The 72,089-nt window shown below is 37.7% G+C and overlaps 1 protein-coding gene across 3 annotated transcripts; it reads left to right on the top strand.

Annotated features, from left to right (window-relative positions):
• Window positions 1-26,302: 26,302 nt before the first annotated feature.
• flrt2 (fibronectin leucine rich transmembrane protein 2) lies at window positions 26,303-64,568 on the top strand. 3 transcript variants are annotated; one of them, XM_081379097.1, is made up of 3 exons: window positions 26,303-26,425; window positions 29,762-29,819; window positions 58,812-64,568. In XM_081379097.1, the coding sequence occupies exon 3, from the start codon at window positions 59,216-59,218 to the stop codon at window positions 61,202-61,204; it is 1,989 nt and encodes a 662-aa protein (XP_081235223.1). In that variant the 5' UTR covers window positions 26,303-26,425; window positions 29,762-29,819; window positions 58,812-59,215; the 3' UTR covers window positions 61,205-64,568. The 3 variants fall into 3 exon arrangements, with proteins under 3 accessions (XP_081235223.1, XP_081235222.1, XP_081235221.1); XM_081379096.1 differs by lacking the exon at window positions 29,762-29,819 and having other exon boundaries at window positions 26,312-26,425; XM_081379095.1 differs by lacking the exons at window positions 26,303-26,425; window positions 29,762-29,819 and adding an exon at window positions 55,767-56,282.
• The last annotated feature ends 7,521 nt before the right edge of the window (window positions 64,569-72,089 follow it).

Here is a 72,089-nt window from a genome sequence, read left to right as displayed (position 1 = left end):
CAGAAAATGCATGTGCAACTGACCAAGAAAGTGTGCCTATTTCAGTTCTTAAGGTGATGCAACACCGTAATAGCGCAGAGTCATGTACCAGAACGCATGGTGTACAAGCATTAGAGAGTCGTGAAAACCCTCAAACTCCAGGAGAACATAGCAAACATCCCTATGGTAAAGAAAGCAGGTTTTGCAGTTCCTGTCAGAAAATAGGCCATAAAGAGGGAAAATGCTGGTCACTGGGAAGGGGCAGACCTCCTCCTTATTTTCAGAAAAATAGTAAACCACTTTCTAAGAGCAAAAATCAGCGATCTGCACGTACAGGTAAAACTCTTAGTGAGTTAACTGCTTTGTTCATGCAAGGCCTTCAGCTATTAACTTCACTTGCTAGTGGGTTAGTAGCCCAATAGCAAGAAGTTGTAAGGACCACCCATTGGCCCAATGACGGAATCCAACGGCCTGGCGAAGGTTTAAAGCGTGTATGTCTTTTCAGCGCTCCAGTGAAGTTCACTTAATTTATTGGAATTTAGCTTTAGTATTACTTTAGCTCTACGCTTAATCTGACTCCAATTTCAAATGATAATTAAATTTAGATCATATTTCTGATTAGAAAATAATCATAAATATTGATTATGAATTAATTTAGATCTTTGATTTATCTGATTATCCCATACTTTCAATTATTCGTTCATTACGGACCTAGTGTCGCTTTGAGACGTCACGTCGCGACTGCGCGCTCACGATCACAAACTAGCCAGTCCTGAAATAGTCAGAGGGTGCAGTGCAAGTATTTTACCCTATGCAGTCACGCACTACAGACCCATAGGTGTAATTTTTTATAATATTTGCAGCGTACAACATGCTAAGTCAGGAGATAGTCAGAAATCAGAAGGTTTTTCTAAGATGTGCCCCATGGTCCATTCAAAGTGCCTTCAGTTTGATCTATCCTGGACAAAGATTTGCGGAAACACCAGACTACACATTAATCTACTAAAATGAATGATTTCTAAAACTTCAGAATAAATCAAGATGTAACATTTATTTGTCAGGTAAAAATGTATCATGCCAATTACAGAAGTAAATGATTAAAAGCCAATTCAGAAAATACATAACATCACTTACTCAAAGATGACTCTAAAAGTAAGTAATGTTTTCCTAACAAAGACACAGTAATGTGTCAGGGCTTTCCCACAGGAAAGCACTGAAACATCACTATGGGGGATGATCCTGGTAAAGAGTCCCAAAGGTTGCTCTGTTACCTCACCTTAAATATCAGATCAGAACAGAAGGGGGTTAAACAAATGTTGTTTAGAGTTGGTTGGGCCAATCCATGTACCCCAGGGGGGTAGCACCTGGTTTCTTGAGATATCATAAAGAGATATCAGCCAGAGAGGAGATACAGGATTCTCCTAAGTTCTCAATCTTTTTCATTAAACCAATGACTGCAATGAAATTAAGACCATTTTACCAATCGCACTGTGCCCTTTAAAATGACACCAAACATGAAAAGGAAAAACAACATATTCACAAGATACACCATATGTGTTATATCAACATTCTTAATGAACTTTCAGTGCCTTGAGGAAGGAGAGGGGGGATGAGTTGAAGTCAAACAAGGGGACAAGGAGATAAGTTTGGGCAGGACAAGGTTCTGTGCTCTGTCTTTACTATCTGCTGTCCAGGGTGCATTTTATGGCTTTATTGCCGGGTGCGTTTTGTATTAGCAGGAAAATCAGTTCTTACATTCTCTTCAGTTCACTCCACTCATCAGGTCAGGGAACTGTGACGGTCATGGCAGAAGCTTCATTTTGTGCCCATTTTTGTGTTGATTTTGATGTTTGTTTTGGACCGTTGTCCTGATGGAAGATCCAACCACGGCCCTTTATAAGATTTCTAGCAGAGGCTGTCAGGTTTTGATTTTTTATGTTTGTATTTGCTAGAATCCACAATACCATGTATCTGACCAAGATGTCCAGGACCTCCAGCAAATAAATAGGCCCACAACATATAAGATCCAGCAGTATATTTAACCGTAGGCATGGGGTACTCTTCATCCCTGTTTGCACCAAACACATCTGCTGGGTTTGCTGCCAAAAAGCCCTTTATTTGTTTCATCTGACCATAGAATCCGGTCCCTTCTGAAGATCCAGTCATGTCTGACAACTGAATATGCTGGAGTTTATTATTGGAGGAGCGAGGAGGATTTTCTTGAAACCCTCCCAAACAACATGTGGTGATGTAGGGGTTGTTTGATAATTTTTTGTAGGCTTTGTGACCACCAAGACTCAAGTAATCACTGCAATTCTCCGTCTGTAATCTTTGGAGAGTCTTTGGCCACTCAAACTTTCATCCTCACCATCCATTAAGACAATATAGACACGTCCTCTTCCTGGCAGATTTGTAACATCTTTAGTTGATTATAACTTCTTAATTATCGCCCTGATGGTCAAAATGGGGATTTTCAATTCTTTAGATATTTTCTTACAGCCACTTTCTATTTTGTGAAGCTCAATAATCTTTTGCTGCACATCAGAACTAAATTCTTTGGTTTTATTCATTGTGATGGATTAGCAAGGGAATTTGGCCTTTGTGTTTCCTCATATTTAAACTCCTGTGAAACAAGAAGTCATAGCTGGACAATTTCATGTTCCTAGTCACCCTGGTGTGCTAAAAAAGGTAAATATTAATGGGAATATACTTCAGAGATATTTTTCTCATAAAAAATTCTAGGGGTGCCAACAATTATGGCCAGCATGGTTTGGAGAAAAACATTTATTTCATAATGTGATTTACCCCCCAATTTCAATTATTTTACTTCAGTGAAAGGTTAGATTTTTGCGAATTTTTTGAAGGAAAGATCAAAAGGATAAACAATGCAGATTTATTTTTTACAGCCATTTTTTATCATATTTATCAGGGGTGCCATCAATTTTGACCACCACTGTATTTCACATATGGGAAAATATAAAGAGGGTAATACTGTATGTCTCTCTCTTCTTCAAGATTGTCTACAAAAAAAAAGTCGAATACAGTCATTTTGTGTGCACACGTATATTTTTAGAAAAATATTAATCATAAAAAAAGACTTCAAGCTGTAACCAGGTGCTAATTTTCATCCATGTTTTATACAACCATTTGCAGAGACTGGCACACCATAATTAGATTCTTTCCACAGTTGTCTATTATTGTCCTGTGAACTGTTAAGATAAGCTCAAAACGGTCTGTAAATAAGCAAACAGTGACTATATGTAAGCTTCTTAAGCTGTATAAGTGGACCAGACCCGAGACTACAGTTTTGGCAGAACCACTCATTTTCAAACTTACAAAACATAGAGTTTAAAGTTGTAGAAAAATTCAATGAGTTACTTTCTTCATTTGTGTTTTAAGCAGTCATCTATGACTGAAGACCCATGGTATACTGAAGTACAGCTCCTTCCAGTAATATCTGAACTTTACGGTGACATTTTCCACCGTCATACTGTGCACCACTGCACCACAGTACAACAACATAAGGAATGAATTCATGTTCACACATGAAGGTGGAGAAGATATCAGTGATGTAAGACATAGGAATGAGGCCATGTGTGTATGTATGTATGTATGTATGTATGTATGTATGTATGTTATATTGTCAAAACATACCATTTTTATAATCCAAATGGCAACTTGCAACATGTTGGGTTATAGCAAGGTTGTGCATTTTAACCCTGCTGAGATGCACATGATTTAACCTAAATGTCAGCTCATATTATTATAATACTATATTATACAATATTTCCATTCTCTAATCTGGTGGACAATAAGTGCTTTAAGAGTACAAAAAAAAAAAAAAAAAAAAAAAACAGAGGATGATAACTATAAAGACAACGTCTAGGTTATTAATATAATCCCCATTTCCTGAAGGAGGTAATGGGGAACTGAGGATTACATTAGTAATCTAGACGTTCCCTATCAGTCAGCCACATTCAACGTTAATCATCAGTGACTGGCGAATTGGGATCTCTATGGAAGACACCACAACAACTGACTCCTTGCAGCGCCCTGGGTAGGCTGGGAGAGCTTGCCTATTCCAGTTTTGGAAATGTATGCTGTGGAGACCACATCCTGCCCATAGGGAGGATGACTGACCGTTAGGCACTACATACTGCACGAAATGACCTAAATCACTTCTGACTCCACAAGAGGAGACGAAGGGTGAATTGCAACAAATGACGGGAGGGTAGACCACGCCAAGGTCAAAGTGTTGTCCATCTGAACTAGTACATGCTTTCCCCGCACGGTGACAGAAACGGGCGCAGAGCAAGGTGTACTGCCAGCAACTCTAGGCAATTGACATGCCAATGCAGGTGGGGCCCCTTCCAGGGGCCTGAAGCTGCTTGCCCATTGCACACAGACCGGAGTGATTTCCACTCGGAGTGTGCCGCAATGCCATGCCCATCTCGGGACTCAGTCGTGAAGCCAGCGCTGAAGCGGTCTCATATGAAGCAATCCGAGCGTTGCGACTGTGGCTGCGGATGCCGGTGTAACATATGTAATAAACAATTAAAGTACCACCTAAATGCGAAGCATGTTTTTGCTAGTCTGTTGACGTGACAAACTTTACCAAAGTTAATTATCAAATACATCAAAAACTGTCCACGCAATGATGTGAGACCATGAATGGATCTGCACTGAATGAACATTTACCCATTTCCAGTCCCTCAGAACTTTGATTTCAAATCAATTTTGTCAAAACCCCCGAAGTGTTGTCTCGCCGAGTTATTTCACAGCACCGACCATTTGGGCCCGGTTTTGAAGTAGACAAGGTTAAGCTCTCAAATACCAAACTGCAAAAATAATTTTGCCCATGTTGGCCAGCTGGCTCTGTGCACTTTGTCTAAAGCTCCCCAGCCGTCTGTGAATGTCTTCTCCCGCCAACAAAGAGCGGCTTTGTGCTCTGTCAGAGCTATACCTCACCGTGCTCTTAAATAATACATCAATATAGATAGAAGCTAAGGCTTATGTTGTTGTTCTGAAAGAAGTGAAGTGACTGGTCCATAGCAGATTACTTAAAATCCAGATCTCTCCTAGGGTGATATGTCTCCGCATAGCATAGTGTTTTCTTACTGCAAGGTCAGGTCATTTATGACAGCCATATCTGGCAAAGCCTGTAGAGTTCCCATGACATGAAATACACAAACCACTTTCTGCACTGACAGATATGGTTATGTTTTGCCAAGGGAGATGGCATGAACCTGTGCAGATATGTGATTTTAAATGCAACAAAGCATTGTTGGCTGACTCAGGCAGCAGCAACACATTTCTAAAGAATGGTTTCCATTAGAAACTAGCCTTGTTTAAGAAGCAAAGTAAACACGCTTATACTGTACTGCATGCATATATATAAATATAAACTATTTGGATTCCAATTTGCATCTATTTGCATACTATTTGGACCATTCCATTAAGAAAGTGCTTATGATGAAAAAATATACCGTTTTATCATTTTAAATATGGAGTGAATATTAAGAGTTGATTTTTTACTCCAGTATCTAATAATAATTTTTATGACACATAATATCTTCCTAAATAAATAAAGTATATTCATAGTACTTACAGCATACTTTCAAATGATCTCAACTGGCCGTCTCAATTAGTGTGTTTTACTTAAGTTTTCATGGACTTTAATTAGTTTCTCTTAGTTACCTGTTTTCTTTGTTTCATTTTCCTTGTTGGTTTTCATTAATTAGCACACCTGTTTGTATTTGAGTGTATTATCCTTGTGTGTTTAAGGGGCTGTTTACATGACACCATTTAAAAAAAAAAAAAAAAAAAAAAAAAAAACCTTTATGCGATTTGGCCATTCATTTTCACTAGAACGGCGTTTTGGGGGCCTGAAAGTGCAAACTTTTGAAAACATGTTTCAAAGTGCAAATTTTTGATAGTTTTTCAATAGATAGATTTCCGTTCAGTTTATGATACAAGTGTGAAAATTGGCATGAGCAGTCTCCATGGGTCACTTGACAAGAAAATTGTCCGAGCCACTTGAAATTTTAAGATTTTTAATTTTTCAAGCAGTTAAGTGATATAGTGGTTTATTTGGTGATACAAGCATGAAAATTGGCATGAGCAGTCTCTGATGGTCACTTGACAATAAGCCACCCACAGATACTTGAAATTTCAAGATGGCGGCCATTTTTCAAGATGGCCGACACCTTAGTGGAGCAGTTAAGTGATATAGTGGTTTATTTGGTTTATAAGCCTAATTGCTCCACTAAGGTGGTGGCCATCTTGAAAAATGGCCGCCATCTTGAAATTTTAAGTAGCTGTAGGTGGCTTATTGTCAAGTGACCCACAGAGACTGCTCATGCCAATTTTCATGCTTGTATCACCAAATAAACCACTATATCACTTAACTGCTCCACTAAGGTGTCGGCCATCTTGAAAAATGGCCGCCATCTTGAAATTTCAAGTGGCTCGGACAATTTTCTTGTCAAGTGACCCATGGAGACTGCTCATGCCAATTTTCACGCTTGTATCATAAACTGAACGATTCTGCCAAACATAAGCACTTAGTCGCTCCACTATCATATCCATGTAAAAATGGTGACGTTGTGCACATGCGTATTACTTGTTCAGTTATAGCAGCGTTTGTTTCTTTACAAAGTGACATCAACTACTGGCCTAAAATGGATAATACAGCGTTTTTAGTCATTTTTGCGGATATGTGAGAATGGGGATCTTTTTTACAACATTGTCGATATGTGAAAAAAACACGAAGGAAAAACTATTCTGTTTTTTTGTACATAATTTTCATGTAAACGTACCCTAAGTCCCTTAGTTCATTGTCCGGTGTTGTTTGCGCTGTTTCGTTGTGTTTGCACCTATGTGGATATCTGTTTTGTTTTATATAATAGACCAAGCTGCTATTTTTGAACTACTTTTCCTATCTTCGTCTTAATTGGACTAAAAACTGTACAATGGCAATATGTTGGGTTGATAAACTAACCCAGGGAAATTGTGCATTTCAACCCAGCTGTGTTGCACATTGATTTTACCCAAATGTCAGCTCATATTGACTACAGTGCTAAGCTAAGTCCCCCTCATAAACTTTTTTTTTAAACAGCATAATCTGTAAAATGTACCATTTATAAACAGATTTAACGAAAACTTACAATAAACAACTCTCATCCTCTAATGTGGCCGTCAAGCCACAGTTCAAGAGTAAAAATAGACCAAATAACTGCCATATTTTGTCTAAAATGTATGTTTCTCAATATTAACTTAGTGTTTATTGAACTGCTGTAGGAATGCACTTTTACCTGCAGAACTAGACTTTTTTATTTTTATTTTTATTTTATTTTTTATGCTTGTTCAACTTTTTGTAAGGGGTGTTTGTGCCTTGTAAAAGCACTATATAAATAAACAATTATTATAATCTTCAAAAATGCCCCGTTTTGTTTCATCAGGGTCGTATTTTCAACCATTTTATGGCAGAACAATATAACTTTGTATAAAGTAAAGTCATCTTGACAGCTTTAATCTCAGCCAGAGAGAAGCTATTTGTCCCGCATTAAGTCATTTCAGTTGCTTTACACAGCATTTTACTGTAAGACTGATGCTTTAAGGAAATGCTGTGGTTAAAATCATCCAATGCTGCAGACCACATTTCTCAATGTAAAATTCACAATCATCTCAATTGTAAACAGCCATTACAGCTAAACTTTATTAAATAAACACCAATAGTCCAACATAGATAATATCCTCTCAAAAGTCAAAGTACTCACAGAGAGCCTTTTGTTTTAGAGAGATTGGCCAATTACTGAAATATGCTACACCATTTGAGAGGTAAAAGCGCCCGAAGCGGAATAGCTCAGCTGGCTTTAAATATTCCCTGTTATCTGAAGACAAAAGGCACTCTTCAAAACAACTGAAACAGCCTTTCAGTTGACCAATCAGCTGTCAGGGCTTTCAACATGGCACAGACTTCCATTGAGATAAGTACTCAACCTGTGACCTTTAAAACTAAAACATATTATATGTCTATTCCACCCCCAAAATGGGAGATTGAGTGTTTAACTCCCTTCAAAGGAAACCCAGTTATTCATAAAAGGTGTGCAGGGGCAAAAAGACACACACGAACTTACAAATCCAGAGGGGGAATATGATACACCTTATCTCCAATATGGAGGACGGAACAGAGATAAGGTCAGTTACTGAAGTAAAACCCGAAATAGTTTCCTTTCTTTCTTCCTTTTTTTCCTGTCCTATTTTCCTGTTTTGTTTTACAAAAATAACTTATACAAATGTAACGACCATGTTCATTAAACCCATCAGCGTGGCCTCTTTCAAAACGGTCACCTGTCAAGAGAGACGTAACTTTATTAAAATTTAAATTGTCTTAATCGGAAGGCTAATCATGATCCCATTGTCCCAGTTTGACGGCCTATCATTACATCATCCCCCGTAGAGTGTATAATCAGCGTTCTTTATTCTCTTCATGGACTTACAAGAGGCAGGTTCTCTGAAATCCTCGGAAGACGTCAAAGCACACCATGTCATATTCCGGTAATGAGGATCTGCCTGGGAGAAACAGAAATAAGAGAAGAAAGATGGAATAAACCGTCCGTGTCCAACAGACAGATAATGACTGCAGACTGCGAGCGCCGTTAAATATAATGTGTGCTTGTTCCGATGAAGCTTAATGGACCTGATTGAGATAATTAAACAAGCTACACGTTACTCTTCCTTCACACCATGAACATCACTGTGGGCTTTAGACAAAACAGGATAACCACATAAATTTCGCTCCATTCATCATCCCTATACAATGCTCACTAAAGTTGTATGGATTAGTTTAAGGTACCTTTATGTCCTTTTTGGAGTGTTAAACTATTGAACACCGCTTACTTTTATTGTATGGACAAAAACAGCTACATTCTTAAAATATCATCTTTTGTGTTCCGCAGGTAGAACAAAAATCATACGAGTACACTGTAAAAAAATATATATATATTGCTGCCTTAACAATCATTTCATTAAATTACATTAAACTGACTTTAGAAAAATGAGTTGAATCTTGTATAACTTACAAAAAAGTTTAAAATTGCTTAACTTATTTTGATGAGTTAAAGCAATGTAAAAACATATTGTCACGGTCACCAGCTCTGTCACATCAACCGCACAACCCAGCATCCCTCATGTTTCCCACCTGCACACCATCAGCCATCACCTAATTACATCAGCACCTCATCATCAGCACTCCATATAAGGAGACACTTCTCCTGCACTTCCTTGTCTGGTCTTGTCTATGACTTATGCCAAAGACTACTCACCTGAGTTTCCCCTCATCCGAAGCCTACTTACCTGAAGTCCCGTTCTTCACCGATCTACGTTACCCTGGTTCTTCCTGTCTTCTTCTACCTGCAACAAGAGACATCATTACTGTCAGCTAAGTCATCATCAGTTCAACGACCATTATTCATCGCGTCTGCATACCTTCACTGCATTGCTCTTCCCTCTGCACAACTTAATAAACGTATATTGTTCACTAACCTTGTCTGTCCTCCTCTGATTGTGACACACGTTGTCATAACTTATTGATCATATATATATATATATATATATATATATAATTTTTTTTTTTTTTTTTTTTTTTACAGTGTACAAATTTTGAATGATGTGCACATGCAGAACTATATTCTCATATATTTGGCTAATGATTAGTCTTCTAGTTGGCCGATGTAGAAAAATAATGGTGTTAAAACAATCTTCACTCAGAAATTGCTAGTACATATTTACATTCACAAATAAAGGCACAAAATCTGCAAGTAACAAATTGAATTTACAACTTCGACAATAATTATTTACTGTGATATGTAATTCTTGAAATTACAGTCTTGCAGTAATGATAAATTGACATTGGTCCATAATCTTATTGAAAGAAGATAACTTGCTCCAGAGATCTGAAACAATCATGAAACAAAGTGGCAGACTCCATGAAATAACATTCCGGATTCTGTGAGAAAGGGAATTTTGTTCACTGTGGAAATAAGAGTAATCAGACACGTTTAGCGCTCAAACAGAGATTTGTTAAAACAATGCGATGGAGAACTACCTGGACATTAGAAATTAATTTGGTATTTTATACAAATAAATGATATGTCTCATTGCAGAATCAAAATTATAGGTGGGTGCTAGATAGATACAGCAATTACTGGTGTTTCAGAGAAGTCTGATTTAAAAAGCCATTTTATTTTAGATGTCATGATACTGTTTGACATCTAATTTGAGAGTGTAGGAGCCGCCTGGAATTATCGGCATCTAAAATTAATGTAACAGGCGGACGACAGACTGAACAACTGACCGACCGGCAGTATGTAGTCAGCCGAATGCCCAGTCACCCACTTCACATGCCATAAAACAACAAAAAAAAAAAAAAAAAACACAGAGTGGGGGGAAAAAAACATTACATTCTGATGAATTCAACAGCTGGCCATCTCCCCAAGTGTCAGGGAGGGAGGGAGAAGAGTCTCAATGAAAACAATGCATTTAGAGCATATCTGGCGCTTGCCAAATGTGAAACCAATGGATGGAACGCACATCTAACGTTATATCATAGTTAAATTTTAGAATCCCCTGAATTAAGCCAGGCATATTCTGATGTGTGTTTGTGATATGATCAGTTAACTACACAGCTTTTAACTCTTTCCCCACCAGTGTTTTTTTGAAAAAAGTTTCCAGCCACCGCCAGCATCATTTTCACAAAAGTTTCATGGCCCCTAGAATATTTTGTTTTATGAATATATGAATATGCAGACCCTCTTCTTAAAAAAATATAAAATAAATAAAAAATCTAGCTTAATGCATTCCTTTTTATCAACACTTGAATGTTGGGTAAGTTTCATAAAAAAAATTGAGCAAAAAGCTGAGAAAAACTCGTTTTTGTCAAAGACTACATCTGGATTCAGGATTCAGGATTCAGAACGTCAATCAAAGGAGTAGATCGAGTCCATCAACACCCCCACAGCTTCACAGTCCTATAGTTTGTCCTGGGTCGACATTTCATTCAGTAGCATTAAGCAGTTTTGATGTATATGCTTTAATATTGATGATTGCGTTATTTTACATTTGCATCTGCTTACATATTTGTTTCTGCTTCTTCTTCACCTGTGTTTTGATCAGGAGATTAAGTACTCTTACAGAAGATGCAAAATTGCGCCCCCTACCTCATAACAGTGAAAACATGGAAAGCTGAATTTCCGTCAATGGTGGGGAAAGAGTATGTACCTAACTATTGTTGAAATATGGTTTATGCAATACCGTTCAAAAGTTAAGGGTCAGTACAATGTTTTTTAATAAGATACTTTTATTTAGCAAAGTGAAAGTAAAGACATAATGTTGAAGTAATGATGCTGAAAATACAGCTTTGCATCACAGGAATAAAGTACATATTAAAATAGATAAAAAAAAAATAATAAAAAAAAAACCCTGATATTTTAAATTGTAATAATATTTCAGAATATTGCTGTTTTTACTGTATTAAATAATTGCAGCCTTGGACTTCTTTCAAAAACATTAAAAATCTTACCATCCCCAAACCTTTGAACGGTAGTGTAGATATAAGAGGCAAATTTTAAAAGAGGCAAATGGCTTTTAAGAACCAGCCTGTTATTATGATTTATTATTATTAATATTATCCTTTATTTAACCAGGATAATCACATTGAGATATTGCTATCTCTTCTTCCAGAGAGACCTGGTCAAGACGGCAGCACAAAAAGAATCACAAAATGACAATACCACAATTTGCACATTCAAAATTAAATAAATCAAGTCAAATCAAATCAAGAGAGACAATTGCAAGTGTCCTTTAAGACATTGTGCAAGAGACATTTAAAAGTGCTTAAGGTTGGAAGTGCATCTAGATTAAGTACATTTTGCAAGTCCAAGGAGCAAAAAAAAAAAAAAAAAAAAGATTTACCAGATTCTGACAATACCCTTGGGACTTTTAGCCGAATATGAGAAGCAGATCTAGTGCGCTAACTATTTGTATAAAGAATTAGAAGATTTGAAATATAGGAGGGTAATTTACCTAAAAGAGCCTGTGAGACAAGGAATTCTGATGTGCAAATTGAGTTTAGCACAGACATTTATTTTGCTGTGTTTGTAGTATTACCTGATTTGCCTAATTCCTGCATGATTCTGCTGCTAAAACAACACACGCAAAAAAAAGGCAAACGAACAAACAAAAACCCATCACCTTGCATAAATCCTTCTTTGAGAATTCACTTCTAAGAGAGAGAAACTAGGGCATGAAGAGTATAAATGGTATATTGAGGAGTTTCTATAATCTTGGTGTGTTTACACAGGATTAACTCTGGAAGTTTTAGGTGGTGGAAAACTCAGTCTGCTCCAGAGTTAATAAACACGCAAGGGGTTCGGTGGAGCCGTGAACGGCTCTTTTGTTAGAAGAATCACAAAAAGGAACTCCGGACCCATTCCACTGCAATAAAGTTTGCCAGCATCCATTTGCATCAGCAGGAGGCCGTGAGAGCTGCTACACTGGGACACGGATCTTAAGACAGACAGCAAGCGCAGATGACATAGGTTGTCTTATGTAATAGTTGTTAAAGCCACAGGTAGATCAAAACGAGGGTGGTTTGTGATTAAGTGATCATATTAAACTGTCATGAATCATCTGCGCTCCACAGAAAGAGACCTGAGGGACATCACAATTCTTTCTACTGTGCGTTCACACCGGACGCGAACAGCGCGTCAAATTCGCGCCTGCCGCATCTAGTTATACGCTTGACCACTTTGTGTGCATTCGCGTGTCAAGAGCGAAATTGCCGCGCGTAAAATCAAAAGTTTGAATCGAAATTTACGCGCGTCAGAGGCGAAAGTTTCGAAACCTGTTGGCGGCCATCTTTTTTTAGATGTTTATCGAGCATTAGCATTAGCATTAATCGAGAGAGTCACCGCTCGTATATGCTCTGGAGAGCAGAAAAAGCAGCGTAGGGGACATCGTCGCTGTACTCGGGTCCACCAGACCCTCCGGATGGTTTCAGGAGTTTCACAATTTGCTCCAGGAGGTAGGTTTGGTGGACCTAACGATGACGACGCTGACGAGGACAGCTTAGGCCGTATAAGCCTCGGCCTCGAGTGGTGGTCGCTGCCTGACGAGCCCGCGCTGTACAGCCCGGCGCGAGGTTCACCCTCGCCCGCACCTAATCTGTCATTTATTTTTGTTTTGATAATAAATGGAGCCAGCCTCCAAAAGTGAAACCTGTCCTGTGATTTTTTTTTTTTTATATACACTAAATTGTGTTTGTTGTCTTTACATTAGATTAATAAAGTTTCATATAATCTAGAATAGATATGGAATAATTAGCATTCAATAAAAAATGAGTATTTCCCATATTGAAATCGAGTTTTTATGTGAAAGATTTGCTTTGTTGTGCATTTTAGTCATATTACAAAATAATGTATTGAGGCCAAACATAAAATAACATTATAAACTGTCAGTTCACCACGTGATGCAGCAAACAGGCTCCTGATTGGTTAACGCAGCGCGAATTGACGCAGAAGTTCAGATTTTTCAACTCGGGCGGCAGACACGAATTCGCGTCAAACGCATGAATGCACAAAAAGCACTAATAAAATCATTCGTGCGTAACGCGCTTAACGCACCAGACGCTCAATTCGCGCCATTCGCGCGAACTTGACGCGCGAATGAGGCGAATTCGCGTCTAACGCGCCGCGCTAAACACCTCATTCGCGCCGCACAAAATTTTTACGCGCCTAACGCGCCTTTGCATTGACTTAACATTGAAATCACTCGCGCCTGACGCGCTGTTCGCGTCCGGTGTGAACGCACCATTAGGTATTACTATAGGACCAAAACATGCAACTACTACAGGAATGTAAGACTTTTTTTTTCTGTCGACAAGATTGTGTACTTGCTATGTGTAGGCCTTTAGATTATGTTTCTAAGCCTAACTCAACACATATCCAGAATTGTTGTAAGAGTACACGGGTCTTATGTAGAAGTTTGTCTGGCAAAATGCAGAGTATCTGCAGGGCTCTCTTGTAGAGGAAGATAAAGGGTGGGAAAGTAGATCAGCTTACTCACCTCAACCAGATCAGGTGACCTGGAAGAAACAAATTCCAACAGCCAAAGACACTAACAGAAAAAAAAAGGGACTTTCCTAATCGGGTTTCTTCTTTGCATACTATATACGCAAGATGAGAAAAGATACTGGAGAACAATGAATAGAATTGAAGCAGTTTGACCAGCAGATATGCTATTTTGCAACTTCAAATAAAGTTTTTTGGATAAAATTTTTTTTTGGAATTAAATTAATTTTATTATACATTTATGTAAAATACCTTTTTTTTTCATGGGAAAAATCAACACTAACATGTAATATTTTCATCTTCCTCTCTAGTTTAACCTTGGACATACTTTTCCAGATTTTTATTTTAATCAAAGATTAAGAACATATAATATAAAAATAAAGGGACACATATACTAGCCTATTATTATTTGCATTCATCAATTAGCTTTTTTTGCACAAATGCTATATTAATTCTTAACCTGCGAAAACAAAATGAGTTTTATACTACTACTAATTGGTAAGAAGTGGTATACCAGTAAAAAAGTATTTTAAGCACTTGATTTTTTTCTCATGTGTAAAAGATTATGAAGTCAGACCATTCATGTTACGTCGTTTTCAAGAAAATATGTGGTTTCTTGAATATTTGAAACGTTTTCCATGACAAAAAAGTCAAGGCACATTCTTGTCACCATATTTTTTGAATGGTCCCTCTATTTCCTCTTTAAATTTCCACAGTTTTTATTACATTAACAAATATCAGATTCTCTAAATAGATAGGAGCCATGGAAAGGTCAATGGCGTTATTAATTCACTCTATCGCCCATCTGTGCCCATAGAGACAAAGCTGCAGTGTTACTATACCAGTTTTAGACACACAATCCACTCTCCCCGGGGCTGGGAGCATCTATAAATATTTCAGTGACTCAAATGGATGCCATTTAGATCCGATGCAGCCTTGGCATCCACAGGTGGAGAGCAGACCTGCTGGCCTCTCCATACAGGCAATGTGGCTTATTTATGAAGACGGAAGGATCGAATCAATACCCCAACAGGGAGAGTTTTAAATCAGATAAAGATGATTTGTGGTGTACTCTAGTATGAAGAGATTTTAGTGTGACTAGATTTAATTGTACTCTGAGAGCAATGCTCGATGAAACTGAAGCTGACAATGAACTTTGTGCCTTGTTTAGGGTGTTTTCACATCTGGTTCAAATGTCTTAAGCTCATTTTTTTCTTAAGCTCAAAGGTCTTAAGTTCTTTTTTTGGTTTTCGATGACAATGAAAGTGTAAGGGTTTAATGCAGTGAGAAGTGATAAAAATGCAGACAAAACTATTTCACTAATATTCTAATAAGATATTTATACCATTAATTACCGTTACCAATAATTAAAAAATAACATTTCATATAATGTTCTAGTTAGGGGTATTTGATATTGATAAAAAAAAAATAATAATAATAATTATATATCAATATTCTAACAATATTTTTTTACTTTCTAACAATATTTATGCTGGAATGTTGTGGCTCAATCCCAAAGCTTTTGACATTCTTCATATTCTGTGTGGTAGTTAGTTCGCAGCAGTGAAAAAATAAATAAATTAACTTTTCCAATAATTTTAAATGGAATTATACATTTTATGGGCATTTTTTTTTTTTTTTTTTTTTTTACCTTTATAAGTATTTTTTTCCCCCTGTAATGTATCCATCATTTTTTGTCAAATTGATTAACTAGATCATATAATATAAATATAAAAGACAAAAACTCATAAAGGGTATTTTTTTGCCCCCACACTGAAAAATAAAACAATAAGAAACATTTTCTTAATTTTTCTTTGGCAAGATTTCTTTGGCAATATTTTTAAAGTAAATTTCACATATGGAATTAAGCAAACTCTACTTAACTAAGTCAAGTGAAAGTAACAAAGAAAATAAGTAATTTTAACCTGGCTAGTAAAAGGTTGAGCAACATCTATTTAGTTGAAGTTTCCTTTGCAATACATTTCACTCAAACAATATAACATCAAATTAAACCACACTTTTAAAGTATATGCTTCACTTAGAAACATCGAAGTAATTAATACAATAGATATTGAGTGAGACACCATATCTACTTATCAGAAGTTATGTGTCATGTGAACGCAGAGAACTCAATATTTGTTAGACAATACACAATAACGGTAACATTTGATGGATCGTTTTTGTGTTTGAATGTGTCATTTTGAGTAGAAAACTCCAAATGGCACAAAATGACAAGTTACTAATCCTAACAACAAAGACAATGAAAAAACAGTGTAAATACAGCTGGAAAACAGTGAAAAATCAACCTAATTAATTATTCAAGGCCCAGTGCTTGATGGGAACACCAGTATCAGAAAAGTTGAGTAATTTTATTTAATTTTATAATGTTGATATTTACACTCATTTTTACATGTTTGAATTGAGTACTAATATATAATTTATTATTATTTTTATTATTATTATTATTATTATTCTCGCCTGAACTAAGTTTTTCTTGTTAATTACATTGTTTGTTTTTTTTCTGTATTTTTTTCTCAGTGAATATCTTAAATTTTGCATATCTAGCTGCATTTTAATAGACAAAATCACGCAGTGAAAGCTTGCACTCTCTAGATGCATTTGGTTTTTGCAAAGTGAGGGACATAATCGATAAACACTGACTGTGTGTATGTGAATACTCGCCAAGACCGGCATTCTGACATCATTTTGAGTGTATTTGACTGTTTAGGTACAATAAGCATGCAGCGAAAACGAACTCAAGGTGGCTTTATGTGCGCATACTTTGGGTGATAGCACAAAATCTGTGGGAATGAGTAAAATTATGTCTTGTAAAAACTTGTTTTAAAAGCATGCATCAGGAATGTTAAAACGTACGTAGTGTATTTTTGTTGATTTTATGTCATTAAAAATGACATTTGCACCATTTTTTACGAAAGTTAAGACTGAATGTACCCTAATGTGTCAAATGGTGTAACTGCCAAAAAATGATAAATATTAAATATTCTATCCACTTAGATGGCATCTACATCTACATCTACATAGATGTAAGTATACTCATATAAATAAATACTTCATTTTAATATATCACACGGAAATAGATTTTATTAAAGTTATCTCTAAATGTAATTTTTAATGTGTTTTTGCAATATTTGGCAGGACATATGCTGATATGCATATCTACCAAATGCTTCAAAATAATCTTTGACAAATTATGTAAAAAATAAATAAAACCATGTTATTCCACTAAACTAGATTATTAAATTTTATTCCACATAAATTTTCCTGTAAATATTTTTATTTTTATGAAAAATACTGGTTATGCCAATTGACAAATGTTGCTTCTAGAGTCAAAGGACATTGTTTGTTGAAGAAATTGTGACTGAAAATCAAGCATGACATTAACCCTTTCATGCATGAATTATGATATCCTCAGTCAGGATTTTTTTTCCTATGTGTTTTTATTGCTCTTAGGGCATGAAAAACAAGAATTGATTTTTATTTTATTTTTTTACAAATTTTTCAAAGAGATCTTCAGATGTCCACTTGAGTGGACAGCATGCGTTTATGGTTTAAACTGAAGATATACTGTATTAAATAAGACAATAATCAAAAAGATAAAGCATGTGAATTTAACGAACTAATCAATACAATTATATCAAATCATGTGAAAACTATAAAATATATACAAAAAATATAAATGCAAAATATTGCAAAGGCTTCATACAACTTCATACAAGTTGCACTTCGCATATCTTTGATATCAGAACATGAGGACGTGATTCCATCAGAATTTTCTACAGCCTGTCAAGGTACAACTGTGGAAACCACTCAGATGCTCCCTCCAGTGCACCAGAGTATGGAGATTTACCCTTATTAGCTGATAATTCTGATTATGTTCTAGATGGACATGCACATTTCTATCATAGCCCTCCTCTGAGAAAACCTAGCGATACGTTTTTTCAATCTCATCTGAAATGATCAGTGTTGGGGGTAATGCATTACAAGTAACATGCATAACCCATTCAGATTACTTTTTTGATGTTACAAGTAAAGTAATGTGTTACAAGTAACATGCATTACCTAATCAGATTACTTTTTGATCTAACAAGTAATTAACTACAAGTAATGTGCATTACCTAATCAGATTACTTTTTGATGTAACGAGTAAAGAAACGCATTATAAGTAACATGCATTACGTGATCAGATTACGTTTTGATGTTGAGTAAAAAAACGCATTACAATAACGTGCATTATGAAATCAGATTATTTTTTGATGTAACGAGTAAAGAAACGCATTATAAGTAACATGCATTACGTAATCAGATTACTTTGTGATGTTATGAGTAAAGAAACGCATTACAATAATGCATATTACATAATCAGATTACTTTTTGATGTTATGAGTAAAGAAACGCATTACAAGTAACATGCATTACGTAATCAGATTACGTTTTGATGTTATGAGTAAAAAAACGCATTACAATAACGTGCATTATGAAATCAGATTATTTTTTAATCTAACAAATAAAGTAATGCATTACAAGTGTCATACATTATGTAATCACATGACTTTTTTCGATGTCAATGAAAATTACTTTCTAATAATACAAATACATTTATTTACAGTAAAAAATGTCACTGCAGATTAAGTTTTTAAGTTTTAAATTTCAAAAACAATATTCACATTATAATTATGAATTGTAGCTGAAATATAGCAGTTGATGCATGACGTCCACTACAGTGGACATGTGATTAATCAGAGTTTTCTCTCAATCTAAAATCAAAACTTGGAAAATTTTACTGTGATATGATTCAACAGATATTGCTTGATGCTGCAATATTTTTTTTACCTACAAGAGTCTCCTAGATTAGAAGGAATGGGTGGATATTCCGGAGCAACTTGGCATGTCTGACTGACCCTTGGCCATCTTGGTTTGGAGGGGGTAAAAAATCGAAATACAAAGGCTTGCCACTTGGTTGCAATGTATAGGATGATGCACCAGGGTCCAATGAAGAGATTGATGTGCAACTTTGCCATAAAAACCCGTGCAAATTCAAGAAAATGCATTTTTAATAGCTGTTCACTGTAGTGACCACTATGCATGAAAGGGTTAAAAATGTTCAGCAGAAGTGGTTTTATTTTATTTAAAAAAAAATGAGGTTTTGCTAATGAGGCTAATGACGTTCATTCTTGTGTTACGCAGCATGTTTGAGCTTCAATGAGAACCAGTGAGGTTCATTCTCGTGTTATGTAGCACATTTGAACATGAATAGATCTATTCAGAAAATTTGTGTTAGAAGCGTTTCAGCATCTATATCACAAAAAAATTTATTTCAGAATCAGAATCAGAAAGGGGGTTTATTCGCCATGAATGTTTGTACAGACAAGGAATTTACTTGGGCAGGAAGGTGCATACATATAACATACAACATATAAAGTACAGTATATAAGAGCACAATAACACACATGGAATACCTTATAAGGCTTTCCTGTAGCTCAAACAGTAGAGTGTTGGCGCTAGCAACGCCAAGGTCTTGGGTTCGATTCCCAGGGAAAGCAAGAACTGACAAAATGTAAAATGTGTACCTTGAATGCAATGTAAGTCGCTTTGGATAAAAGCGTCTGCCAAATGCATAAATGTAAAAAATAAGGCAATGGTGCAAATATGCACCATATTTTTGACAACACTACATTGCACTTAGTTTATTCAGATGCCTTTTTAAAAGACTGCAATTGAAAAATATAGGCTTATATATATATATATATATATATATATATATATATATATATATATATATATATTCACAATTCAACCTGTCAAATTGGCTTGTAGGAGTGACTATTACACGCCACTCCTGAAATCCACCGCATTTGGTGAGTTGATGGGTGTAAATGTCAAGCCCTATATGTATGTGTGTGTGCGTGTGTATGTATGTACAGTATGTGAATGTATGTAGTTAGTTATTTGTTTATTTGTTTATGGGGTTTTAACTTTGCCAATTACGTGCTTTAGAAAAAAAAAAAAAAAAAAAAACAGGGCAAAAGATGCGTGAGTTTGATTCTTTAAGAGACAATAAGTATGTTAACATCCCCAAAAAACCCCAAAAAAACAGTAAAATATTTCCTTTAACTATCGACAGGATTTACGGTTGTAATTTCTCTCCCTCTCTTAATTCAGCGCTGTGGGTGGCGAGAGGCTTTTTAAGTCTGAATCCGCTGCAGCAGGATTTTATTAATACAGTAGCTGTGCTGACTCTGTCTTATTAGCATGATGATCTCTGACTTCCACTTGCTGAGTAGATCTCTCAAAAGAAGGCATGCTGAGGGAAGGACATGTGTGTGCGAACACAAGTCAGTGTGTCCATGTTGTCGTTGTATCACTACGCCTTATTTCAAGCCCCGTCTGGGTACTTTATGGTTGGGTGAATGAATGCAGGCTCCTGTTTAATCTGATGAACGTAATTCCTGTTACACGAGGAAACTTAACAGCAAGGCAAAGACAGAACAAGAGTGAATGGTTCGGGTGTGGACAGAAGAGGAATAAGAAGAGTTGTTTTCCTTTTCAGCAGTGTGCCCTGAACAAGTTTATGTTGTACCCAGGCCATATGTCCTCCGTAGGAAATGGGTTTTATTAATTCTGTTACGTCCATGTCAGACGGGTGACTTACGGTCCACGTGCACAAATGTGAGGCTGTATTGTCGCCGCGTTCAGAGAAGAAAAATGAATAAAAAAAGAACCTGGAAGGAAACACAAGCTCCCATAGTTTCTTTCAACACGCAAGCATGCTGCTTTCCCTCGTTTTGTAGGAAGCGGCCATTTTATTGACCCTCTGTGGTCCAGGTGTTGTCTTTTAATTGGCCGTTCTGAAAGCAATAAAGCATTTCAGTTACATCGTCTCGTAAAGTGCTTTCACGCCACTTCCAAATGATGTAATTACCCAGCCATTCAACGCTAAGGCTTGTGCTAACTGGAACATGTTAGACTCACAGCAAGAGAGTCGCTGAGGTTTCTCCAAATATGTTTTTCATTTAGGAATTAAAACAGCAGAGAGAGAAGCAATAGTTTGCTCAAGAAACGGCAGCTTTAATTTTACCATTTCCACCACAGCTCAGCTTGTGTTTTCAGAGTAGAGTGATGAAAAAAAAGGTGCTTGGATATTTCCTTTCATGTGTAAAGTAAGCCCAATTATTCAGAGGTGTTTGCCAACAGCAGCGCACCACTGTTTATTCACATTTATGTGGCTTAATTTTTGTATTCGTTGTATTTTTTTTCCCTCTCATTTATTAATACTATCACTTTAAGTGCTCCTATTATGCTATTTAAAGGTTCCTTATTTTGTTTTGGAGGTCTTCTACAATAGGTTTATGCGCATCCAAGGTCAAAGAACACTTTTCTTTTATCATACAGTGTCTGAAACGGTGCAATAAATAATTCAGTCTCTAAACACCTCCTTTCTGAGAGCCTGCTCTGCTCCGATTGGTCAGTTGACCCAGTCTGTTGCTATTGGTCTACTCTGCTCTGATTGGTCAGATGGCCCAGTCTGTTGCGATTGGTCTACTCTGCTCTGATTGGTCAGATAGCCCAGTCTGTTGTGATTGGTCTACTCTGCTCTGAGTGGTCAGATAGCTCAGTCTGTTGTGATTGGTTTACTCTCCTCTGATTGGTCAGATGGCCCAGTCTGTTGCAATTGGTCTAATCTGCTCTGATTGGACAGATGGCCCAGTCTGTTGCAATTGGTCTACTATGCTCTGATTGGTCAGATGGCCCAGTCTGTTGTGATTGGTATACTTGGCTCTGATTGGTCAGATGGCCCAGTCTGTTGTGATTGGTCTACTTTGCTCTGATTGGTCAGATGGCCCAGTCTGTTGCGATTGGTCTACTCTGCTCTGATTGGTCAGATAGCCCAGTCTGTTGCGATTGGTCTACTCTGCTCTGATTGGTCAGATAGCCCAGTCTGTTGTGATTGGTCTACTTTGCTCTGATTGGTCAGATGGCCTAGTCTGTTGCAATTGGTCTACTCTGCTCTGATTGGTCAGATAACCCAGTCTGTTGCGATTGGTCTACTCTGCTCTGCTCTGATTGGTCAGATAGCCCAGTCTGTTGTGATTGGTCTACTCTGCTCTGATTGGTCAGATAGCCCAGTCTGTTGTGATTGGTCTACTCTGCTCTGATTGGTCAGATAGCCCAGTCTGTTGTGATTGGTCTACTTTGCTCTGATTGGTCAGATGGCCCAGTCTGTTGCAATTGGTCTACTCTGCTCTGATTGGTCAGATAGCCCAGTCTGTTGTGATTGGTCTACCGCTTAAGTCCTCATCCTCTGGAAATGGGTACAAAGTGGATTTGCTTATGCAGAGCAGATAACAGCGTCTTCTTGACATGTCGACAACAAGAGCCAATCTCTTCCAGGTCCAGGCTGGCATAATGTAAATTTGTTACAAACCAACGTAGGTTAGAGCAGAAACTAAGACTGGAATCATTGAAGACTCAGGCAGTTTGAAATCGGTTCAGAGGGAACTCTGGAAAAGATCACTTTTATTGAGAAGGCGATCCAATCGGACCAAAGAACCAACTAATATCTATATGCAATATCCCTTTGATAGCCATGATTACACCTGATATATGGAGACAAAACTGTGTCTCAAAAACATGTCTCTCCCATATGGTCTCCATATGCCATAATGACCCACACCGAGCTGTCTAGAAACACTGAAATTTCTAAAAAAAAAAACTAAACTTGGAACATAAACAGTGCACAAACATTCAGAGTGGATAGTTTGCTCAAACTTTTGTTAAATTGTGTTACATTTTTAAATGTTGCTTTGCAAAAGCAAACCGAACCAATGAGAAAATTTTAGTCTAGATTTGCAACATTATCAGGAAACAATGTATTTTTATTTATGCATCAGAAAATACAATTTATTTAGAGATCATATGGGTAGATTTGAAAATAAATCCTTGAACTTTATAAATCAGGATTTATCCGCATGATTAAGCTGATGTCGGATAAATGCTGTATAATTAAAATCAGTTTATTTTCTTCTAAGACGGACCTCCCAGCCTGTTTACTGCCTCCTGCCATGGCAACAATTGATGTCTATTCCAACTTTGCGAGCGTCCAATCAGTGTGGTCAGATATCTTGGATGAGGAAAAAACAATCAGCCAAGTAGGCTGCATTGAATTTATTCAACAGATGATGTGGGCGCTGAAAGAGGTATTGCTGTCTCAGAAATAATAATGGGTTAAACAGTTCAGAGCTTTGTTTTCCCCAAAACAAACTATGGATTACATCGGTGCAAATTCAAAATATAATTGACATGTGAGGATGCTACAGGAAATGTAACAAAACAAAGCAAGTTGTTCACCACGATGGGGTTCCCATGGGAACCGGCACATGTGTGTGAGTGCGTGTGAGCCATCATACAACTCTCGTTCAGCTCAGCCGGTGACTCATTCCACATTCCTGGCCAGGGGAAAAAAGAACTCCCTCAGATGAGAGCGTTAACCGTGTGAGAGATTAGCCTATTGCACTTGTGAAACTGCCGTGAGGGAGGGGGGTGGATATCGAGATTCCTGATATCTTGGCCTCAAGTGCTCACTCAGATATTTCCTGTCACTAAAAGAGGCCACTCTTCCTGCTAGACAGGTGAAGGCATGAGAAAAAATGGGCAAGTACAAACCATAGGACTACTTCAACAAACCTACTTCTTCACACACAACAAGATTTGATTGGACCTAGTTAAAATAAAGGGGTCATGCTTTTTTTTGTGTGTGTGTAATGTTACTGTTTGAGCATGAAAGAAGGTCTGCAAAGTTACAAAGCACAAAGTAATTCCAAAGAAAATGACTTTTTCTTTCTTTGGAATATCTCTGAAACGCCGCGATTGTATTCTTGAGTTTTCTTCAGGGAACGAACATGTCACAATCCTCCTCATTTAAATAATTCCCACTCAAGGCATGCAAGAAAAAAAAAAAAAAGGAGGGGCGAGGTCTGGTTGAGTTGCGTTAGTAGTGTGTTGAAACACATGGGAATGGTAAGGGGCATGACATTTCCGAAACACTCTCAAAAAGGTTGACTAATCACAACACACTGGTCTAGCCGACCAATCAGAGCACATTGTGCTTTTCTTCATAGACAGGAACTAAACAGAGTTACTGACAGACTGGGAAGAGAGGAGCCTCAACAATGTAAAATATGTGAAAAATAATGTTTTATATATATATATATATATATATATATATATATATATATATATATATATATATATATATATATATATATATATATATATATATATATATATAAAACATTATTTTTATATATATATATATATATATATATATATATATATATATATATATATATATATATATATATATTTTTTTTTTTTTTTTAAAGCATGGAAACCTATTTTAGCAGACAATGAAAATCAAAAAGGGCATAATAGGTACCAATTAATTTTTTATTATTATTGATTTTTTTTTTTTTTTTTCAAAAAGCACATCTCTGTTATTAAAATTATAAAAAAATACAAAAAGGAAAGATTATTGGAGATATCGGCTTCTTTAAGATTCTGTCATGATTGATGGATCAGGATTTGACACAAATCTCTGCATCATGAGTGCCTCTGCTCTAATAAGATCCAAGTGACAGAAGACTGGGTCGGTAGGTTTTTAATTCAATAAGCCAGGGCACATACCCTGAAGTTGCAAAAAGCACAACTACAGTGACAAATATATGGTAAAATATATCGTCATTGGTTATATAAAGGAACTTTAGAACGCTCTCGATAGTTTTGCAAGTGAACGCAAAACGCAAAGTTTCTCTGCAGAATGCAAAACGGTTTCCAGTGAATATATTTTTTCCACCCATCTCATTTTTTGTTTTCATCACCATATCCCATCAGGGGCACTTTACAAATGTAAGCAATAAAATATGTTTATATTTACATATTTGGCAGACACTTTTATCCAAAGCGACTCATGTTGCATTCAATGTATATTTAATAAGTTCATGCATTTCTTGGGAGTCAAACTCATGACCTTTTGGTGTTGCCAGCGTCATGCTCTACTGTTTAAACTACATAATTGCTGAATTATGCCACACATTTTAGGCTTTAGAATTGTTGCCTTATACATGTGAAGGCATGAATTTATTAACAAGTTACATGTCCAACAAATTCAACCGGTTTGACTCATCATACAAAAAGAACCTACCTATTTCTTCAGTATAAGCGGTAGACATTACTTTCTAATTACTAGCTTATAATGTTAGCTTAATTCGTAGCTTGTTCTGTGGCATCACAGGATTTCATCTCTCGCAGTTCAACCCATAAAAGCACAATCAACTCAAGAACAATAATGATATCGTCCACATCGACTATTCTCTTAATGGTCGTGCGTCAAGCAGATACAGGAAGATCTCCAGACGTGTGAAAAGCTTCTGTTCTCTAAAGAGCAGACTCGGTTATGACCCTTTATTCCTCTGGATCATAAAGCATCATGAACGAAAGCATGCTGTGCTCAGTTAGCAGCTTATTGGATTCCAGCTCGCAAACATAAATCAAATATCACCAAAGCTCATAAGGGTTGAAAGGCCTTAGGAACCATGAGTTATATTTTGCTCTTTACTCAGCAACACACAGCTGGATATAGGGATCAGATGACGCTGTTGTTTTTATATAGAGCATGTTGCACTACAACACCATTGTATATGATCCAATCCCAGTATTTGATATATTCCTCGAAGGACTATCGCCCGAGGGAATTGTGAGTGTTCCCTCGCTGGTTCATTCTCCCTGAGCTCTGACATCCTGCGGCATGCCTGACCCCCTCACCCTCATAACTCCCGCTTTGTTCAGCGGGACGCGACCCCATGACCCGCTCCTTCTCCTCGAGTCGTATCTCAGGCTCACTTTCAGAATCTGCCTGCCCTCCGAATTCCAGTACGAGGCTGAAACATGAGCCCAGACCCAGTGAGCTCATCGACAGGCGTGGGCTTACAAAATAACAGCAAAAAAAGAAAAGAGAGAGTGTGCGAGAGATGGAATGTAGAAACAAAAGACAGGTTAGACAGCGCTAGACTCGGCTCCTGAGGGGTTAAGTTACACGCAGCCAAAACATAAGGAAACACAAAGGTGCATTGTGCTCACGAGTCTCATTCTCGGGACAGACACCGCACTTCTCAGCAGGAGCTTCTTCTTTTAAGTTCAGGAGTTTTGTTCTCTCCTGCTGGAGTCGGTATCGAAAACATACGTAATTCCAGAAGGCTCCCGTTGCCCTTCTGACCTGCTGTGACCGAGAGGCTCCGGTAGAAGTAAGTGGCTTTCGCTTAAAGAACATCTGAGCTTGGATTGAAAGAAACACACACTTTTGGTGGTTTATGCACTGGAGACTTTCGTAACGGAATTATCAAAACTAATTGTGGCAATTACAAAATATGTTACATGGATGAAAAGGTAGCTTGGAAACAATTGTGACAGGACTGTGTGATCTGAGGCTGTTCATGTGGACAGGCTTTTTAAACTTTAATTCATTGCGGTATAATTGGATATACGTTTATGAATTATTTAGCCATCTTCATGTCTTTTTTTTCCAGAACATTAACTGTTGTATACTGTATCGCTTTCTACCATTCAACACTTGTTTGGACGTAGCATAAGTGTGTGTGATGTGTGAACTGTGTTGTGTGTGGAAGAATGTGTGATACAGTTGATTAAACTTAAATATCAGAGTAAGTAAAGTATACAGATTTAAATAACTTGGGGGGAAAAAATGCAGTTCCGCTAATGATTACACGCATTGGCAAAACTTTAAGTTATTCAGTGAGGGAAACTCATAAATGTTAAGGAAATGCAAGTTAGAAGCAAACTATTGTGATGCCATTCTCTCCAGTGCTGCAAAGTTCATATGATGATGAGTCATATGTTATTTAAAACTACAACAAAAATAGAATAGTTAGAAACCAGGTTTAATGCTTGATATGATCGTCTGCAGGGATCATTACGGTATATTCTGACGTTTTTGCTATTACGTGTTTCTACCAGCTCAATTGTTGAAGTGTACCTTGAATGCGAATCTGCCAAAAGGCATAAATGAAAATGTGTCTTACACCCGTTATTCACCAAGTTCTACACATAATCCACTCCTTGAATGTTTATTAAACATTATGGGGATTATGCTTTCAGCTATTAATAAGAATGTCATTCTGAGCTCACAATGTAAATCCATACCACATAATTCTACAGATTTTGACTTAAAAAAGCTTTTTTATCAACAAAATGGATTATGGAAAATGAAAAAAATAAATAAAAAATACTTCAGAAAACATACTTTTAGTTAACTAAGACTTTTGCTTCAATAAACTCCTAATTTACTGCTTATTAATAGTTGGTAAGCTAGTTGTGGTTAAGGTTAGGTATGGGGTATAGGATTAAGGGATGTAGAATATAGTCATTCAGAATAAGGCATTAATATAGTCTTTATAAGTACTAATAAACAGCCAAAATGGTAGTAATATGCATGCTAATAAGCGAAAGTGAGAATTGGTCCCCAAATTAAAGTGTTACCTTACTTTCTTTGGTTATGTTAGACTACTAATTCAGGTTTTCAGGATTAAACTGTGATCTCAAAGCATACTTTGATACAGCTTGGGTTCTTAAACCACACTTGATTTGCTTGAGTTTCCCTCAGAACAAACTTCACAAAGTTCACACAGATGTAGTTCATCACATTAAATGCATGTTTCACAAGCGTTTTACAACCAGAAAGTGTAACAATACTTCATTTTGAACACTAACTGTATTATTTTATCTTTTTTTTTTTTGAGAAAGCTGTATTTGTGAAGCCAAAAAATCATTTTCACTCAATATTTTATTGAATCTGTGCACAAACATTCATATATTTTTAATTGTAGTTTAAGTGCCCGTTTTGGGCCACTGCACATAAATTATTTAATTCAAGCAAAACCAAAAGCTTATAATAAATAAAATAAATGCTCTTTTACTGTATAAATGCTTTGATTTGCTTTAAACTATGGCATTGCAGTGCATAATATGACATTTCAGCAGTCATCTAGCAGTAAAGTACAGTGACGGTAGTCCATGTGCGGTCAGATCAGCGCCGCGAGTTGAGAACACGGTTCATGAATCAGATGTTTTGTGAAGCAGGACCTGGCCTGAAGGCACGGCTCAAATATGCAAGAGTGCAGAGGGCGATGTCTCGTCGCAAAATGCCAGCATAAGCGCTTAACTGTTCTGAAGCCGCACCAGACATAGTCTCCTGCTTCTTTCGAGTCCCCCTTTCAAACAAACCCTTAAGATCTTAAGATGACCGCGATCCCTCCCGCAAGAAAAGAAAAAACAAACACTGGGAAGAGAGGGCTAATGTAATTAAGCTAAAGCGTGGGGTAGGGCATTCATTTAATTAAGTCAGCTATGCTTGTTCCTCAACCACCATCAATCATTACAACTGACAGGTCATGCGGCGCTTGGTTTGTTATTCCTCTTAATGCTGAAATATCACAAAAAAATGAGTCGTGTTTTACAATGCAGAGCATTTTGGCTGAATCATGTAGCGGAGAATAGGCACTGTTTTTTTTCCCCCCTCGCTTGTGAAGAAAAGATAGATTGTGATAAATAAGAGTGGCAAATTTGCATATTCCAAATGATTACTGTAACAGCACAGGAGACAGTTAAAAACAAACTATTGTTAGTTTCAGTTAAACTGAAGAGTTGTTACTGCAATCAAAATAAAAAAGGGCATTTTGTATACTACAGATATATCATATGACTCCTTATATATCATAATAATATAATCATTTGTGTTTCTTCCCATTATTAGCACTAAATTGAATGTGTTAAAATGACAGCCCTAACAACAATAACAATGGCCACAACTCAATTTTAATAATAAAAATGAATATAATAATAACAATATGAAATATTATTATTATTAGTCACCTTTGTTTATATAGTGCATTATGCAATCCAGATTGTTTCAAAGAAGCTTTACAGTGATAACAGGAAAATTATGCATTTCGGCTGTTTTTCAGCTGAAGTCAGTCCAGTGTTGATTTAGTTCCGTTGTGAAGGTCATCAATTATTAAATTAGTTCATTTCATCTATAAAGCAGTTCTGCAAAAAATGATGTCATTGTCCAGCTCAGTTCAGTTCTCATATAACAGCATCAGTACAGGCGGATCAATACTATTGTTAAATATTAAGTATCCACAACTAAGAAAGCCAGAGGCGACTGTGGCGAGGAATCCAAACTCCATCATGTGACAGAATGGAGAAAAACCTTTGGAGAAAGCAGGCTCAGTCCGGGAGCCAGTTCTTCTCTGGCAAACAAACGAACATGGTGTCATTATGATTCAGGCAGCATCACAGAATTCAGGTCGAGATCGGGAGCATTCAAACATTCATCCAGTTCCTTTTGCTTGAAGATCGATTCATCACGCCGGTATGTAGCTGAAGCTGGTCATAGGGTCATTTTAACACATTAATTTAGGACTGAGCGTAGGACCTGTCTGGTTCTTGTGGTCTCTGCTGAGGATCTTTGCTAATGGCTATTATTATTTATTCATTTTAAAGTGCCACACAACTCCTAAGTCACAAAACTTAATTTACATCATTACCGTTGTTCTTTTTAGATGATTCCAAGAAGAAAGAGAAAATAGACAGAACTTCAGGTTCAGAGCATCTCAAATAGTACGTAGCAGATTTTTTATTTATTATTATTTATTTTTTGCTGAAAGTGACGAGTTCCATGTATTCTGCATAATGAATTGTGAAGAATCAGGGGTAGATGTATTTTTTAGAGATCTAGAAAAGCTATTTGTTTTGTACGAGTCAGTGTATATATATATATATATATATATATATATATATATATATATATATATATATATAAAATGTCTGTTAGATCTGATGTGTATATTATGACATTCTGGATAAGTTCCATCTGAAGTTCCTCATCTGCGGCCCTCACCTGTGCACTCTGGACTCTGGGTTTCAGTTTAACCGGCCAAATTACAATACCCCACTCAGCTCAAGACCTGGAGGTGGTCAGGTCCACGGGCAAGCTGATCCCCTCGTCCCCCCTATGCCCTATGGAGCAGTGGGGTAGAGGGAACTGGCAAACTGCCCCGAATGGAGGGTGGGGATACGGGCCACTGTTGTTCTTGGCAAGCTCTGCTCATGCTGACCAGCGGGAGTGCTGGTGAAAGCAGACCGAATTCTTCCCCGACACAATGCAAAGCCTCTCCTATGGGTCCGCGAGTTCTGAGGAACCTCTGTGACGAGATTCAGGGTGAAAACGGGGCATCCATCCCACCTTTCACTCTCTAATTAGGCACTTCTTTTGTTTCAGTTTTTTCGTAGTACTTTCTTCCTCAGTTTTTTCCCCTTCAACAACTGCTTTACAGCAGGCTTTTTGAGGTGTAACAACACACCACACGTTTCTCATGGAAAAGAGTAGGCAGCTGTCGGAATAACAACCTCATCAAAGGATACACCGTGTCAAAGGAGGGCTATTCATATATTTTCGTTGTTAGTCAAATCCAAGTGCAATAAGCAAAGGCAAAGGAAGACCTAGCGTATTGAAGGAAATATTGTTGTGATCAAGGCTGAGGGAAAAGACAACCCAAGAGTTTGTTCTCAGATGGGCATATGGAGGATATTAAGGATTTTTTCTGGTGTGGATTGACACTGAAACCCTTGTGAAACACGAGTCAAGAAGACAGCAGCTAAAGGCCAGAGTCTGTCTTCCCACACATTGTTTCTGATACACTTTATTTGTCTCACCTAATAAAACACATGCGCACTGTGCTGCACGACCACATGTTGGCCAGAATTGGCTTCTACGTATCTCACGGGCTATGTTTGGAAGTATGGTTTTGTGTTTATGAAGTCGACCGATAGAACCAGAACCCACATCTTTGGTGCTGGTGGAGATGTAGGAGAAGAAACCGCAAAGAGATTGGATTACACTCCGGACTGTTGTGTCAATGTCGTGTGCTCCTGGTCTTGGGTTGAAGTTGTATTAGATTTAGTCCAGATTTCCACTTGTGGTGCAGACATCCCTTTTTTTCTGGCTTTATCCAGTTATGTCTGGGTTCAGCTCAGCATGACAAGGGCTGCGGGGCTCTAATGCACATCACTGATGCCACCTGCAGTTTGAACAGAACCAAGTGACTGGGCTGCTGTCAGAACCTACTTCCCGGCACTGGGACACTAATCGAAAACAAATTCGGGTTTAAGCTCAGGCTGTTAAAATGGCTTTGCAGAAATGTTCACACTGTGCTGACAGTCAAAAGGGCTGGTTTGATCATGTTTTGCTGTTAGACTCACATATGTTGTTAAAGGGAATGGTAAATTGGTTTTGTCGGTGGTCTTCAAACTTGTCAGGCCAAGTACCATGGCTGATAAAATCGGAATGACTACCACACCAATGTTTTTCTTTTTCTGCATAAAAAAAAAAAAAAAAAAAAAAAAATCGGACATCTCTGAGTACAAGGACAATCTGTTAGAACTTTATTAATATCCATTTTCATAACATGAAACTCCAGTTTTGGGGGTAAAACATTAAAGTAATGTGAGGTTATCAGATTACGTTTTTCAAGTAATGAGTAATGTAACGCATTACCTTTAAAGAAATAATAATTAAAAAAAAATATCCAAGACCAGCACATGCGAGACATAGTAACGCAAAAGTTATGTAACATAACTTTCCAAAACAAAAGTAACTAAGTAACACAATTAGTTACTTTTTACGGAGCAATATTGCAACACATTTCTTTTAAAAGTAAGTTTGCCCAGCATAACAGCATCTAAACTGTAATTTTATATATACACATTGAATTACAGTGTTATTACATTTCAATTGCACCTTTAAAAACCTAACTAAAATATCAAAATATATTTTGGAATTTACATTAGTTTACTCAACCCTAAAATGTCTAGAAGCGCTTGCAACTTATCTGTCAGACCGGTTACATTCTCAATATTGCACTGAAAAGCAGGCCACTTTTTTTTTAAGCGTGTCTATATTGAACGGCAAAATGCCACTTGCGGATTTTCATTTTTATTTTTCTAAAGTTCCAGAATCATGTTGTGTACCACCTGCAGAGTGAATTGCCCCACAGTTTGAGACCTCTGAGCTGCATTAAGCTTATTTGTTTGTTGATGTGCCAAGATCACTATTCTCCATGGTGTGGTCTCTCTTTTTCTCCGTGGTTTGTTTGCTTGAGAGCGAGGCTTGCTGTGAAGAAGCGTTGTGGCAGCATTTGTTCAGCTGGGCCACGGTAGGATCATATAGCTTTGGCTGTGATCCTCTTTGGGATGGCAGGAGCTCCTTTCTGGGTGCAGGCTTCAATTTCAGATCCTCAGCACATTGCCTTGCAATTGTTTCCTATTACAATCTATTGTGGCAAAATGTAAGATTCCATGAGCAGAGAGTCAGTTTGTGTTGGCCCTGCACAGTGTCGGTTGGTTTCAGATGGCGTGGCAACAGTTCGATCCCGTATTCTGTCTCGTAGTCAATCCTAAAAAGCTGTTACCACTTTTTTTTTTTTTTAACCCAAACATATCAAGATGACAACGGAATAGAGCCAGTTCATTGTCTCTCGGGTATATAGACTTAGCAACACTATACTACAACAACCAGCTTCAAAGAGCAGCACTGTTGCAGACGACCTAGGATGACATTGTTCTGTCAAACTGATTGTCCTGCATGTGGAAATGCTTGGATAAGAGAGTTACATAGAGTTTTCTGTAATGTGTCCCTGCTGTGTCAGCATTCAGAATGTGCCTTGTTTAAGCAAAATCTGATTTAGAGTGTATTCTAAATGATAAATACATTTGTTTAACTGCTCAAAGCATTTTTTTTTTTTTTTTAATTGACATCTTTGCCCCAAACATAATTACACTTGCATTCAAACAACATTGAGAAGCTTTAGGTTTTGATATAAAATAAATAAATAAAGTGCTTCTTGTATTTCTACAAGCAAAAGTCACAGATCTAGCCTGTTTGTGTGTTTGAGTGTGTTCGTGTGTGTGTGTGTGTGTGTGTGTGTGTGAGTGTGTTTGTGTGTGTGTGTGAGTGTTTCCATTCCTCCCTGTGAGTGGTGGACTTCAATTATTGTGATTGGCTAGAAAAGCAAGGGTCATTGTGACAAGATGGATTCTGACTGTTTTTGATCTGGACCTCTGGGCAAATTGTCGATACACACAGACGCCATGACAAAGTATGACTGCGAGGGTCAAGCATTCTCCATCTACACACATGTAATGCTAAGTCAGTAAAACTAAAGAGAATCCTGCTGCTGAACAAAAAATCCAAATCACGGCTCATGAACAAGTCCTTTACAATAGTGATGAAATCATATGTTTTAGTTTTGAGCTCTGCTAACTGCTGTGAGAGTGAAAAGTACTCACAAAAACACTCTTTTCGTATTCCATATGCCGTGATGTCTAAAAGTCTTTGATGTTGTTGAAACTTTAGAGAGAAAATTGGCTAAGAGAAACAGAAAAAGACAAACGTGCAAAGCTCGCAGCCTACACAAGTCTGTAAACGAAACGAGCGATCTGCCATATGCGGATTTGACGTCTAGATCAATATAACTGGACGTGTGTCGTAAAACTTCACTACAATCACACTGGCATTCCATATCTTATCAAAAACAAGATGTGAATCTATATATGCTCGTCAAAAGTCTGTGTGGAAATTATTTCTAGTAACATAGCAACCACGACAGACAAAGACTGAGTTTAGCTGCAAATTAAGCCACACATTTGCATTTTGGACTCGGAAAAGCAAGGTGCTTGACATTTTCCTTGAAATGAAGCAAACATTGCCACAGTGCATTTTCTGTATCCCATTATAAATATACAAAACATATGATACAGCAGATGTTTATATACATACTCTTATCCTCTCTATATATTTTTTTTCATAATAGTGAAAAAATATTATATGAATATTTTTCATTAAAAAAATCATATATGCATTTATTATGAACATATCATTGTTATGAACACACACACACACACACACACACACACACACACACACACACACACACACACACACACACACACACACACACACACACACATATAAATATATATTTATATATTAAAATTGTATTTAAACAAATATTCATATATGCATTTATTATGAACGTATCAGTGTTATAGTTAACTAAAAAGCCAAAATTAAACTGAAATTAACAAAAAAATAGAAATGACTGAAATAAAAGAACTTAAATAAAAAGTTGCAGTAAAATTACTAAAACTAAAATTAAAGATAAATATATATAAAAAATACAATTGATAAGAGCACAACAAAATTGTTAAAACAAACTAAAATTTAAATCAAGCTGAAAATAGAAAAATAAAAGCCAATTCGAAATTGTAACAAATACCAATATAGATATTTGTAGCTATTTCTCCGGCAAGACACTTACTATGCACAAGCTTCAAGCATATTATGTGTGTCCAGTTGTGTATCCACTCACCGAGAAGTCCACAGCAAATAAGAAAGGGTGTGGATGGTTCAAGACTTAAGAAATGTCAAAACATCTACCGTTTACTGCACAGTGGAAACTGTAAAAAAGCCTCCATCTAAATGACCTGAGGCTGAGGAACACCTACACTCACAAACACACACATGCTGTACACACACACACACACACACAGAGAGAGAGAGAGAGAGATGGCTTGTGTATATTGAGCTTCTTGGCTAACCGAAAACTAACCGAAAGCTAAAGGAAATAAAAAGATGCCTTTACAGGCTTGTGGGGGACGTGAAATAGTAAAGGAAAACTTTTCAAGGGACGGGCCAAAATATGAGCCGCTCTGAGGGAATATCTCGGCGCTAATGTTTGTAGGGAACACCGGTAGAAGCACTAATGTTTTTATACACGTAGTGAACTATCCTTTTATATCCTCCGTGCTGCCGTCTTAATTAATAAAATACACGGAAAATAGAAAATCGACAACAAAAGAACACTGTGTCTTGCTTTAAAAGATCCAAGAATAAAAAAAGAAAAGAAAAGAAAAAACTATAGCCTTAAGTGTGCTCTTAGATTAAACAGAAGAGCTGCTTTTTCTATGCCTTCTCTCTGTAAATGTTATATAGTTCTGGTAAAATGTGATTACTCATAACAAACATATTTCAGTTTCCTGTTAATAACTGTTCCAAGAAAACCGCATCTTGTATTCTATTACTACAACTAATATGTTCATCTTTCACCAAAAACCCGCCGCAGAAGATACCACATTTTGCCCTCTGGGATAGAATTAGTGAAATCTCGCTCTGCCATTCCAGCACCATGAAGTATATCATGTGATTTACGATTCCCCGTCACACGTTTTTCAAATGAAAGGATCTCTGCCTATCAAAAGAAATATGCCACACAACCCTGAAAATTGTGGATGTTACCGCTGCCAAGTCTCCCACATATGTATAAGCGTGCTCTAATTCATTTCAGGTTTATCCACCCATTTGCATTGAGCGAGGGCCTTAGCAACACAACGGAAACAAAATGCTTCAAATGTTTAAGCGGGTTTTAAGGGCTTTGGAAGATGGCAAGTGGGTGTTTGAATGTCTGACAGACAATTGGAATAATCAAATGCATCTCAGGTTTACAGAGGCTGAAGTCAAGAATTGATCTTGTAATTCAGTTAACGAGCTAACAGACACATACGTTTTTTTTTGTTGTTGTTGTTTCAGAACAACTGAAGAAATATAATCTGAAGGTCGAATGGCTGCTATTTGGTGCAACATTATCAAGCATTAGGCCTCTCTTTTTTTAAATCTGTACTACAGTACAGCATTTCAGTAGCTGAGCGTTTGTTTGGAGCAGAGTGATAATGAGGGAGGGTGACCAGATGTCCTCGTTTTCTGTGGACACTCCTAGTTTTTAATGTGCTAAATATAGCATTTTTGTCTAAAAAGACATGTAGTATCATCGCACACAGCATGCAATTTCAATTAGGATTTACTTTGAGTTAAAAAGAAAAAATACAATTACATGTCAACTTTTACTCTGAGGTTCTTAATTCAATTTGGTTCATTGAATTAAATTTGTAATCTGTCTGTCAAGCAGTTATGCACACTGACAAAATGCAAAGATGGAACATGCTATACATAGTGAACGTAGTTTTTGCTCACCAGTTTTGGTTTATCTTCATTGTACTGCACTAGATCCATTCAGTAATAATTAAGTAGGATATTGATTGATTAATTATACATTTATTCAGCAAGGATGCATTAAATTAAAGTGACAGTAAAAATGTTTATTTTAATACATTTCAAATAAGCATGGTTCTTTTGAACTTTCTATTCAGCAAAGAATCCTGAAATAAATTAGCATTGTTTCCACAAAAAATAAACAGCAAAACTATTTTCAATATTTATAATATTAGGAAGATTAATGTTACTTGAGCAGCAAATCATCATATTAGAATATCTGATCACGTGACAATGAAGACTGGAGTAGTGGGGCTGAAAATGCAGCTTTGCCAACACAAGAATAAATAAAATGTAAAAATGCATTAAAATAGAAAACAGTCATTTTAACTGGGATAATAACTCACAATATTACTGATTTCTTTAAAAAAGCATTTTAAAAATCACCTAACCCAAACTTTTGTGCTTTTTGTGTATATTATTTTTTTCATAATTAAAAATCACATTTTAGTATGTGGTACAGTGATACATTCAGCTGAATTTGAGCTTTGTATGTATATATACATATATACATATATATATATATATATATATATATATATATATATATATATATATATATATATATATATATATATATATATATATATATATATAGTATACAGTACCAGTCAAAAGTTTGGAAACGTTACTATTTTTAATGTTTTTGAAAGAAGTCTCTTATGCTCATCAAGCCTGCAGTAAAAAAAAAAAAAAAAAAAAAAAAAAAAGCATATTAGAATGATTTCTGAAGGATCATAAGATACCAAAGACTGGAGTACTTGCTGATGAAAATTCAGCTTTGCATCACAAAAATGAATTACATTTTAAAATATATTAAAAAAGAGAACCATTATTTTAAATTGTAATATTATTTCATAATATTCTTTTTTTTTTTTTACTGCAGGCTTGATGAGCATAAGAGACTTCTTTCAAAAACATTAAAAATAGTAATGTTTCCAAACTTTTGACTGGTATTGTATAATGTAAATAATTGCAATGTCTTAACAAACATACAATATCAAATTAACAAATCATGTTAACAAATGTTAAAGATAATGCACTATATTTACTCATTGTCCACCCCATATTAAAATGTATCAAGTCAAAATAAATTATGTAGTGATTAATATGATATCCAGTCGCAGTGCTACATTTACAACAGTCAGAATACTCAAAATGAGCCGTTTTAAAAGGGACGACTCTTTTAAAGCTTGTCAGTAAACAGACACTGTTATGATTGCTAACATCATTGCATAGAAAACAGTATCAATGCCCACTCACTATTTTATGTGAGTGTTTTGAAAACATCCATATAAAACCGTCATTTAAAAACAAAACATAATTAAATAATTTACTTACAGTTTGTGATGCAGCTCCTGTCAGATCCAAAACTATTAGCTGATATTTCAACAAACGTTTTTTTGCCAACTTTCCATTACAATGTGCCTTATTTACAAAACAAAATGCTCCGAACAAACATATAATCCTCAGATGCGATCCAGGACAACACTGGGATCATTCTGAAGTCTGTACAGAGATGCAAACAAGCTGTTTAAACTGGAAGTGTCAAAGCAAACTTTCTTTTACTCTTCCATTTGTTCTGTTGTCAGCAGACTCAAGCTTGTGGAATATGTCAGAAACTGAATGCACATCTGTATACTGTATCCAGTGTAGACAGCATCAGATTATAATGAGTTCTATTTGCTTTTGACGTGACAACGCTCACATCCAGTGTAGGCAAATGTCAGCCTTTAAAGGTGCTGTATGTAGTTTTTAGCGGCCTCTAGCGGTGATGTTTCAGATTGCAACCAATAAGTTTACAAGCGTGTGCTCTTACGCGTGCTCGAATTTATGAGCGAGCACTGTGGGTACAGGCCAGACTGAGACGCAACCGGACGTAACACACAAAGCATCCCACAACATGCTGGAAACCCACTGCAACGTTAAAATAATAGGCTACTTTTATCAGCTTGACGTTGAACTAATGCTCCATGCTTGCTCGTACCATGATAAGTATGGAACCCTATCAACCGTGCCGAATTTTGCCACTGCAAGCACTACTTCACATTTTCTTCAGGAAATGTACATTCTAGGTTTGTCGTGATCTACAAACCTAGAATGTACATTCTAGGTTTGTAGATAAGGTTTCTCCATTATTCAAATGCCCTGCCGATGTTGATCCGTGTTTTTTTACCCGAAGTTCATCTGATTCACGTCTGGCCTTACGAGCTTCAGCAAAAATCCCTTTTTTTTTAGTTTTTTATCAATATGTGGAGTTTGTGTTGGAGTCTGTGTTTTGCTGGGCGCAGGTCGTTTCTTAGTGTTATCAGACATGTCATAAGTTGCATAAGTCATAAGTCCATGTCATAAGTTGCAGTGTCGTCGCTGTTGAGTGCAAAGTCAGTAGGCTAGACGAGGCGAGAGGCTCGGGAGCATGCATGCAGGTGACGTCACTGGCGGTAAATCCGACCCGGGACCTTCACATAAAAATAAGAATACTTGCTTTCAGAGGTAATAGCAAAACCCGCAAAGTGGATCATTTTAATGTGAGATTACAACCCCTTCACACACAAGCAATAAAAAAAGGATTCATTTTGGTAGAAAATCTACATACAGCACCTTTAAGTGACTGAATGCCAGTGGGTGGGACCTGTGGTGGGCGGGGGCAAATATGATGTCATGATCCCTCTAATTTACTGATCATATCAGTGGAAGTTTAAAATGTAATACTGACCACTGGGAAAAAATAAATAAATAAATAAAAACAAATCTATGGCATATGACACAGCCCTGCCCACAAGACTATTGCTCCTACATAACAGTCGTTATATTCCTCACAGATTTCTACTTGTTCTAAATCAAATACAGATAAAGTAGCACCATTTATATGAATGCATTAGTGAGAGAGCGATTGCGTGTGAATTAAGTCTACCTGACAGCCTCTATCTAATGATAGTGAAGCTGTGGGTTTTGGTTTCTTAGAAAAGTTTGCTAGAACTTTTCAGTTTCTAAGCTATTTTATTGATAAATCACAGAACATTGTTGACAGTACATTTCTGTGCTATTGAATGTTTCTGTGTGAACGCGATCTGGACGTGATGTGCAAGCTGTGTGCGCGTTACAATTTAGCAGCGCATTAGTTCAGAGCGGCCATTAACTTACATGTACAATAAGCTGTTTAAAACCTTCATTCATCCCATCAATTTTGAGCATCCAGATGGTATAATCAAACATTTCTTGTGGAGTGCTCTTGGAGTGTGCATTTATTTGTCATTTTAACTGTTGGAAACGGAGAGCAAAAGTTGACTTTAAAGATTTATTATCCTGTTTCGCCCTCTATAGGCCATGATCAGCAACTAGTCGATGTCAAGCTTAATTTTCCCCAGTAGTCAATAGTTTTAGCACTTTATCACTTATCACATCAAACTCATCTTTGATCACCAAAATTACATATTTAAAAGTAAAAAAAAAAAACCATATTCATGCCTTAAAATAGTTTGAATGTACTGTAACTCTACATCCTTGCTTCATTTAGTATACACGGATCTATGAATATGCTAATTAGCCCCGCCTCCACTCACACCAGCTTACAGATTCACTTGGCTAACTTACTGAGGTAAACGCTGCACAATGGTATCACTCTTTATAACGTTGGACACATAATGTCAATTAATATGATTAGCCTTTTGCTTGACTATGTTATCGAACAGCTAATAATATGTTGCTAATGTTACACAAACCATGTTCCCGTTCTCATCTCAGAGTCAGGCAGCTGCCTTCTAACAATCATCTGAAACGCTTTGAACTCAGAACGTCAGAAGAGAAAGGCGTATAGTCATCATAACATTGTAATATACATCATACACCAGCTATATTGCTAAATCTACCCGATTTTTCATATCAACAGAAAAAACATACCGGGATAACCAGGCATTTTTCGAGACTCCCATGCTAGTTCACAGTTAAGGTCCTTCTAAGCTAATTCTTGTTCGTAATTTTCGCACGTTAAAAAATAAATATGAAGTCACGTTGTGTCAATCACATTTACACACTGCCTCCGAAACTTTCATAAAAAAAAATGGATCGGGTTCGAGTAAGCATTTTGAGAGGTGTTTTGACAATTCATAGCCACCACCGAATGACGAAAACGAAAAAACGCATACGGAAATTTCAGAGTCAGTGCGCAAGGATCTTTAATGATATGCTAAAGCCCGCTGGCACGTTGACCTGATTGGTTACAAGGTAGTTTGTAACATCAGAAACACAAGCGATTTCAAACAGCATTTTTGAGACCGACTTTGGTTTACTGCAGTTCTCAAGAGAAAATACTCAGCAATGGTGTTGACTTATGAATTTGCACATGGTTAGTCTTAAAGCACATTAAAAACACCACATACAGTAGACATATAAACAACATTAAAAATTTGATTTTCACCACAGGGGACTGTCGACTAGTCGACTAGTCTGTGCAACCCTTAGTTGTTATTAAAAAATGTGGTCACCTTATGAGTAACAGATAGGCTGGTAATGTGCGGCTCTCGCTGACATTGTGCTATTAAAGCAATTATCACCCGACTGCTGAACCAAGTTCTGCTTGGCCCATCAGTCTGCATCCCAGTCAAGGCAGGTCACCTCTGCTAAGGTCAGAGAGTGTTGCCCAGTGAGTAATGGTGCAATTGGTCTTTCTGCTGCATGAGTGGAAATGCTGAGCTATGCTGTGCACAAAAAAAATGGCTGTATTGACAAGACCAAAAGGACATAATTGCTGGGAAGTGGAGGAGTGTGTGTCTGTGTGTGTGAAGTGGGGGAAGAGTTACCTGAATCTGCCCTGTTTGTAATTAAATGCTGTCAAACGGCTTTTATTTTCACCAGGGTTTAGCATAAGAGATTAGCCTGTTAAGAAGAGAGAGAGATTGTTTTCTCTCGCCCGTAGCCACGACTAGCCGGCAGCCAAGATAAACCAAGAGGAGAGTGACGGCTTTCTCCCGTCGCCCTGGCGATCGGGGCAGAGCTCGGATCGACTGGACGTTCTCGTATTCCACGCCGGAGGAATAATAACAATGACTTTTGGCCCTGTCACATGTCAAATGCCCTGATTAGTGGCGAGAAGAGCTGCGCTGGTGTCAGCAGTGCTGTTATGCCTGCAGGGCTGTAAGTGTGAGAGTTTGTGTGTCTGTGTACAGAACGAATAAAGGGCCCCATTGATAAGAACAAGTTCTTCTTGTTAACCTATCAGTTCAACTGGCCTGAAGCCAGCGAAGGCAGTCTCGAGGCATGTTCTCACATCGAGAGCGGTTACTGAAACATTACTGCTCGCGTCTAATATTCCGCGTCAGAGTCCGACACGTCCACACTCCAAGTTTGGTCCAAGGTGAAAGCTAAAAGACATGATTCAACTCGTTATGATTGCAAACTTTTAACAAACAAACAAACAAATAAATAAATAAACATGCATGAAATAGTAATTTTCCCCGTTCAGAAATAAGTGTTCGGAGTTCAGTTTGCCCATGAGAAAAAGACAATATTAATAAAAATGATTCAAATTACAATGAGTGCAAACTATTCTCATTTCACTGAGAATAAACAAACAAATAAACTCAGACTAAAAATAATAAACTTCTTCCCCCTCTTTTTGTTGAAGTTGGAAGTTCAATTTCCCCTTGAGAAATACAATTACTGTCCTTGTGTAAACGTGATACTCTCAAAATGAAATGAAATGATGTTATGGTCTCAGCAAAATGAGTCCATACATTTTTTGGCGTTCAACAAAAAAACAGAAAACTTTTTAAGTGTTTTGGCCGGTCATTTACACAACAACAGTGTTTTGGGGGCCTAAAGATGCAAACTTTTGAAAACGGGTTTAAAAGTGCAAGTTTTTGAATCTTCTCTGTGTAAACTACAAAAACACAAATTTGTGAAGACGGTGAATTTTTATTTATTTAAATAAATTTCAAATAAACATGGTTCTTTTGAGTCAGCAGAGAATCCTGAAATAATGTATCATTGTTCCCACAAAAAAAGCAAAACTGCAACAAGCAACAACATGTTGAGAACATTAAAACATGTTACAGCAATTCAGCATATTAGAATGATTTCTCAAGGATCATGTGACACTGAAGACTGGAGTAATGGTTCTGAAAATTCAGCTTTGCATTGCAAAAAAATAAAAATAAAATAAAAACATACTGTATATTAAAATAGAAAACAGTTATTTTAAACTGTTTTTAATGTATTTTCTTATCAGATAAATGCATAATAGACTTTCAAAAGCATTTTAAAAATCATAATTTCAATAACATTACCGTCTCTATGTAAACTACAAAAACACGAATTTGTGAAAACGGTGACATCAAGCATGCATATTTTGTGTTCAGTCTATAGGTGTGTAGTGTTTCTTTACAAAATGACATCGCCAACTACTGGCCTGACATGGCAAAACAGCGTTTTTTGTTGTTTTTGTGGATACGTATGAATGAAAATCGTTTTAACAACATTGTCGTTTGTATGCAAAACTTTTCAAACACGCAAAGGAAAAAGTTTACCTAAGAGTGCAAACTATTATAGATAGGACAGACAGACAGACAGACAGACAGACAGATAGACAGACAGATACAGGCAGACAGACAGACAGATAACTTGAGTTTAGTTTGCCTGTGAGAAATACAATGATCGCTCTTGTGGAAATTTTATACTCTCAGAAACAAATGTATAACCCTGAGACTTAAAAGCTGAACTGGTTGATTGAATGGTTTAAATAAGCAAGGAGATTTTTGCAATTCCTTACACGGTTTTGCTATTTGTTGTCAGATTTTCCCCTGGCAACACAACAACATTTTCTCTCTTTTTTTATAATGACTGTACATCTATTGAACAAAATATTGGCTGCATCTGAACAACAGCTAAATCTGTCACCAAAAAACAAAAGAACATACAAAAATAAAACCTGAGATGACCTGCACAAGGCCTGCAACCAAGCTCTGTGTGTGTGCGTGTTCACTGAGTATCTGTTTTTAGAACGGTTGAAACAAAGAGTGGCAGGGAATTTTGACAGCAAATCTCTTCAATTTAAACCATCTAATGAATCAAACGATCTCTCTCCACTACGACCTCCCGGTGGAGAATGTTTCTGGCAGATTTGAAAAACCATGATCCAGAATTTGAACGTGTGTCACATCAGACAATTCCCTTTATTAAATTCAACTCTTGCCGTGCTTCATATGTTTTAGCAGACAACTCATTTATTTATAAAGAAAATGCTAAAGAGGATCAAGTAACATGAAAGCTGATGGATGATAAGTCTGAATGTTTTAAGAATGCATTTAGCATTCAAACAGTGTAGATATAGCTTTCATGCTGTATCTTTCATCATTATTAAACATTCTGAAGTCATTCACATATTTTACCTCATACTATGCGTTATGTGCTAAATATCAGAGAAGGAAATCTGGTGATGACTGATTGAAGTCTAAGGTCATTGTTTATAGCATTTTTTTTTTTTTCAATTAACCTCCATTATCAATGGCAAGTAAAAATACACACGGTATGGTGTAATGCATTATGGTATTCCCATAACATGTAGAGGAAATCTGATGTGACAAACCGATGCATTTAACATTTCAGAAGTTCAAGAAAGCTACATGATAACAGCATCCCATTGGGCAAACCGCAAGATGGAAAATATCAAGACCAATACATCTATGCATGCTAGAAACAAAGAAATCAGGATCTTGGCCAATGGCATAAATGTTTCAGATCTTAAAGCAGATATGGAAACCCAACCCCATTGTGAAGATTGGTAGCATTCCACATTGTAAGCCAATGCCTTTTGTAATTACATAAACTTAGAAAGGAATAAAATATCGAGTTATAGAGTGTTGTTCTGTAAAGGCAATGACACGCATGTCATTCTAGTATTAGAACTGGAGTCGTGACCTCAGCTACCCGCTTAAGTAATCATCACAGAATAACTTAATTCATGCACTATGTCAGTTTGGTAAGAGAGCGTCAAATGGGAGAATAAATAAAAATGCAAATCACTTGTATGGTTTAGCCGTGCCAGGAAATTTCTCACAAAGGTCTGATTGCCAAAATGATACATGGCGTTCAAATGTGAAACATCAAGGCGGAGAGCTGTCAAGCTCTGTTATATCATAATTCAGTGATGTATAATTATGGTGCAGTAGGAAAAATCTTAAATAGAAGAGGAAACTGGTTTCATCTGAAAAATCAGGTTAAATTAAGATTATTTTACTCCACTGTGTGAATAATGAATATTTCATCAGGCTCATATTTATTTCTGCCTAATAATTTGATTTAATTTGAACCTGATTTAACCCGACAACATTCAAATCACGTGTCATTGCAAAGAGCGGCCCTTGAAAAGTATTTAGGCATATATATATATATATATATATATATATATATATATATATATATATATATATATATATATATATATATATATATATATATATATATATATATATATATATATGTGAATTGAATGTCTCACATTTAAATAAAATACCAATCAAGTGGAATTTATATATATATATATATATATATATATATATATAATTATATATAATATATATACACCGCCTCCACTCACCCACACCAGCTCAGAGATCCATTAGTTGACGATCACACGCTGACCTGATTTGTTACAAGGTAGTTTGTGACGTCAGAAACACCAGTGATTTCAAACCATGTTTTGAGTCGGTCTTTGGTTCACAGCAGTTTTAAGGAAAAAATACTCAGCAATGGTGTTGACTTATGAATTTGCACATGGTTAGTTTTAAAGCACATTAAAAAACACCACATACAGTAGACATATAAACAACATTAAAAACTTGATTTTCAACACAGGACAGCTTTAATTGTGAAAAAAATTGTGAGTTTTTTATTATTGATCTATTTCATTTTAATTCAGTAAAATCCATTGAATGTGTTGCTGAAGTGTAAAACTACTTTTAGGGGACACTGCATATCTAGTTATGTGTGTTTTTGTGTATGTGTTATATTCTAATGCATTAATCCAGTCTTCCAGCAGAGCTATGATAAAGTCTACCTCTGTGTTCAGCCTGACCCTCAGGTTTCACTCAGGTGTTGCTACCTGGCTCGCAGCTTCTCTGAATAATGAACACAGGCTTGTGATCTCTTCATCTTGAGTCGCGGTGACATGAGGACATGAACGCTGCAGTCCAGCTCTCTGGAACAGTGCAATTTATCTGAGGTGCCACCGTCTGAAGAGAGAGAGAGGGGGGGGGGGGGATGAGTAAAATGGAGGATGTGAGGCATGAATTATACAAAGGGAACCAGGCACACACTGACCTTGGCTCTCTTTAATTTTTCCTTGTTCATTTCCTTTCTTATTTTGAGGGATAGCTATAGCTAAAGCACAACGTCCCTCTGTGCAGTCATAAGAAGAAGGTTGTTTCGGTTTCTCTCGAGTGCAGGGCGATTGGTTGAAAGTCATTTCCAGTGTCATGCCTCAGTTGTTCTGAGCGAGGCGGTGGGATCGGACTGGCACTACTAAAAAAAAAGACTGAGAAAGAGTAAAAGATGAAAAAAAACAAAAAAATTGTTTGTCAGAGGACCAACATGCTTCCTGAGGTGCCGTGCCGCAGGAGGGGCCGATCGATCCCGTAAATCAATAAACTTTACATCATCACTCGCTGCGGCCCCCTCGGTGCAGTGAGGATCATAACATAACACACTTCCCAGTCACACAGAGTGTGTTTTAACACCAGTATTACCATATCCCAGCATTCCTAGTGAGTCTCCGTGGGAGATATCCGAGACTCCTCTTTAAAAATATCGGCTCTGTGCGTGGAACAGAAGAGAAGCAAACTGATTTCTGCTAAACCGCAGGGAGCAGATGGAGGTACAGATTGGGATGAAGGGTTTTTTTTTTTCTTTTTTTGCCTGAGTAAAGCCATATGAGGGAAAAATGTTATTTGAGAATCTTTCTTACATTTAGCAGATGAGGGATGCAATGGCGGTGGATCGTAAACAAACAATCCCATGAGCCCGTGAGGACGCGCTGCGAAACAGGCACCTCCAAAAAAAAAAACAGAACTTCTTAATCTCGACCGAATCACATTTGTCTTGAGGCAAGGGAAGTATTTGGGCAATTTGTAAAATGTAAACAACAAAACTGCAAGTCGGAGAGCCGACAAAAAAGTGCGGTCTGACTGCATCAAGCTGTATAAACAATCTCACGTTCACACCCTTGTTGAGACACTTTCACTCACTGTAAACAATGGCAGTGCAAACATGAAGCAATTACCGTAAAAATGGAACATAATCCTGCGACTCTATTAGATGCAGCACATAAATCACTAACTTGTGTGATGGGAGTGTCTGAAGCAATAAACCCAAATCAGACATGGCTTTCAAGTGTGAAATTGATTTTTTTAAAGATGTAATCTGAGATTAACAGAATTATTACCCTGCCAAAGTGAATTGTAGTGTGGATGATTATCAGAAAGGCCAAGTGGCAAGTTAGTCATCTAAACTCGTTCTTAAGGGCTTTAAAACAATTGTTTCATTGTTACAGCATCATATGAAAGCTAATACCACACTACAAAAAAAAAAAAAAAAAAAAAAAAAATCAGCTAAACCGTTTGCCTTAGACTCAAATACAATGGAAAATAATGAGCTGGAGCTGAAAGTGAGAGGTTTTCTAAAGGGGTTATTAAAGAATGCGTTTTTGGAGTTTAAAAACACAAGACTTTGGTCATTGTGGGAAAAAAAATAACTGCAAGATCTAAAAACTAATTTTTAGAACGCTGTGTCATTTGTGAGACGCTGCAAAAGACGTAAGACGTGAGTGCAACGGTCTGTCTGCAATCTGAGAGCGTCCCTCCATAGACAACTACGCAACTGACACCTTTTGGGTGAACTATGCCTTTAAATAGAAAAACAGTGGAAAAGTAGCAAATTGGAATGCAAAACGCATTCTGTGCAACAGCCCCTAATTTGATTGCCGAGTGCTATATTATCCGCCGTGGCATGGGCGAAATATCGCTTTTATCCTAAAATTCAATAAACAAGTAGATATTGAGTAACTTACAACTGAGACAAAATATTGCATCTTTACTCTGTCAAAGAGTTCCAAATGAAGTCATGGCATAATAATCCATTAGTCTCCAGTAAAACACACAGTAATGGTGTTTTTTTATTTTATTTTTCTAAGCGAGTGTTTATGAAAGGATTGGTTAAATGATTTGACTATTCAACTGTCACTGGTTTCATTCCTGTATTCATAGGCACCGAGTCCATGGGTGCTTGGGTTCTCGAGTTTATGGAGTGGCTTATGGAGTGTGCAGAAACATAAATCGGCACATATGCCTAGAGGGGAACGCGTTTTTGAATTGAGTGAATGATTCAATGACTTACTCATAAAGACAGTTGCTCTTGTTGTTGTTGTTCTATTTTTGTTAGTACAATTTCAGGAAAGTGGATTTTGCCATAAAAAAAAAAACAAAAAAAAAAACCTTTCCTACCAAGAATGAATCAGTGGTGTTGAATGAATTGATTTAGTAAATGACTCAATGATTCACTAGTAAAGTCACTTATCGCCACCTACTGGCGACAATGAAGTAACCCACAGAAAGAGTCGTACAACAGACTTTGACAGAGAGAGTTGGACTGTGTGCAGCACTCTTGCCAATCAGCTCAGCCAATCAAATGTCCGGATTGGTACTTACTGTTGTATAATATTTATTCAACTGAATAATTACAACCAGATGAACTTAAGTCAAAGTCTCAGTCTAGGCTAATTTTTCCTGGTGATTTCTAAATATTCTCTTAGTCAGAAAAATATGTTTGCTTATGTTTTTTTGTTTTTTTTTTTCTTCTTCTTCTTCTTCTTCTTTTGGATTGATGTATCCCATAAAAAAAAAGAAGATTCTTAAAGAAAAGAAAAAAATCTGTCAGTCTTTGGATTGACAGAAGCTCAGGCTGACGTGTGGCAGACACTGACTCCTCTCTGACTCTGCCTGTCAGTCTAACTGAAACAGATTATGTCATAATGGCTTATGCTCTTGCCAAATGACTGCTGGCACATAGTCTGTGAACTTCAGAGATTTGTTCATGATGTCCTGCAGTGTATAAATACATTTTCCATCTGCACACCAAACTAAACACCGGCTTATGTACAAGCATCACCACGTTTTGACACATTGCAAGTTACTGTTGTCTTTTTAGGGATCTAAAGGGAATAAACTGACAAAGCCTCGAGTGTGAATAATCTCTCTCTCTCTCTCTCTCTCTCTCTCTTTTTTCATTTTCTCTCCATCATGGTAGGCTGAGCACAGGAGAGCAGTTTTGACAACAACATTGACCATTAGTGTGTGAGAGAGCCTGTGCCTCATTTACAACAAAACCGATCCACCCATTGACTTGTATGCAGCCTAATTTTCTCAGTGCTCATTAGCTGCTCACACGACTTGAATTTGTATTTATTAAACCCCAATACATATCCAGTCGTCATTTCTTAAGGCTCAAGCAGATACATTTATGTGTGAAGAATTGCCCATGGGATATTGGATATTGGCCTGGGCCAATCACAAATAATCGCTCATACAAACAAATAACCTGAAGCCACTGGCCATCTGAGACCTCATATAAGTAAGGTCACGGTACAGAAAAGAGGTCAGGAAAACGAGTGCTAACCATAGATAAGATCAACTCTGTCTGTCACTAAAATCATAAAACGGCATTTTTGGCCATTGTGGATCATGAGAAAGCATATTCTCACTATGCACTTTTCACACTCTCATCAGTTCATTCATTTCAGTTTTTTTTTTTTTCAACAGTGTATTTACAGTGCATACTGTCCTCTGTCGCCATGTTTTTGTTATATAACGATATAGTTTGTATGTTAGCTGAAGGACTGCTGTAAATTGTGAAATGTTCTGTAGTTGAAGAAACACCCAAATGCACTGTTTGTATATTAGTACTACAATATTTAATAAAACTATAATGTAAAACGTACAATACAGTGTAATCAAATCCACAATGGAGCAACGTCGGACATCTGATTCTAGATCAGCACTTCCTCTGAGAACAATAAAACCTTCAGCCGTGTGAATACAGGTCCAGTGCAGGTGACCCAGGATGAGGGTTGAGCTGTATCAGCACCACCAGGGGAAACTCGCCCCCCTCAGACTTAAGACTTCCTCCTGCCTGAGCTCGACGGAGGGAAATTCGCAGCAGATGTGACTTCAAACGCCAGAGCTCCCGGCAGGATTAGGGCGCTGGATAAGACCCATCCTCTGGCTGCCTCTCTGACCTCTGTCTCACTGTCTTTCTCCGCCAAGTCGGCAGGAAAAAACAAGGCCTGGCTTGTTGCAAGACCCTGTTTTTACAGCTTGCCGAAGCGGTCTCGCTCGGCTGAGTGAAACATTCATACTTTGACTGTCCTCTTGTGAAAGACGCTGGGGGCTCATTACACACTTACTTTTTTGACCATCTTGGAAAGGTGTTTGTAAGTGCAAAGGAAATAAGAAAGAATCAACCCTTAGAAAAAAAAAGTAAAAAAAAAAATAATAATCTGATCCTTATGCTTATAAATGTCTTTATGCTAAGCTGCTCACAAATCTCAAGGATGGCAACATTTCAAGCACAGGGCAAATACTAAAACCATCACAGATTATGTTTCACAAAAGTCATTTTGTTTTATTTTCTTATTAACTAATTATATTTGTCATTAGACAGGCCATAAAGCCAATTGGAAAAGAATTACAACACTGTAAAAAGTGATCAGTTGACTGAACACTTTTTACAGTGAACACATACACATACAAATCTACTAGGGGTGTAACAATACCCTCATGTCACGATTCAATACATATTACGATACTGAATACTTCAAGACATATGATAAAATGTTAACAAAAAAATGTACTGTTGATTAAAATACTAAATTTGTTATTACATTGTGGGTGTAAACTAATAGGCTTGGTGCTGATAACCCAATGCACAGGACAATGGTGACACCAGCATAAAAATATTCATGATTCTGAAGCTGAAGATACAGAGTTATTTTAGACGAATATGCTTGCACTGACTAGATATATTTAAAATAATGCAGGCCACTTTTTACTGGTAACAAAAGACATTTGACAGTATCAGGACCCACAAATATTCCCCCACTGCATTATTATGCATTATATTCAAAATTATATATAGTAGTTTAATGTAGTACTGACACTAAAACTCAGAATTTTTTCCTCACATAGTAATTTTTAATTTGGGTGAACTATACACAATATATAGTGCATTTTTGTATTGCGATATATTGTGATACGATATATTGTTACGCCCCTGAAATCTACTAAATCACATATACTGTAAAGTGCAATGCATGTTGGTTAGGAGAGTGTGTGGGCACCGCTGTCTCTCTGTAGTGCTCCGATTGTGGATTGGGTCCAGAGGGGTCAGTGAGCGAGGGCTTTGATCCAGATTTTAAGCTTTGCCTCCCAGACACCCACTGAGTGCTCAACCAGCAGAATAAATGTGTCCTGAAACCTATTTCCAGTCAAATCTATCAGCAGTGGAACATTTCCATCAGATGATGTGATATGAGTTAAAACTAATTATGCAAGTTTGTAGCATATTTTTTTGGAAATAGGGATGGTATCAGCCACACCTCAGAGTGTTAGTGTTTAATCTAAGCAACTGTATACAGATTATTGTTTTACAGCAAGTACATATTTCACATTTAGAAACCTGTAAGTTGACAAATTTAGGGCAAAACTGCTGAGATTTTAAAACTGATTGGTGGGGATTTTGATTCAGAGAGTCGATTCTTTTAAATCAAAAAAAGTTTCATTCAAATTCATGTACTTACCCTGTCTGCAGGTTTTGACATGTGACTTATGATGTTGTTTTTGGCCACAAGTCTGGGGAAGTTAGTCTTTGAATCATTTACTCAACCAATTCACAATAAAAACGAGACTTATTATCCTTAAAATGTATGTGTACAGATCTGCCACAACACTCCAAAAAGAGCATTTAAGCATCTTGCACATGGTAAAAAAAAGCTGATCTATTTTTTCCTCCATTTTATTCACAACTTACTCACTAAATAATTGATTTATTCTGAAACAATGATTTGTTCACAAATGGAACATCACTACTCCATGCAGGTTGCTTGAGACAAAATAAGTTAAAAACATGAATGATAAGTTCAATGTTACAATTTCAGATTTCATAAAAGGAGACATCCGATTTGAACAGAGCATTTGTAAACCTTTGTTCTTTTGCCTATTCTTTTTAAAATTACTATTATTATTGTTATTAAACAAACCTATGTGCTTTCAGCCACAAAGTGTTAATATTTGGTCTCAACTATTAAATATTTAACAATTAAACGTCTTGGATATGGACATACTGCATATAGTATGTTGTAGGTGGTCTTAAGAAAAAGGATCTGTGCACTTTTCACGGTGTGATGAGGAATATAAATCACACATGAGTTTTGGTAGCAGCCCTTTGAACACTTCAGACTAGTAAAACTCCTGTGCGCAGTAGATCTGCATTTGTTTGTTTGAGTAGCTGGCTGCTGAAGGGCCATGTGGTTCATTAAAAGCAATAAGAAAATAAAAGAAATTCCTTCACTTGCATAAAAGGAGCTGTAAATTGTGTCCTGCCACTGCTATAATGAAACTGAAAGGCATGAGCAAATACTTTAGAAAACCTTCTACTTTGTAAGTATTGCTAACTATTCTGGTATTGTAGCACTGCGTCTCATTCGGCTCTCTAGTTTTCTATATTGTGAACACAAATTCTGGTATAAGCAAAGACACAATCCACTAAACAATTGATTCAATTAGCCTACATGTGACATGATTGTGTCCTGATTGTTACATGAATTTCTTTCTTCTGCTGAACACAAAAGAAGATATTTTGAAGAATGTCGCTATAACAAAACAGTTGATGTATCCCACTGACTTCCATAGTATGTTTTCCTACTATGGAAGTCAATGGGGTCCATCAACTGTCTGGTTACCGTTCAGCAAAAGAAAGAAATCCAGGTTTGAAACAACATGAGGGTGAGTAAATGTTGACAGAATTTTCAATTTGAAGTGAACTATTCCTTTAAGAGATGTAAGGCCCGTCCACACCAAGAACAATAACGATAACTATATTGTCATCCACGCCAATGCTAATCGTTTTGTTTATTATAAGCGCACACTGCAGTCATGTTGTCTGCTGCTTTAAATGCTTAAGCTCTTTGAAGTCACGTGGATTCTGATTGGCTGTCAATGTTTTTATTGTTTGTCAGCTGGTTCGATGTTTTGATTCCAACAATATTGTTTTCCCAGGTCTTTATCATTAATTGGTGTGTTGTGGATGTCACTGTCCCCAAATAATTAGACCAATTATTAAAAATGTATAGTTACATTTATCATTAGGTACTTCAAAGAGGGAAAAAAGAGGGAAAATGCCGAGAAGGCCAAGTATGGTAACCCATACTCGGAATTTGTCCCTCTGCATTTAACTGCATTAAAGTTAGTAAATGGACATTAAGAGCAGTGAATAGTTAACATACACATACACTATAAGCCATGGCTACACTCCCGGAACAGCTGCGGCACCCGGGGAGCGATTGGGGGTTAGGTGTCTTGCTCAAGGGCAACTCAGTTGGTTATTGAGGGTGGAAGCGAGCACTGTTCATTCCCTCCTACATGTTCCTGTCAGTACTGAGAATCAAACCCACAACCTTCGGGTTACAAGTCTGACTCTCTAACCATTAGGCCACGAAAAAAAAAAAATGTTTAGATTTTCTACTTCAAAATTACTTTTAATTTATAGTTTTGATATTTGTAATTTTTTGTGTGTGTGTTTGGACATAAAAAGAAGATCTTCTTTCGTGTTCTACACAAGAAAGAAATACACATTTGTACGACATGAAAACTGTCATCATTTACAAACCCTCATTTTTGTTTGGACCCTTTAAGAATACATGACAAAATTTGTGATACATGAATATAGTGCTCACTGGTTTAGATGGGATTTTTTAGGCAGCGGCTGTTGACACTATTGGCAAATAGTGATACTGTAGATAATATTTACACTATGTAAAAATATATGGACACTTGTAATAATGCAGCATCTTCCATCATTTTGTCTGGCCCAACCAGATGTCAGTGGGCGGAGTTAGTGTAAATAACCTCTACCAACAAGGCGGGCTATTTGCACTTAGTGTAAATAGACACTCAGGAATTTTGAGAGGCTGATATCCTTGTTACTTACTATAAAACTAGGGAGCCGATTGAGACACTCCAAGACAGTGTTTTTAAGTAAATGTGATTCCATATAAAATATGGCAGCCTGTCATTTTACTCATGCATATTTTTTGGGGGTTCAGTATATAATTCATTGTCTGTATGGCAGGCAGGATTTATGTTGAAATGAAATTTTGTGGACCGGGAAGGACGATGCAGTCAATCACTGACATTTAGAAGATAAAAATAAATATAAAAGACATCTGGAAAGTCACTAAAAGGGCTCTTCGCAACATGATACAATGGAACTCGGATACTAGGATCAATTTATTTTCAATACGGTGGGAGACACTCTCATTTCTCAATGTTCAACGATTATAATTCTCTGCCCTTCCTTGTCATTTCATCTAACGATTGCAAATTGATTGCCAAATCATTCGGGTCCTAATAAGTGTGTGGAGTTTTCCCTCCCACTGGATATAGGCCTACGTCAAGCTGTCCCCTCACTGTTAGTCGGCCACTATTTAAATATCATGTCGCGTTTACAGTAATGTGGCCCTAATTAAAATGTATAGTCTGACAGAGTGCAGTCTCGGCACATTTTGTGCGTCTTGCACACCCGTGAGCGAATAGGTAATGAATGCTACGCTTGGAGAGAGGGAGAGAGAAGCTGTGTCCGAAAAACGTGGCTGAAAAACGCTTTCACTGTCAGTACGGTAGTAGGAGGAAAGCAAGACATAAGTGTGTATATGTGCTTAAATCTCTAAGCTTACTTGAATTTGTTGTACATTATTAGACATGACGTTATTGGAAGACTGTCTGAAAGCAGTTATCTTAGAAGGTGCTTTCATACAAAGACGCTGCTTGTCATTTCAATGACTAACCAGGCAGCAAGACAGCTGTCTTTGGTTTTCAAACAGAGAAAGAAAGAGAGATTCCCTTAAGTTTGCCTCAGCCACCTAAAAACAATAGTATACATATGGATATAATATTTATTACTTAGTCTGAAAGAGACTGCAAAAAAGAGCTGAATTCTTAGAATAAATAATTTTATAGATTTATTTTACTATATATTTTATTTTATTAATTAATTTGTATTAATTAAACAGCTCATACTTTAGAATTAGAGAGAATACTAGAGAATACTTTAAATAAACATGAAAATTGTATGTAATCATTTTAGACATGAATAGGCTATATAACGTTTTTGGCATAAATATGTCTTTAAAATTGTATATAATCTGTACAGAACCCTATAGAACTTTTGGTTACACTTTATTTTAAGGTGTCATTGTTACAGTGTAATTATACATTTAAGTACTGAGTAATATTAAGCAACTACATGTACTATACTATAGGGTTAGGGTTTGGTTTGAGGGTCAGATGCATGTAATTATGCATAATTTACTGTTAATACTATGGTAAGTATATGTAACCTATGTAACAAGGACAATGTAAAATAAAGTGTTGTCAAACTTTTTTTTCTAAGAGTGGGAAAGTAACGGTATAGGTAAAACTAATTAATCTGCTGGGTGTGTTTGTGGACTACATCAGTTTTGAGTTCATTCAAAAGATCTGACTCAAATTATTCATTGCATCTTTAATGAGTGCTCTGCACTATAGGAAGTCAACATTTTCACTGAAAAACGACTTAAATCTTATGACTTCAGAAGAAACAAGTATAAACTACTTTTATAATACTTTTGAATGATTGATGATGATTTTGAATATAGAGACTGGACATATTCATTGTATTTGCAAAAAAAAAAAAAAGTTTTTGTGCTCCACCAACACTTGCAACACGTTACTGTTTTACGTTTTGGCAAATTGGTGGCTAATTCGTACTCTTTATGGTTTAGGGGGTGGGGTTAAGGTGAATTTTCATGCTTTCATATATATAAAGAGTAATGCAAGATATAGGAACGACACAAGGGGGAATAAATAAGGAGATACATAAAAAATAATAATAATAATAATAATAATAATAATGTAGAATAATTTCATTTAGACTAACATTGACGTTAAATGGTAAAATGTAAACATATCAACAAAGCAAGCTCCTATCCTTAAACAGAGTTGAGGAACTTAAAATGTGTGTCATTCCACCCCAGCCTGTAATCTCTTTACTCAGGACAGTGTGGGAGGATCGACCGAACGAGAGAGAGAGAGAGAGAGAGAGAGAGAGAGAGAGAGAGAGAGAGAGAGAGGACGGAGGTGTGCAGAGAACAGATCATTACCAGCGCAGTTTTGCTCTGTAAACATCTCTCGGAGATAAATCGACGAACTCTTGTGTTTGGCTTTCTCGAAGTATATGATGATATGATACGCGGTGACGTGGATGTATTTTTTGGATTTTTCGGCGAGTTTTCCGACCCCTGGAGAAAGTGGATTTTTTAAATGTGAATTTGATGTAAATTAAATGTTTAAACGTGGGCTCAGCCGTGGAAAGGGGAACAGAGGGAATCACTTAGGCAAAAAGTAGTGAGCGCGCGCACTAAGCTCTCCACACGGGAGTCAGTATGCTGTCCGGAGGAGCCGCGGGCGGAGAGGAGCTCGGAACCGATTCGGTAGAACAGCATGTAGTAGGAATGGCGCTGGATATTTACGTCCCAGCGATTTCACCGAGCGCATGAACAAGGATAGGGGGACAAGTGTTCTATGTGCTTGAAATATACGGATAAAATCATGCTTTATAAGGTAAGCTGATTTTAATGGAAACAATTGAATTTATTGTGGTGGATCCGGTCCATTTACCCGTCTAAATCCAGGAATAGGTTATAGTAGACATCCACATTTTAAGTTAAAACTGTTGGTTTTGGACATGAATGACTACTTGTAAGTTACATTGCCGTTAGTATAGTTTCCAGGCATTTCGACCGAAACTATTCTGCTTAACCATGGCTTTTACTTTTCCGCAAACTGCTGCGTTTATGGGTTGGCATCATTTCAACATCTCAAATAATATATTTAGGGTAAATAGTGGACAACTAAAGCGGTTTTTCTGGTCAAACATCAATGCGCATCATAGCACCGTTTCTTTACTTGCGCTCGGAGCTCAGAAGAACCATCTGATTATTCATTCACATCAACAGTTCACCTGATCTGCCTCGAAATGTTTCCTGCGATACAAACTTTTAGTGTTGTTTTGTATTTGTTCTTTTTTTTCTTTCTTTCTTTTTGAGGACATGCTGTTTCTCAATATACAGTTAGCCTACATTTAGCTGTTGTCAGAAATTCGCCCTAAAAATGTGACGTTTCAGCAATTATGGATGGTATTTAGGTGTCTGCATAGTTTGCAGTTCTTTACGTATATTTTCTTAACTGATAGTATAGCAACCAATTTAACAACTAAAATATAGTCTAATTTGTTCAATTTGAGCACCGTATTAATATAGGTGGTAAAATGGAAGACCACACGATGAACCTACGTTTAGAAAAAAAAAAAAAAAAAGGCCTTTCCATGAACAATAGTCAATAAACACAATATAGACTGAGCATGTGTAGCACACAAACGCATAACACCATCGGGTAACCCATGACATGAATAATTCAGTGAACTGTAACATAAAATGAGTAACATAAATTATTATAATAGTAAGAATAAATACAAATACTAAATTATTGAATACAATATAATTAAATGTGATGCATCATTTCTGGGTATCTTTTTACTGTTTTACTTGGTGAATCATACTTTAATATTTATACTTTGATTCATACTTAGAAAAATATTTGAATAATATTTTACTGTACAAGTATATTGTCTTGATTTTTTTTTTACTTCAAAAATCATACTTTTCATAGTATTTTACAGTACAACTATAGGTATTATCTGTTAAAATAAATACAATTTTACTGTGTATAGTAAGGGAACTTGCAGGTAACCAGTTATTAGGTTTTTACGGTCACAACTTTTTAAAATTATGAACTTTTTTTTTCTTTTTTTTTTTTTTTTTACAGTGTAGGTTATAGTTTGCTGTAAACGTCTTTATACTCACAATATCAAATACAATTTCAAACATATAATTTTGGTTTTGTTTTCCGGTAATGTATCTTATTTAAATCACATCTGTCACAGCTTGCTTCTTAGTAAAGATAAGTGATCTCTTGCCAGGCATCGATTGTCTTAACTCTGTTAACAAAGCAGATGGTCAGGTCACAAAAGGAGCAGTCCAATGCAAAGATGTTTGCTGAATGCTCAAGATACCAAGAAGTATGTTATTTTACAGTAACAATGAAAACATCAAAAAGGACTAACATAAAAGTTTTAAGTTGCATATGTGTATAAATACTGGTTTTGATATTGTCAAGTACAAAATAGTATACTGCTGTCATATTTCATGAAGTGTAAATGCCAGCCAAAAAGCCTGCTAACTATTTTATGAGAAAAATATATATCTACCCCAGGTTATACAAAAAAAAAAAAAACCTTTCCCCAATGTTGATTAAAGGGCAGTAGCTGCCTTGGACAATTATAAATAATTTTATTATGATGAAAAACAGTGCACAATCAGCTTACTTTTATTTTGAATGTTTTATTTAAATCACTCAGAAATGAGAACAATACAGTTTGAATGGTAGATTCAGTGTGAGTAGTGATTCTGAGATCTTGAGCTAACATAAAACCTCTTTGCTGAGAAAAAAAAAAAAAAAAGAAAAAACCTGTACTGATCATTTATTGCAGGTAGAGAGGCTAAATTATACCCCGATCCCATTTAATTTGACAGGCAGCATTTGTCACTCTGAGCTGTGTAGGACACACCCTCTCCCTCAACTCATATTTTCCACCTTTGAGCTATGCTAAAGCAGGACGTGCATATTCTATGATGCACAATGAAGACACCATACAGTAAACAGAGAATATTGCATAAGCAGTAGTCATGTACTTGGATATACCTTTAATAAACACAAAAGTTATGTGCAACCACATAATCCTTGCATCATGTTTTGTTAAGTTATTTTCCATTTTACTGTATTTTATTTATTGATCGATGTTTGTTTTGATTTATTTATTGGAATTTGTGAAATAAATCCCATTTATGCAGTTTAATACCATTGTCTTGAGATTTAATCACTTACAAGGCATTCATTGTAAGTTTTCTAAATGAGTATAATTTTAGTGCATTTTATGGAGTCAGTGAACAACATGAATGGATAAGGTTTATTGGCCTACTATGCTTTTGTTGTTAACTTTTTGTATTCTAATTTCTCCTTCTTTTGAAATAGGTCTCTGGACACAAATGTCACATCTTCCGGAAACAGCCGGGGCTGGGGCCCATCAGCACTTGACAGCAGGCTGGGAGGTGGACGGTGTGGCACAGTGCTTCAGCACTCTCTCAGTCACACCCTGCATGGGCCCTACATTGAGTTAGAGCAGTTCTGCAATGATTTGATTCCTCAGCATGGATGGCTTAAGTGAGAGAACCCATGCACTCTAATGAGACCATCTCCAGACAAGGACTAGAAATTATCAAGGGATTACTCCCCAAATTCCTGGTTATCTGCAAACTGCACATTAGAGTAATCTTTTAAAGGACTTCATTTTTCTGGATTTGTTACATTTCCTTTTTACTCCCTCCAAACCACTGATTTTGTCTTGCCATTTCCGTTCCCTCCCTTTCTTTTTCATTATGGAGTTTCAAGCTGGATTTTGGAATAACGATTGGACTTCATTTCTTCGTTTTTGGTTGACAGTGTTGTTGAGCTTGCATGTGCAGTTCAGCCCTGTCTCCTCCTGTCCCGAGGAGTGCCGCTGCGATATAACATTTGTTTACTGTAATGAGAGAAGCCTGACGTCTGTGCCTCTGGGGGTGCAAGAGGGATATAAGACCCTCTTCCTCCACAACAATCAGATCAACAATGCCGGCTTTCCGTTGGAGCTACACAATGTTGCCTCTGTAGATACCGTTTACCTATATGGAAATCAGCTGGATGAATTTCCCCTCAACCTTCCCAAGAACGTTCGAGTGCTGCACCTTCAGGAAAACAACATCCAGACTATATCAAGGGCAGCACTTGCCCAGCTTCCCATGCTGGAGGAACTCCACCTGGATGACAACTCCATCTCAACTGTAGGGGTAGAGGAGGGGGCTTTCAGAGAGGCTGTCAGCCTCAAGCTTCTTTTCCTCACCAAAAACCACCTAAGCAGCATTCCTATCGGATTACCAGCAGATCTCAAGGAGCTGCGTTTGGATGAGAATCGCATTGCAGACATTGACGAGGATGCCTTCCAGAATGTCACTACACTGCAGCGACTGTTGCTGGATGGGAACTTGCTTGAGGATGAGGCCATTGCTCCAGGAACCTTCCAGGATCTTGTCAACCTCAAAGAACTGTCCCTAGCACGCAACTCCCTCACCACTCCACCACCGTTGCTTCCTAGTGCATCCCTGACCAAGCTCAACCTGCAGGAAAACCAGATGGACATCATTAAAGTGACATCCTTCGCTGGGCTTAGTAAACTGGAGAAGTTAGATATCTCTAACAACCAGCTACAATTTCTTCCATCGGGTGTCTTTGACGGCTTGAGAAACCTGAGGCACCTTAATGCAAGAAGCAACCACTGGCGTTGTGATTGCAGCATTAAGTGGGTCATTGCATGGCTCAGGTCTCTGCCGTCTGCGATAAATGTCCGCGGGTTTGCGTGTCAGAGTCCAGAAAGGGTGCGTGGTATGGTAATTCGAGAGCTCACCTTAGATGCCATTGACTGCCCTGCAGGCACTGTGTTGCATCCCTGGCCAACCCATTCATATCCATCTACATTGCCAGCCCGCAGAACCACCACCATCACTACGACCACCTCTAGAACCACCCACTTCACCACCATTTCACCCACTGCTTTTTACCCCGCCTCAGCCAACCCCACTCCCCCAGTTCCACATTTCCCTCCTGGTCCCCTACCTCCTTATGAAGACCCCTTAAAAATCTCCTTTCATGTTGTTAATTCTACCTGCATTGATGTGAGCTGGGAGTCTTACTTCACTGTGACTGCTTACAAGGTGACTTGGGTCAAAATGGGGCAGAGTTTGATGAGCGACATCCATCGAGAAAGAACAGTCCCAGGATACCAACGAAGACTTAGCCTGTCAAATTTGGAGCCCAGGTCTATCTACCGCATCTGCGTGTACGTTCTGGATACTCTTAACACTTACAGACCAGGTGAGGATACTATCTGTTCTGAGGCTAAGACCAAATCCACATCCACGAACTCTGAATCCGAGCAGGCTGCCCAACAAGACAACACCTCCACACTCCTATTAGCTGGAGTGATTGGTGGGGCAGTGTTGGTGGTCTTAGTGACACTTCTAAGCGTGTTTTGCTGGCACATGCACAAGAAAAGCAGGTCATCGTCGTCCAAATGGAAATACAATCGCGGCAGGAGAAAAGATGACTACTGCGAGGCCGGCACCAAAAAGGATAACTCCATCCTGGAAATGACTGAAACAAGCTTTCAGATAGTGTCGCTAAACAATGAGCAGCTTTTAAAAGGGGACTTCAGAATTCAGCCCATCTACACACCTAATGGAGGAATTGGCCTCCGAGACTGTCACCTTAGTAACAATAGCATAGCTTATTGCAAGAGCAGTAACGTTCCCAGTGTGGACTTCTGCCACACATGATGCTTTTCAATGGATGCTACAACCATTTGTTCAAAGAAAATGTAGTTCAATATACTGTACAATATACGCATACATATACATATATATATATATATTTCCAGGTGCAGTCAACATGGTAATTTATACTGTGGACAACTATGTGGAATTCTGCTATATTTTCTATTCTTAGTAAATATGAAATGGTTTTGTAATTTGTGAGGCTCAAAGTGGTTTCACTCAAAGACGCTGCATATATGTTGACGCCGTAGACGTTGGCTACCTGCTGCAAGTGCAGTCCACAGGTTTTGCCTCTCAACCACTTTAAGATCTTGAAAACATTGCTAACCACACAACCAAAATATGCCCTTTGTGCTGAAATACAGCTACCCTTCACACAACAGTAGTTAAGATAACAATGGTCAGGAAACCAAAACACAGCTGATTAAGCTGCAGTAGAAAAAAAGGAGCTGAGTTTTTATTTCCTTTTTTGGGGGGGGGAATTGAAGTGCACTTTCAAAATGCAGCAGAGAGCATGGGCAGTCATTCAGGAAATGAGCTTTTGTGGAAATCACATTTGAAGGGAAAAGGACCACTCTTCAACACCCTGCAGTTCTCAGAAGGAGAGGCTGACATCAGTGATCGCGGTAGAGAGATGGGCCTAAGGGTTCCTGTGCATGCATTTTCCAGGGCATGTTTATGTTTAATTTTACCCACCAGGGGGCAGCTTGTTTCAGTCCATTCAGAGAATATTATCTCAAATAGACCACAAACACTCTAGCATGTCATATTTCTGACTTTTATGTGGATAGCTTTTGTGCTGGAGCCTTATTTTCAAGTAATTAGCAGCCCAAACATAAAATTAGGTAATATAATAGCTAAGCCCCTTAGGTAAACTATGAATATCCTGAGGGAGCTCTGTAATCTGCTTCATGTTTTCTTAAATTATAAATTGTAAAACATAAGAAACAATGAAAAACTTCAACCAAGTCTGTATTTCCCTTTTATATACTTAAAATGCCCTTTCTGAACATGTTCTGTGATTTACAAATTAGGCTAGGGCAATACACAGAGCTCCACCTCTCTATCTATTTCTGTTCTCTCACATGAAAGTGATCAGGAACATTCTACAGCGACATCCCCATCATTGTCTAACTTTTTCCTTTACTGACCAAAACCCTTTTTAATCATGCATCACATCAGGTGGGATGATGAATGAATGTTTAAACAAAAGCCTCCTTTTCATGGAGAAGAACTGGCACATGCCAGATTCTGTCTTTGAAAGAGTTTCTGATCCCTGCATGAGTGCAATTAGGACTATTTTTTAATGGCGCACCAGTTTTCCAGGACAGAGAGCCGAGTTTGGAATGCAGGCTTACTGTGGAGAAGTATTTATCATGCGCTGTTACTCATAGACTTTACTTGCTTTGACAAGATTTTATTTTGTGGGCCGAGTTCAAACCCCCACTGCATAATCCCTGGTCTAAGAAAGGGAGGGGGGAAAGAAAAAATCAGAGGTTATTTTCGCTTGGCAGGAGGATTCTGGATTGGGGAGGGGGCTTGCAGTTGGGGTGGGGGTCCTAATTGTTGGAGTTAACCATTCATTGCCCTCCAACTTGCCATTAAGTGTAAGACTAGATCGTGGGATACTTGTTTACATCCAAATTGCTTTTGGAATTACTCGAAATCTAACAGATGTTTGATTTCTGTGACTAACAGTTGGTGCTTGCACTGGTTAACTACCAACAACACACAAGGTTTGCCTCAGTGCGTGTCACAAACAGAATGCTCTCTAAAAGGGGAAAAAAGGGCTACTGCACTTCTGTGGTCTTGAAATTGTTTCTCATTAGCATCCCAGCAGGCTGCTCCGACCACCCCATCCCTACTTTCCTTGAAATTTGGAACATCCTAGGGCTCCATTTCTCATCTGAAGGCTTTTAACTGATGTGTACACCATTAACAATTCATTTCAAATCATGTGGCCACCCGTAACTCTTTTTAACAGACTTCCTCCACACAAGTCCGGTGCGGTTGTCAGGCTCTGGTTCCCTGAGAGAAGGCGGTTGCAGTGGCACAGACCCAAATGAATCGCTGCAAAGTTAACCCGTTAGTGAGATAAATCATTCTCAAGCCTCTCAACGACTTATTTTCACAGAGAGAAAAGTAAAGGCAGGCTAAGCAGAGGAACTTATTTGTGCCACTATCCAGTACATCATTCCCTCTACTGAAGACCTCAGGCCTAGCGTGGAGGGTTTTTGCTGGGTCGTTACCAAAACCAGAAATGTGTCATACTAAACATGAAACAGTTTTATCTATTGCCTTACTGTAACCCAGCAGTATGTCTTAATGTGGTTAATGTGAGGGATTTTACATCATTTATGCAGAGATCCGTGGATTACAGTGAGAGCTACACATTTTGAAGGCAAGGACTGAATGGAAAGCACACATTTTGAAGGGCAATTGCAAACTACATCCTGACAGACATCAATAGATGACATTGCTAACAAGCCAAGGTCTATCCTCCAGACAAGAATGGTGTGTTATGATTCAGAGTGAATCATTGCCTCACTCGTGTGGAGAACATTGTTCTTTATTTTCTATGGATGAGCTGAAAATCACAGTAGTGTCCCTGTAGTCAAATGGGTGTATTACACAAAAAGGACTGTGAGCAATGCCTTGCGTCCGCAATTCTAACCAACATTCAATCCGTCTCTTGAAAAAGCACATTGATTTGGTTTGGAATAATTACTCTAAATGACTGTGAGGTCAGTCTGAGCAAAGCACTACCACACATGTGGCTGTATACATCTTTTTGTGTCCCTTTCATTATTTTTTGACAGAATATATTTTTTATTATGCTTTGAAAGTTTTCTCGCCTGTGCAGTTTGGTAGATATACACTATTAAAACTTATTTAATACAGACTTCAGCACATTGGTGGATATAGTGGTTTTACATTAGGATAAAGCTAAATCGATCTGATATTTGAATGAATTGATTACCAAGTGGCAGTTCATTCGAACAGCCAAGACTAGCTGAACAACAACCACAAAGTGTCATGTGCTACAACATTTTTTTCTTCATAATGAGGATGGGGAGTGGTTCTACGATTTTTGAAACTGTCTCGTTTTAAAGATATGCTGATTTGTTTGGTCTTTAAGCTGGGTTTTGCAAGTAGAATCCATTGGGAACCAAAGTTACTTTTGATTGCTATACGTGCATTTAATTTCTTTTGTTTGTTTCCACTACTAAACTGTTGTTGTTGTCCCATGTATGTGCCTTGAATTGAACTTACAATGTAAAGTCCTTGAAACCTTTAAATGTTTTGCACAAGTTGTAAATAGAGAACCCAAGCTTTTTTTGGAAAATAAAGGAGCCATCAGAATTGACCACTGATTTTGTCCATTATAGCCAAATTTCACTTTTTTCATTTTTGTTTCATGATGCGTGATCCATTAATTAACACATTGCACCCATAGATGTCCAGCACTGTTGGCTAGTGAACTCAAGTAGGTTAAATTTCTCAAAGGATGAGGTACATGAGCAAATTACATTTATGTTACGTTTGCACATATACTGAAACATGCGTTAAAGTACTGACAGCCAACAAACAAAAAAAATAAAACCTAAGCATTTTACAAGACAAATCTGATTCAAAGAATATTAAATTCAAGAAATTCAAGAAAAATAGGTTGATTTATTGTTTTTAATTAATTAAATGTTTAATGCCATCACATTTAATTTGATTTTGTTTGCACCATAAAATGTTCTATAAGCATTCTATTCCTAGTTCAGAGGCCATATTGCATAAAAGGACAAAAGGAGCAATTGACTATTTGATGCGTGAGGTTGACAAGTTAGCAGTAATTCAAACTTTTTTTATAAAACCCTCTCTAGAATGCATCCTTATTACTCTGAAGCCAGAGACTGGTTGCCCACTGACGTTTTTACGTAAATGTCCCTTTGGAATTATATCTGATCAAGGTTTGGGGAAGCCAAAACCAGCCTATTTATAAACAGTAGAGCTTAATTTAGACTGATAGTCGATAACTCTCCAAAACTTAACTACTTTGATAAATCTTGCATTTCATGTGTCCCCCTAAAATACGCACTTGAGTATTTTTGTCTTGTTTCCAGTACAAATATCTAAACATTTTTAAATCAAGATATATTGAAGCTACGGATCCCCACCTGTGACATATGAGAAAAAAAAATTGTGGCCGCAAATTAACAATTCGTTCCTACGACTTACAAATACATCAGCATGTTTTACTAATTTGTACTAATTTTCAGTAACCTGTTCAAACAATATCATTTGGTTCCTCGTTTTACTAAATTGTGATGACGTTAAATAGTATACATTATAATTTGTTCCCTTGTTTTTGTTAAATCAAAACAAGGGAACAAATTTGTTCAATGTGGCCATGATTTACTAAAACAAGGGAATTAAGCTATTTAACTAACATTTAACTAAACATTTATGTAAAACAAGTGAACGAATAAGTAAATTGTTGTTATGATTTACTAAAATGAGAGAACAAATTCTTAATTTGTCTTGTATACTAAAAAAAAAATGTCAAAATTAAGCTAGTTTATGCTTATATTTTCTATAAACAAGAAAATATATCTGCCAGTGAGGTAAAGAAAAACAAATAATCTTGTTTTTACTTTGCGTTTTTTTTCTTCAGCGTTTTTTTTTTATCCCATCAGGAGATAATGGTTTTTGTTTTTAAGCATAAACACACTTTATTATTTTTCAGGAAACACTACTTAATTTATTGTAATTTTTCTTCCCAAGTAAATGCATCTTGATTTAAGATTGTTTTGATATTTGCAGTGCACAAATTTGCTCTTACACCTGGTTTATTTACAATGAAATGCTCAGCGTCAAGGTTATGGTTAATCCATTGTCTCGAGAGCCAGCGATTAGCTGTGCTTCTCTTTTCCACTATGATTGTGAGAACTTTTCACAGCCTTTAGTCGTATACTGTAGGTGCGGATTGTCGTCCTGAATACCAGGGCATCATAAAATATTAATTTTACTCTTTTGATGATTTGTACCAAGTGGCCTTGGTACAACACTTCCCTTAAAAGATGTTCCTACTGGAAGGGGAAAACACACCTACACTTAGTTTCATTTTAAAACTAGTTAAAAACATTTCCTTAGAGTCCAATAGGAGCAAAGTCAGCAGACAACTGTCTGATTCCACCGGTTACAAAAGATACTTCTCAGTTCCATATTTTCCTTGAAGCAAAAAAAAAAAAAAAAGGGGGAAAGTGATGTTTCGGCAAACCTATAGTCATCTCTTTTGCTTTTCATACCAAGAGAATTCAGAAATGGGTAATATGCTATTTGAAAGGAAAGGAATTGTGAGGTGGTGGTGTATTTTCTCTGAATTAAAGCTGGTACCCCTGAGTCTCTCCTTATTCAGAGCTGAAGGCTAAAATGAGTCTTCCTGATCTCTGGGCTAATCTGCCAGGTTAGTGGTCCTTTGTCTGGTTGACTTTATTGATCAGGTTCGCAATTAGTACGCAGAGCAAAAGCCACTATTGATCGTGCGTGATTATCCTGTTGAAGCTTTCCTAGGATGGTTTAGATGCAATTTTATTGGTACATGAAGAATGAGACCATGTTTTTAAATATGTCTCATGATTCTGCTCAATCAATCAACATAAGCTTATTTGCAGGCTGGAAATAAGTGGAATCAAAACCAGCTGAGCAACCTCAAATCCCAAAGAAGTTTTGTTCGAACTGTCTGGAGTTTGAAGTTTCTTGACAAATATCTGGGTTGTGTTGCACATTAAGATGCAAAACCATAGTTTTACTTCTAGGCATGCCTGTTCTGTCGTCTTCTTAACTTCTAAATACGCTGCAGTGTTTGTGTCTGTTTTTACATTTTTGTGACAGTGTATTCTGGTAGCACAACAAGCTGATGCTGATACGTAGTTTTATTCCGTACAACCCGATAAACAATCTTTGAGCAAGTTTCTCTCTTGCATAAACATATTTTCTTTTCATCCAACAAAATGGATGATATATATATTTTTTTCTTCTTCTTCTATGAACTGAGACATCTGTCATTTCCATAATGGTATGACAAGCCATTTTTAGCAGGACTGTCTAAAAAATGCTTGCCCAGAATTTCACAATGACAAAGTTTTTAACCAATTATCGAGCTTAGATATTTGTTATTCTGTGCCTCACCTCAGAGCTGTGAAAACTAGTTAAATATGCCTTAACAGAATCAGAGACCAAAAAAAAAACATGAAATACTCAAGGTAAAATAAAAAGTGGGGTGCCAAAAACACTCACATTTATGAATTATGGTTTATGTAAACAAATGTCCTTTATTGTAGCTTTAGTGTAGTAAATAGTGGCTTCAGAGAAAATAAATGTGAGGCATTTAGAAATACTTCACAATATCTTTTTCCTATGACCAAACTAGTAGCCAACCAGTATTTGATTTGTCACTGTAACGAAGCACCAGACTCAGTGGGATCCATTTGCAGCTTTTATTAGAATAGTCATACAGGCAGGGTAAATCACAGCAGACAGGGCAATGGAGGAAATGCAGAGAAGAACCAAGAAACAGGCAGAGGTCAGGGCAGGCAGCAATAATCACAGTCCAATAAACAATCCAGGTCAAGGCAGGCAGAGAACAATCAGAAACGAGATAAACAGTCCAAGATCAAAAACACAAATCAAACACAGGTAATAACGCTCGGTAATGACAGCCAGGGCAAATCAAGACTTCGCAAAGAGCTGTGTGTGGAAGTGGCTTATATGTGTGTGTGCAAATGAGGTGCAGGTGTGTAACGCAATCAGTCCCAGGCATGATGGGAATTTGAGTTCATGAGAGAGTGGTTAATATTCTGGAGAAGGATCCCTCCAGTGGTGCGGAGGAGGCAATACCGGAACCGCCTCTGTTACAGAGCCCTGCCCCTGCGAGCGGCTCCTGATGCGAGGAGGCAAACGGGGTCTTCCACGAGGTCGAGGGGCCGGTTTCTCCGGGTGCATCCGGTGAAACTCCTCAGTGAGTATGGGGTCCAGGATATCCCCCGAATTGACCCAGGATTGGTCCTCCGGACCGAACCCCTCCCAGTCAACCAGATACTGGAGAATGTTTCCCCGGCATCTGGAGTCAAGCAACTTGTGCACACGGTACGCCTCCTCGCCATCTACCAGGATAGGTAGGGGAGTCTGTGAGGCGGCTTCCTCCTCTGGCTCTCCTCTCGGACCACCGGTAGGTTTCAGAAGGGAAACATGAAAAGTAGGAGAGATGTGGTAATTAGCGGGCAGGTCTAATCGAAATGATACAGGAGATATTTGTTTAATAATTTGGAACGGGCCAACATACCTGGGACTGAGCTTGCGGCATGGAAGTCAGAGTCTTAAGTCTCTGGTGGATAGCCAAACCCATTGGCCAATGTGTTATTCTGGAGCTGGTGTCGGTTGGCTTGCTGTTCTTGTTGTCGGACGGCATTAAGTAAGTGGGTGTGTGCTTGATTCCAAACCTCCTCGCTCTTGTGTAGCCATCCTGTGACTGATGGGAGTTCAGTGGGTTCACCAGACCAAGGGAAAAGTGGAGGTTGATAGCCCAGAATTCATTTGAAGGGGGTGATACCTGTGGCGGGTTTGACCAATGAATTCTGGGCGTACTCAGCCCAAAACAGATATCTGCTCCATTCTGTTTGTTGCTGTTGGCAGTATGAGCGGAGGAAGCGGATGACATCCTGGTTAAGGCATTCTGTTTGGCCGTTGGACTGAGGGTGATAACCTGAAGTAAGACTAATGTTTACGTTGAGATGCTTGAAAAACGCAGCCCATACCCTGGAGGTGAACTGAGGTCCTCGGTCTGACACTATATCGCCGGGTAAGCCATACAAACGAAATACCTGGTCGCAAAGGAGCTCTGCTGTTTCGAGTGCGGTAGGAAGCTTGGTTAATGGTATCAATCGGCAAGCCTTGGAGAATCTATCAACAATGGTGAGTATAGTGGGGTGTCCTTGGGAGTTGGGTAGGTCAGTGATAAAGTCTATGGCAATGTGGGACCAGGGACGATGAGGTGTAGGAAGTGGAGATAAGAGACCAGCTGGTAATTGTCAGAGTCTTGGATGTATTGCAATTGGTGCAGTTTTGGACATGTTTAGTGGTATTGGTCAGTAAGGTAGGCCACCAAAAGCGGTTTTGGAGCAGATGCGTGGTGGCAGTGATTCCAGGATGACCAGAACTGGGTGTGGAATGAACCTGATCGAGGAGCCGTGAACGTAGAGGTTCTGGAACGAAGAGGAGATTTGCTGGGCATTCTACCGGAGGTGGTACTTGAAGATTGGCCTGTTGGATCTCGGTTATGATATCCCATTGTACTGGAGCTACAAGCAGGTTCTTGTGAATGATGTTCTCAGGTGTGGAAGTCTGGAGTGTTTCTTCTGTTTGACGAGATAGTGCGTCGGCCTTGATGTTCTTGGTGCCCGTTCGATTCGTGACTGTAAAGTTGAATCTTGTGAAGAACAGTGCCCATCTGGCTTGTCGGGGATTCAGACGTTTGGCTGATCGTAGATATTCGAGGTTCTTGTGGTCAGTGAGAATGATGAAGGGTTGGTTTGCTCCCTCTAGCCAGTGACGCCACTCTTCCAAGGCCAGCTTCATGGCCAACAGTTCCCGGTTGCCCACGTCGTAGTTAAGTTCGGCTGGAGTGAGTTTGCGGGAGAAGAAAGCACAGGGATACATCTTTGCTGGATAACCTTGACGTTGCAATAATATGGCTCCCACTTCTGTATTGGAGGCGTCTACTTCTACAATGAATTGTCGTTCAGGATCTGGATGACGTAGAATGGGAGCTGATGTGAATCGAGTCTTTAATTCATGAAACGCTTGACGTGCTTCTGTGGACCAGTGCAGACGAGAGGTGTGACGTTTAGTCATGGCGGTGAGAGGTGCGGCTACGAGACTGAAATTCCTTATGAATTGCCTGTAGAAGTTTGCAAACCCCAGGAAACGTTGTAATTCTTTCATTGTTTGAGGTAACGGCCAGTCCAAAACTCCCCTGACTTTCTTCTCATCCATAGTTACTCCCTCCTGACTGATGATGTCCCCCCTAAATGAAATGCTGGTCTGATGGAATTAACATTTTTCAAGCTTGGCATAGAGTTGATATTGGATGAACCGTTGTAAGACTAGTCTGACCTGATGGATGTGCTCCTCCATAGAATTTGAGTAGATCAAGATGTCATCGATGTACACGATTACCCATTTATCCAGCATATCTCGAAATATGTCATTCATGAAGGACTGGAACACAGAAGGACTGTTAGCAAGGCCAAAAGGCATAAACCAAATATTCATAGTGCCCGTTAGTGGTTGAGAACGCAGTTTTCCTCTCGTCATCCTCACGGATGCGGATCAAATTGTAAGCGTTGCGCAGATCTAGTTTGGTGTAATACTTGGCCTGGCGGAGTTGCTCTAATGCGGCTGGAACAAGTGGTAAAGGATACCTGAACTTGACTGTGTTGTCATTCAACCCCCTGTAATCGATACATGGTTGAAGCCTTCCGTCCTTCTTCTTCACGAAGAAAAATCCAGCGACTGCCGGTGATGTGGAAGGTCTAATGAAACCTTTAGCTAATTCTTCTTCTATATAGCGTTTCATGGCTTCAGATTCGGGTTGGGACAGGGGAAATATTCTTCCCTTTGAAGGTGTGGTGCCGGAGATGAGATCTATGGCACAGTCAGTCGAGCGATGTTCAGGAAGTTGGGATGCTTTCTTCTTGCTGAAGGCTTCTGAGAGATCTGCATACTCGGATGGTAAATTTACTAATTCTGGGTCTGAAACGACGGTATCTGGAACTGGACTGGGTATACGTGTAACTCTGGATAGACAGTCATCGTGACAAGTGGTATCCCATTGAATGATTTGACCTTCTTTCCAAGAGATGTGAGGGTTGTGAGTACGTAACCAGGGAAAACCGAGAATGATGGTGTGATGAGAAGAGTTGATGACGTAAAACTTGATGGACTCAGAGTGCAGGGATCCAATGAACATTTTGACTTCTTCGGTGACTTGGTGAATTCTTCCCCCTCCGAGGGGTCACCCGTCTAGCGCCTCCACTGTTAGGGAGGAATTACAAGGATTCAATTATAGTTTATGTTGCACGGCGAATTTGTGAGACATAAAATTTCCAGCTGCTCCCGAATCGATTAGGGCTGTGGTAGAGACATCATTACCCTTAACATGCAGCCGAACAGGCAAAGTAAAACTGGATATTGTTGTGTGGGATCTGGTCTCCGAACTCATCGATTGAGAATTGGAGGAAGGGCGGACTGGGCAGGAAGACTTCATGTGTCCTGATTGACCGCAATACAAACATAGATGGTTTTGCATTCTGCGTTCTCATTCTTCAGGCGTGAGGTGAGTAAATCCTATTTGCATCGGTTCATGTGCAGTAGTTATTTCTTGAAAGTAGCGAGGTGAAACTCGAGTAGAACGACGGGAGCGGATAAGATTACCAACCTGAATGGCAAGATCAATGTATTCGTGCAAGCTTTTACCTTCATCTCGGCAGGCTAACTCAGATTGAAGTTCAATGGTTAATCCTTTTCTGAAGAGGATCTTTAATGCATCTTCCACCCAGTTGGTTTGAGCAGCCAGTGTGCGAAAGCTTAGTGCATATTCGGCCGCTGTTCTTCTTCCCTGGGAGAGATGCAATAGTTGTTCACCAGCACTTCCTTTCTCAGTGGGGTGTTCAAAACCATTACGGAACTGTTGCAGGAAAGCACTGAATGATGTAAATGAAGATCCATCTGGTCTCCAGACAGCTGTAGCCCACTCTAGCGCTTTTCCCGTGAGAAGTGAACAAACAAAAGCTATCCGGCTGGAATCATTGGGGTAAAGTGAAGGCTGTTGATCGAC

This window comes from Scardinius erythrophthalmus (assembly GCF_964197995.2).
Source record: "Scardinius erythrophthalmus genome assembly, chromosome: 11".
Taxonomy (NCBI): domain Eukaryota; kingdom Metazoa; phylum Chordata; class Actinopteri; order Cypriniformes; family Leuciscidae; genus Scardinius; species Scardinius erythrophthalmus.
Note: the sequence above shows the minus strand (reverse complement) of the source record. Positions and strands in the feature narration are given on the sequence as shown.

Excerpts from the sequence above, each read along its gene's own strand:
- flrt2 (XM_081379097.1), top strand. The coding sequence starts at position 59,216 with ATGGAGTTTCAAGCTGGATTTTGGAATAACGATTGGACTTCATTTCTT.